The sequence below is a fragment of the Triturus cristatus genome, chromosome 6 (assembly GCF_964204655.1).
Source record: "Triturus cristatus chromosome 6, aTriCri1.1, whole genome shotgun sequence".
NCBI classification, from domain to species: domain Eukaryota; kingdom Metazoa; phylum Chordata; class Amphibia; order Caudata; family Salamandridae; genus Triturus; species Triturus cristatus.
In genome coordinates this window covers 1,654,217,666-1,654,289,754 of record NC_140589.1, presented here as the reverse complement: position 1 = coordinate 1,654,289,754, position 72,089 = coordinate 1,654,217,666, and positions in this window count along the sequence as shown.

Here is a 72,089-nt window from a genome sequence, read left to right as displayed (position 1 = left end):
ATGAGGTGCAAGGGGCTCATAAAGCTGGCCCGATGTGTGGGAGGGTGAGTGTTTGCTTACGATGTGGCTCCCGCCACAGGTCCAGAGCTTCCGGAGATGTTGACCGCAGTGTGGCGGTAGGACAAAGAGGGAGCACTCTAGGATCAACTCCTTCTTGAAGGCCCCACTACTTGCTTCAGCGCCTCTAAATGACGTCACACCTGTTGCAAGATGAGAAGCTAACGCAGGCTCCTGCCCGTAGCATGACTAACGGCGTCCCTCTGCTGTGGGCAGGGTACGCCTGCTCATGAGCTAGCCTACAGCCACGCCCTTCAGCCAAACCTCTGAAGTGAGCATTAGGGTTAATGGCTCAGAGACTGTCCTTAGCTTCTTAATGAGCGGTTTAGAGTGGTATTAAAAATATGGCTAAATTGAGGGAGTAAGGACACTAGTTTTAAGAAAAAGGCACACTTGTTTAATGAAGTAACACTTCTCGTATAATTGTCATTAACTTTGATGCATACAAATGATAAATTTGCTTCACAGAGATTATGGTTAAAATAAACAACAGGACATTATCTTCTGAAAGATACTGTTGTAAAGTAATTTCACTGATTCTGATGCAATTAAAAACTGCATTCACTCTTTAACCAGTCAATTCTATCAAAATCATAGCGCTAAGGGAAATTAAGTACTGTACAGTATAATTAATGTTTTATGATAAAGTAATATCTGCATTAATCTCCTTTCAGATATTTAAATACAATGTTATTAGCCCTTGGGACAATCCCCAGGTACTTTGTAATACCAACACATTTACATTTTAATAGATTCACAAGTAGTGTTTTCCCCAGAGGTAACTTTGTATGATTCATGAATAGTCATCCATTTTGGTGATCTCATAATGGCATTTCTAATAATTTGAAGATGCATTAGGTTTATAAATTTTCATTTTTTTTCTGGTACACGTTGTTTCACACAGAAAACTCATACATACGCCCTCATTCTGAGGGCGGCGCTGTTCAAACCGCCCAGCTGCAAATACTGTTACTGCAGCATATCATATTAATAGGTGTGCAACTTGGGCATCTTTCTGTTTAGAATCTTGGGATGAGGAATAATGAATTAGGTCCATAGGTTTTCTGGATTCCAAAGTATGCAGCTTAGAGTTTGTTCAGTTTGCCCTTAGAATTGCATCTTCTCTGACCTGGTGATAATAACATGCAGGCACACACCTACAGGTCAGCATCTACAATGCAGTACAAGCAGGAGTTTCTTGCCAAATGAAGATTTGTGCAGATTTAGAATGAGGGCAGTGCAGGCTATGCAGCCTAAGCTAGGGCTGAAGTTCTATGCCCATGAGCACACACTGACTGTGCTATAAGAAAGAAGGCCGCAGCACAGAAAGTTAACACTGAACTCGATCACAAAACACTTTTTTACTTCTGCTACTTCAGCTCTTGGATAGTAAGTAAAAGCAGATAATGCTTCAAACACCTTTTACCACCGTAAAAGTAAAAAATAGTGGTGTCCGTTAAAAAGTACTCTGCAATAGAGCTAATTTAGCACCAAGAAGGGGCTTCAGTCTTTAAATCAAATGTGATCATGTCCCAAATTATCTTCCAGTATTTAGTTACAGTTAGACATTCCTATGATATGTGACGTGTATCACTATGTCTAGCATTTCATTTCCTGTGAGAAAATGTTAGCAAATAGGCTTCAGTTAAGGCTCAAAAGTATAAACTTCTATTATTTCCACGTGTGTGTGTAGTGGAGAATGGGATATGGAGGGAGAGTTGTAGGAAATGTTTCTAGAGTCTGGCCTAGATAGTGAGGCAGTTGAAGGTATCTCCCATATTGTGTTTGTGGTAGTTCATATTCTTGCATCAGTGTGTGAAATGATTTAATGTTTTTCTGAAAGTAGATGATTTATATTTTAATCCCCTTTCCCTCCCAGGAAGACTAGTTAAGTTTATTACCCTCTGCCATATAGGTGGTTTCTGCTGTATGGATTCAGAAATTATTATCAATTTGTGTGCACTTTGTGATGCATAGTGTGTGCAATGCAATAGAGGAATGCTAACTGATGTCCTAGCCAGTACAATTCTGTGTGATGAGGAAGATGCATGCTTCCTGCTGCAGGAGCTAGGAGAAATGTCAGGGGTGTTACTCGGGTTTCCTTGTCCACAATACATATGTGTTGCTATTGTTGTGAATGGTCCTTAAAATAATTGATGGACTTGGCACCATCCCAAGGATGGTATTAAACCTAGGAGCAATATTCATTTTTACAATTTACACTCTCCCAAAGAGAGACATTTCATTTCAAACCTTTTCAAAATTCTATAGGGATGATTTCCAACAAAGGTGTAATTGTTGCCGCAGATCACATTTTCGAATCCTTTTTATGCCCTGGAATTTTCACTGTGATTTTATCTATTTGAAATGTAAGGCTCTTAACAATGTTTTTGTTGTGGTCACTTTGATTAGTGAAGCCTTGCACTGTGACTCATTTTTCTTACGTGCAGAGAATTTTGAGAATGAATTTATTAGTGACATGCACACCTGAAGGGATTCAGTCGTTCAGTAAGGGTAGCTTTCGGTTGGGCATTCACTGTATGTGGATGGGAGTTGGTATGCCTCTCTTTCCAAGATCTGCCTCTTGGCCCTAGCTTCCTGAGTCTTTCATTAGATCTTCCCTAATTTATGCCTTCCCTGCCGCCCATTGTACCTGTGCTGGTTATATCATTTGTTAATTATGTTCTAGGTACATTTTTAGTTGTGTATGTACTTGTCATATTCATCTTTCACTAGACCTCATGCGATGCTAATAAGTTTGTCTAGTCTTATGTCTATTGAGTTGTGGTGCGACATACTATTTGGGGTTATCGAGGGAGATATCACCTGCCTTGTCAAATTAGAAGGTGACAAGAAAGAATCTATCTTGGAATGAGTATCTTGTCTCGAGGTGTATAGGTATGGTCTCTTTCTTACATGTTCGCCAAACACCAGGGGTTTGTCAGACTATGATCTGCTATGAAATCCTCGAGTACACCTCTGTCTGTGTTATTTCTCTTATCCGGCCTACAAGATCTGTTTATGGGCGCAGAGTAAAATTTTAGCCCCATCCTATCAATATTTTGAATCTACCAAAGGAATGCATTATTCTATATATAATGAGCAAAAGTCCTATCGCTTACTGGGGCATAGATCAGATGATCAACTTTGTTGTGGGAAAAAAATGGTCCTTTTTTGCGTGGCCACCCTCATTTTTTTGCCGGATTTTATTTGAAGTTTTTAAGACTCTTCTGCACTCCTGGAGCCCTTACCAATATTACAGAAATTGCTTGGTAGTGCCGCTGCCTCTACTAGGGGCACCACCAGCAAGAAAATATGCATTTCAAAAAGCCCTAGGGCATTATGTGGTGCTCCTTGCCGGAGCAGTGAATAATAAATGAGCGGCTCCTGCCGCTCATTTGTTATTCATCTTTTAAACAAATTGTTAATTTAAGTGCCCCAGTGCCCACCTGGGCCACTCACACAATTTGTTTATCTTGTGTGTTACATGGGTGCAGGTGAGAACCAGCATTGTTTTGTTCATCACTATATGCCCTGGTGCCCACCTGGGTCACCCAGAACATAGTAATGCTTTGGGGACATACTGGTTCCCTAGGGCCCCTATGGCCTTTTCCACACCCTGGCGGGAGCCAGCCTCTTTATTATTGGAGGATGCCCCGGAACTGACACGGGGCACCCACAATGACTCCCACATTGGAGGCAGCAGGAGGAACCCCAAGGCCCCTGAAGCCTCTGCCAGCTACCCAACCACAGCCATACTTGGTGCTAGTGGAAGCTGGCTCCATTGCTTTTCTCCCACCCAGGCAGGAGAAGCATTTTCCACTGTTCCCGCCTGGGCGACAGTAAAGTTGAGTTCCCTGCTCTAGGAGAGTGCTGGCAGGTAATACATTTCTAGTCCCTGGCCGCACCCTCTCAGGCAGGGAAGACAGCAGTGTCCCAGGGGATAGATATCTCAAGATGCATAGATATTTATCAACCAAAATTTTACTATTTTGAAATTACCAAACTGTTAAGTGACTGAGAAGATGGGTAGGTTAGGTAAATAAGCAAAAAGATGTGGAAAAGGGATGCTGTATGTATGAAGAGGTCTCTCTCTTCAACTATTTTTATCCCCTTTAAAAATACATTAATTAGGCTTCAAATTACTAGAAACCCCACACAATTTAACCAACTGGTTTCATACTTGTATTAACATCTCAGTACTCATTTACTTCAGACTGCTCCTCTTGAAAGGTTCTAAATTCAACAGCTCCTATTCCAACAAAATCCCATTAAGAACTGCCTCACTTTTGACTTGAATGCAAAATGTTAGTACTCTAGTTGCTCATTAAAACTCTGTTGAATGCTGTCGGTTTTGGAAATACAAGTTTCATTATACATGTCCAGATGGCGTTCAGGTGTGCCACACGTGTCATAAATACTGAATGGCAGAATTATAATTGTTTGTCAGAACCCTGTGATGAAGCTTCAGTTGATCACTTGGTAGTTTACTGACAGACTGGTGCTGGTGTTGGAAGTACATGTTTCTCTCTGCATTTCAGAATGTTTTCCTGACATGGATAAGGAAGATACTGGAGAACTCTTAGAAAATGTGCCCTCATGTTAGCTTTATAGAGCTCTAGCCATACCTTATATGTCAAAATATAACCCTGTCACTTTGTTACTTTACTGCAGTCTCTTCTGTAGTGCATTCCGTTTTACAGCTTCGATTCAATCAAGATTGTGTTCAGGTGTGCCACACTGTTGCCATAAATTCTGAATGTTAGCGCTCTAGTTGTTCATTGGAAGACTGTGGTGAAGCTGCAGTAGAACTCTAAGAAATCAACTGACAGTCACCTGCTGTTGTTGGAAGTATACATTTTACTCAGAATATCAGACTGTGTTCTCACATGGCTGAGGAAGATTGTGTGAACTTATAGAAATTGTGCTCTAATTTTTGCTACTGAAGCACACTTCATAACCTGTGAGAAAATCATGAGAAAAAACAGTTATGTCTCAAACATGGTTAATCACATCCCAGGAGAGGGTCAGCATTTTTCACAGGTTAAAATAAACTGAGAACTCACCAGGATTCCTACAATGAGTAAAACCCCACCAACATTGATTTGGGCACTTCTTTGTGACTCATACGTGGTATTTCAATGAGGACCATATCACAGAGTCCACTACTGGTTGCCACATCATGTTGTCCATATGGTGCCCAGTCAATCCTTGGCCCCCCTCCCCTACATGCCCCTAGGGCAAGATTGAATAATCCCCTTTAAATTGACCAATCAGACACCAGTGGTCAATATATACCTTACTTTCTAACCCCTTAATGTCAAACCAGAGCCCCTTTTTAAATGCTAAGGGGCATATTATCAAGGACGGCTTTAAAAATTATCGCCGGTTTAGCGGCAGAAAACTGCAGCTAAAGCGGCGATAATGGGCTTGATAATATGCCCTTGAGAATCCCAATAGAAGCCCATGTTCTGGTGTGAACATGGGCTTCTATTGGAATTCTCCAGGGCATATTATCAAGCCCATTATCGCCACTTTAGCGGCAGTTTTCTGCCACTAAACCGGCGATAATTTTAACGCCGTCCTTGATAATATGCCCCTAAGTTCTCAAAAACGACTACAAGTATTTACACCAAATCACAAAAAGCTTGCATTACGAGTCAAGATCTAATTTCTTTTCCAAATTTGGTGTAATTCCATACAGTCATTTCTTCTGTAACAGTGAAATTGGAATTCTACTATGGCCCCCAAGTGGTGGTGGTAACCCATTCTCAAAAAGGAAGCAGTCCATTTAGGACTCCTTTGCAAAATGAAAAAAAAAAGTTTATTGGGGACTACTGTCAACTCTGAAACAAATAAAGAAAGAAAAGCTAACTTTGCTTTTTATACACAGCCGTTTTCCATTTTAAATAAAATTGGTTGCATTTAAAAAAGGTTTACCTTATTGAAAGGCATTCACAGACATGACAGCCTACTGATCCCTGCAGGCCTTGTGATGACCTCTAGTCGGACTAAGAAGAAATTTGTGATCTACCTCATGAATATTATTGAGATAGGTTGGATTACGGCCCCCTCATATCTGAATTTTACAGCTCGACCTATTTGTACGGTGGTCAGTTGGGAAAAGATTTTACTGGTAGCAAAAAACTGGTAGCAAATTTAGACCAGCATTTTGCAGTGAGTAAATAGTACATCTAGCCCCTGATTTCCTCCAGTTTTTATATAATGAATGGCATTTTGATCCTGTACAGGGAAATCCCTTCTTCGACATGGTGAGTTGTCTACATCTGAACAAACGTTTGACAGCTTTAATTCCCAAATGGTGCAAAATAAATCTCAAAGATTGGCACTTAAATGATTCAAAGTGGGCACTTATCTTATTCAAATTGTTGGGTGCTATGTTTCACGTTTAGATGGTCCCATTGTTGATACAGCACAATTAGTTCTGTGTGGATAAAAGTCATATTAAAGTCTTTCTCATATAACCAGCCACTGTTTCAGCTGATGCCATGCGTACAACCATGGAGAACCTGTGAACCTGACAGTGGGGTTTGATGAAGATATTTCCTTCAATTTACTGGAAGTAATCATAGCTCCTTGGGACATGCTTAATACAGTATTGCATGCTGAGGTTATTTCATTCTATATTTACTATAACAAAGTTAATATGCCTCTTCCACCCAACAGGGGAAATTATCTGTGACATGCATAGAGAAATATGCAGAGAGTATATAGTCTATATGGTTGAGATCATACATTTGATCAGATAGAGTCGGCATTGGTTTGGCGTGCAACAAATGGAGAAATCCAGGCTTCTTTCGATTGTATGTAGAAGTACATGAGAAATATGGCATCTTAAAGTATCCTCTCCATTGTATTCAGATCTGTCCATGTAGAAATCTTCAGGGTTGCAAAGTTTCACTATGTCTCGTCTCATTTACAGCATATTTTTTCGGTGGTGTATAATTGTATTATTTAAACTTTGATATGTCAACAAAAATAGAACTTGCCATGGGTTGTGCTCTTACACAAATGAGCATTTAACATTTTCGAGGCGCATGCGTTCAGTTAGACTGAGCAACTATGAACGAGAAATTCAACAGGTTGTGTTCATGGGAGTGGTGATGGGGTCTGAGGCGTTTGGGTAGGGGGTTCAGACTGTGGAATGTATGTGTAGATAAGGTTGGGCCATCGCCCTTGGGCGTCCATTTTCATATCTTCCGTCCATGGTAATCTTTTTCTGCCATTGCAGAAGCATTTGAGGCTTTCCATATTAAATATTGCATGCACATGAGAGACAAATGATATTTGGGAATTGCCAGTGTTCCCAGCGCTTCTGAGCCTGAGCTCTTATGGATCCAACTTTGTTATATAGTCCAAAAAACAAACTCCTTTCTGGATAATGCTGCTGTTAAAACTGATTCTCTTACACTGCTCTGTTGCTTTTGAAACAGCTAATCTAATAATACTGCTTGATGGCATGTGCTTACATTGAGTTCAATGCTTACTTTGAAAAACAAAATACGTGCGAGGGTTCAGTATAAACCTCAGAAGGCCACTTCAGCTTCCACCATTCAATGTTCCTGCCTCAGCTAGCAAATGACAATACTGATACTACCTGCTAACTTTCACACTCAAACAGATGTGAGAATTTGGAATACTCAAGGTCACCCACATCTGTAAGAATGGCTTTTGATAAGTATTGAACTGTTCAACTTGCTGCAAATGTTCACAGTTTAAACTATATAGACAGTGCCACCATGTGGTGGAATGTCTTAAAAATGTTTTGAGCACTGATGATGTTGCATTTCGCATAATTTATTCAGTCAGGTCTCAGTAAATGATAGTGCACAATGGGGGCATGAGTGGATAGATGGATGGGTGACAAGATAATTACACAAATGCCTGCGCACTAAGATCCTCAATGCAGGAGATTCCCTGGCCGTGCTACTCTTAGACCTTAGCGCGGCCTTTGATACGGTTAATCACCGCATCCTAGTCCAACGACTTCAGGACTTGGGTATTACTGGAGTTGCCCTTGACTGGTTACGATCCTTCCTGGAGGACAGATATTTCCAAGTTGCTGAGGGTGAGGCTATTTCTACTCCACAGCCTCTCCATTGAGGGATTCCTCAGGGGTCATCCCTGAGTCCCACTCTTTTTAATATTTACATGGCTCCTCTCGCTGACATTGTTCTCCCTGTTGGGGTGCAAATTGTCACCTATGCCGACGACACTAAATTGGTGGTCGCTTTGAACTATATTAACAAAGCATCTACCTGCCTTGGACCATGCCTCGAAGAAGTGATGAGCTGGATGAAACATTCCCATCTTAAACTAAATGGAGACAAGACGGAGCTTATGCTCCTTGGTAATCCATCTCTCTCTGAAATAGTCACCACCTGGCCTACAAGTATGGGCGCTATGCCTGCCCCTAAATCAGAAATAAAGAGCCTTGGTGTCTGGCTTGACTCCGAGCTCGGTTATAAAACTCAAGCCAGAAAGGTTGTTGCCTCTTGCTTTGGCATTCTAAGAATGCTGCTCAAAGTGCTTCCCCCAGTACCACCTCAGGTCAGAAAGCTTGTAGTCCAGGCATTTATTTTATCGCGCTTGGACTACGGAAACGCCTTGTACCTCGGTGTCCCTAGCTTGGTGTTGTCCAAACTCCAAATGGTGCAGAATTGTGCTGCAAGGATTCTCATGGGAATTCGTAGCCGCCAAACAGCAAGCCTTTAAAGGCTCTCCACTGGCTCCCAGTTTTGGAAAGAGTCCAGTTCAAAGCCCTGTGCATTACTCACAGGCTGATAGGAGGGAAAGGACCTGCGATTATTTCATCCTTGGTCCAGCCCTACTTAACTAATAGGGCCCTTCGCTCTAATGGTCTTCATCTGGCCTATGTCCCCAGAATTAAGAGGGCTAGAAGCTGCGGCCGTCTATTTTCTTACAACACCGCTAAACTGTGGATCTCACTCCCTCTGCAGCTACGAAAGGAACCCAACCATACGGCCTTCCGTAAGATGCTTAAAACTTGGCTCTTCCACAAATGACCCCGCCTCAGTCTTAAATCGGTTATACCCACAGCGCTGGGATGCCCTCTGGTAACTACGCGACCCTTGACCCTGCTTCCAGGCAGGTCGCTCCCCACGCCACACAGCTCCATCTGACTGCGCCCGTGTTCCCAGCCCTGCTGCTGCCGGGTTCGTAGCCCACCGTAGGTCCTGCTCGTTCTTTATTTTTGTACCTACACTGTGGTTGTCATTGTAATTGTGCTGTGCTTGCTGTTGACTTGTCCTTATCGTTTTTATTCCCCTGTACTTTGTTGTGCCCCCCTTTGCCTTCTGTTTCCCTTGCCGTTTTCCTCATTCCCGCTTCCCACCGCTGCGTCCCCTGCAGCCCCGCCCCCCTCGTCATCCATTCGCCTCCCGCCTCCCAGCTGCTCCTCCCTCTCACCTCCCCTTATATGTAAATGTAAATGTAAATGTAAATGTAAATGTACAGATATTTATATAGCGCAAATCACCAACCGGTCTCTAAGCGCTTGCTTAGGGAACCCGTCCTGGTATTCCCCTGTGAGATAACCCAGCAGGGCATCCACAAGGTGAAAGCCAGGCATCCCACCACGAGGGGCCATTGTGGAGATTAAGCAAGCTATTGCCCAGAGTCACAGAGTGTGAACCCATGAATCGAGTATGCACTGGAGTGAGAATTATCGAGTCCATGGACAATTTATGGACTCAAGACCCAGCCGAGCCGGGAATTGAACCCTGGTCCCAGGCTGACCTCTGCTTCCAGGTCTGTCTACTCTAACCAGTGAGCCACACTTCTATATGGCACCCGCTGCACAGCCACGCGCAGCGGGCACGCCTCGGGCACGCTGAAGGCGCTCCTAAGGCAAGCCCGTCTGAGCCTGTCCGCGCCTGGACCGCGCCCAGCACCTGAAACCCTGGCCCCCGTGAACGCCACGACGCCTGACTCCACTACGATGCCAGCACCCACCACGCACTCAATCCCGGACAAGAACACACCTGCCACCGGGCCATCGCGAAGCGCGCCCAAGGACCTTTCACCTGCCTGAACTGCAGCTTCACCAGCATCCGCCCCGCCAAACCACTGCCCAGTAAAGAACCCAACTACCTCAGATGCATCCTCCTGAACACCTGCTCCACCCGCAAACACGCCGTCGAACTCTGGGACCTACTCGAGTCAACATCCCCAGACATCGCCTTCCTGATGGAGACCTGGCTGAACCCCGCCTCAGCACCCGACATCGCCATAGCTATCCCGGATGTCTACAAGATCACCCGCAGAGAACGCACCAATGAAGTTGGAGGTGGAATTGCCATCGTCCACAAGTCATCCCTCAAGATCTCTACCAACTCTCACCCTCAACACCGCCGAACACCTGCCCTTCCAGATCCACACCGACCCCAACACCACCCTCAGAAGAACCCTTGTCTACAGACCCCCCGGACCCCGACCACAATTCAGTGACTCCATCGCCGACTTCATCAGCACACACGCCCTCGCCTCCACGGACTACATCCTCCTCAGGGACCTGAACTTCCACCTCGAGAACAACAACGACACCAACTCCACCACCCTGATCGCCAACCTCGCCAACCTCGGACTCAGACAACTCGTCACAACACCTACCCATGCCACCAGCCACACCCTCGACCCCATCTTCTCCACAAGCCCCCACGTCTCCTTCAACCACACCACCGAACTCCACTGGACCAACCATCACTGTATCCATTTCACCTTCGGGAAGCCCACCACGCACCACCGCACCCAACAGATTACTCGTCGCCGCTGGAGCAAAGTCACCGAAGACCAGCTAACCACCACCCTCGCCCAGAGACCACCCTCTGACCCCACCGACACTGACACCGCCGCCCGCAACCTCAGACAGTGGATCTACGACTGCGCCAACAGTCGCCCCACCAAAGAGACCCCCCGACAGTCACACCAGCAAGAAAGCCATCTGGTTCACCAAAGACCTCCGGGCCTCCAAACAAACATGCCGAAAACTGGAGAAGAACTGGCTCCGTGAATGAACACCGGACAGCTACGCAGCCCACAAGAACGCCACCCGCAGACATCATCACCTCATCAGATCCGCCAAAAGGACCTCATTCAAAGACCGCCAAGAAAACAACGCAAACAACAGCAAACAGCTCTTCAACATTGTGAAGGAACTCTCCAACCCCCGCTCCAACACCAACGACATCCCACCTTCGCAAGACCTGTGTGACTCGCTGTCCACCTTCTTCCACCGCAAGATCGCCGACATCCACGACAGCTTCAACGTCACGACTGCCCCGACAACCACTAAGACCTCCGCCCCGACGACCACCACTCGCACCAACCGCCTGCTGTCCTGGACCAACATCAACAATGATGACACCAGCAAGATTATGAGCACCATCCACTCCGGATCACCATCAGACCCATGCCCACACCACATCTTCAACAAAGCCAGCACAGCCATCGCACCCCATCTCCGGAAAGTTATCAACATCTCCTTCGAGACAGCAACCTTCCCAGAAAGCTGGAAGCACGCCGAAATCAACGCCTAACTCAAGAAACCCAAGACGGAGCCCAAGGACCTCAAGAACTTCCGGCCCTTCTCCCTGCTCCCGTTCCCAGCGAAGGTCATCGAGAAAACCTTCAACAAACAACTGACCCGCTATCTCGAGGAGAGCAGCATCCTGGACCCGTCCAGTCCGGGTTCCGCAGCAAAGAAAGCACCGAAACTACCCTCATCGCTGCCACTGATGACATCAGGACCCTGCTAGACAACGGAGATACAGCGGCCCTCATCCTCCTGGACCTGTCAGCCGCCTTCAACACGGTCTGCCACCGCACACTACGATCACGCCTCCACGATGCCGCGATCCAGGAGAAGGTGCTGGACTGGACCACATCCTTCCTCTCTGGCAGAACACAGAGCGTACGCCTCCCCCTCTTCCGCTCCGATGCCACTGAGATCATCTGAGGCGTACCCCAGGGCTCATCCCTCAGCCCAACGCTGTTCAACATCTACATGGCACCCCTCGCCCACATCGCATGACAGCACGACCACAACATCATCTCCTACACCGATGACACCCAGCTGATCCTCTCCCTCACCAAAGACCCCCCGCACCACCAAAACCAACCTCCACGAAGGAATGAAGGCCGTCGCCGAATGGATGAGGAACAGCCGACTGAAGCTGAACTCAGACAAGACGGAGGTCCTCTTCCTCTGATTCACCCCTTCGGCCTGGGACGACTCCTGGTGGTTGACCGCACTGGGAACAGCCCCAACACCCACCGACTACGCACGCAACCTAAGGGTCATCCTCGACTCCACCCTCTCCATGACTAAGCAGGTCAACACCGTCTCCTCCTCCAGCTTCAACACCCTCCGCATGCTCTGCAAGATCTACAAGTGGATCCCCACCGATACAAGAAGAACGGTCACCCAGGCCCTCGTCAGCAGCAGGTTGGACTATGGAAACTCACTCTACGCAGGAGCTTCTGCCAAACTTCTGAGACGGCTGCAACGCATCCAGAACGCCTCTGCACATCTGATCCTTGACATCCCCCGCCACAGCCACATCACTCCCCACCTGAGTGACCTGTACTGGCTCCCCGTCAACAAGAGGATAACCTTAAAGCTCCCCACCCACGCACACAAAGCACTCCACAACGCCGAGCCAGCGTACATCAACAAACGACTCAGCTTCTACACCCCCACCCGCCAGCTCCGCTCTGCCGGCCTCTCCCTCGCCGCAGTCCCCCGCATCCAAAGAGCGACTTCCAGCTGCAGATCTTTCTCCCATCTCGCCGCCAAGACCTGGAACATCCTCCCCACCCACCTACCGGAGACCCACGACCTACTGACCTTCAGAAGACTCCTCAAGACCTGGCTCTTCGAGCAGTAGCAGAACCCCCCACCGCCAGCGCCTTGAAACCTTCACGGGTAAGTAGTGCGCTTTACAAATGATATGATTGATTGATTGGTTACGCGCTTTATAAATATTGTTTTCAGTTCGTTTCAAGTGAAGTTCTGAATGTAAGGGAGCATATGTTGATTGAGAAGAAAGACGGATAGCCTATCATTCTGGCCATTTGATCTTTTGTGGAAACTAGAAGAACTTGTTGTCCAAATGGTATTATATTAAAATGAAATATACATGTCCTGACACTTGGAGAGAGAGACATGGTTAGGCAAAAGACATCCAATAGCAGGCGGTACACTTACCAGCTTCTACTATTGAATTACATGTGCTTTTCTAGAAAAATGATTTCATGAAATACCATTACTGAGAAACCATTTCATCCAAACAGTTTAATAGAAATTTTCGGGATGAAAGGTGTGAGAAATTGGGTTGTTGGTAGTGGTAGGTGGAATGTTCTGTTCCCTGGCGTGGCAGTGCAGGTAGGAGCGGTGGGGTGGGGTAAGGGGTGGGACAAAGGGTAGGGCGGGCCAGGGGGAAGTCAACAGACAACGGAATAGGGAAAATAAAATACAAAAATAAATAAAACCACTTACTTTGCACTCGCTGCATTGCTGAGTTCTGCTAAATCTCACTGATAGTTTCTATAACTCCACAGAGTTCCGTCCACCTATAGTTGTTGGTTGACAGCAGTATAATCCCTGGTCAAGGAACAGCCACAATCCATTGCAGGATGATCCACAAAAACTCACTAAATTAACCTGTGTTTAACTCTGGGTAGCCTGGCACAAAAAGCAGTCAGGCTTAGCTTAGAGGCAATGTGTAAAGCATTTATGCAGCACGCAAACATTAATAAAGTGAAATCACAAGAAAAGAAAAATCCCACACCAATTTAGAAAAATAGAGTACATTTTATTACATTATTTGACAACAAAGTGACAATACTCCAATAGGTAGAACCGGAGTTACACATTTTTAACGTTTTTTTGTACAAATTTACTGCTGCAGAGAAGAACATGGGGGGAACCTGCAAAGTCATTCCAACTGGCAATGCATCTTATGAGTTTTGGCTATCTGGTCATATTCAGCACCACTTCCAAGGGTTCAGAACTGGTGGGGCATTACTTGGGGAGGTCTGACTCACTCAGACTGAGTTCAGATGTGGGTCCAAGGTGAAGGGTGCCTTTTGTTTCCCTCAGGCTCAATTAGGAGGCCAGCATGGCAGAGAGGCACTAATTCAGCAAGGGCCAACTGAAGGTCAGCAGTCCATCAGAGAGCAATCCTTTCAATAGTTCCAAAAATATGGACCCGCCTTTTGTAGATCCAAAAGGGTTGCACAGCCTTATGCACTAGTGTTTGAATTTCATCCACTTAAACCACAGTAATCAAGTCTTTATTCTTATTGATCATGATTTTATTCACAGTTAATCCATCACGCCAAAGACTCGGAATTCCGCAATTATTTAATCATATGCCAATAACATGGAAAAATCATTTTGAATAACCCCGCGATAAACTAAAACTTAATGTGAATTAATCCACCCCTTTGCTCCCGCCCGTGCAACATCCAACAGACAAAAATGCGTTTATACTTGTGTCATTATTAATGTGCCCCACGCTTTTAACCCAAATTGCTCGACACCAAACAACCCCATGTTTCCACCAAACTCATATAGTGCACTCATTGCTGTATGTAAACTCACCACTACACCCCATTCTTGACACTTTTATAAACTCTTACATACCTGATGTAATCTACTTTTGCAAGCGCCTTGTTCTTCCCATGCGCGCACAACATAACTGAATAACCACCCAATGCTCACTCGCTAACTTAACTTTAAGGGGGCCTCGAACGGGTCTCTATCGGGCTCTGTTTTGTGCCCTGGCATAGGCGGTCCTTTTTTTTCCGGACTGCAGTGACAGCAGGCACATCGATGAGGCCCATTGAGACCCATTTTAATAATATTAGTTTTTAATTACTGATGGGTCTGAGCCTTGCCAGGACCCACAGAGCCCTGTGCTGTTGTTTACGAAGTTTGAATGCTGCCGCACTGCTCTTACCCTGCCTGCTGCGCCTGCGCCAGTGCTTGCATTCTGGAGTGGCTGTGCTCATGACTGCTTTGCGGCACAGATTCTCCTGCGCGTGTGCCAGACCTTTGACGTGTGCGCCAGACAGTGTTGCCGCCAGATCATGATGGCTCACGGTGCTGACCCAGTAACACACTTACCGGCCGCCATACCCCTCTATCCTAGCAGAGGACGTAAACTGAAATGTAGTCACGGTGACAGAATTTAACTTCCTTTACCCCTTCATACTCCTACAAACTCCTGGCTCCAGACTGCCTGCTACAGTTGCTCCAAGAAACTAACACGGTTTGATAAGAATCCCAAAATGTTTCCTTGCCTCAAAGACTTTTGGTGTAAAATTGTGATTACACCCAGGGGTATGGTCTGCTTGCGATTCTATATACTCAGAAACCCTCTAAGCGACTCAAAGTCCATCCTGTGTATGAAGTGCAGCTGGTTGTGACCGAAACTATTCTAACGCCCCCCGGAAATGTAATCGGTGAAATGAGCGGCGCTATCCTCTCATCATGTCTACTACTGGGCCTCTCTCTCTCGGGCTGACATTATCACATAGGCGTCTGCCCAAGCACATAGATTGTTGTGACATACCAAGGGCCTGGTTTGTGCTATAGAAAACAGCATAAATACCATGGTATTTGCAAAACATTGTTGGTGAGGCTGCTTGAACCGCGACAATCTAGAGTAAAAAAAAAAAAGACTTAAGACGGAAAGAAACGGTAGGGGTGAAAAACGAAGTAAGCGTAGACGCACGGTAAGATTTATTGGGGTGGAGAAGGAACAAGTAATGGGTGGACTTCGTGCAATTATTAAGTTAGAACCGAAGGTGGGAAACGGGGACAGAGGTCGCGGCTACATCTATAAATGCCTGGAATGCTAAAAAGACTTGCACTTCGTCACATATTGGGAGATCAACTCTTTCAGGTTTCTGATGTTTGCCTGCTAAACCGACCTTAAACAAGCCAAGGGCACCGGAAGACACCACTGCCTTTCTCCGAGGCAGAGCAGAAATGCCTCGGAGAAACGCAGCGGCATTTTCCGAATCGGGGGCGTGTTTGTCTTTTCTCTCCTCCAGCCATTGGCTGGAGGAGAGAATGAGACTTCTTACAAAAAATACGCCCCCCGATCCAAAAAGGACGGGGCCTAATCGGAATGACTGACCTCTTCTCCAATGGCTGGCCAGCCAATGGAGAACAGGGGAGAAGAGGGGCGGGTTCAAGCCCCTCTTCTCCAAGTCATTAAATCTCAGAGCTAGACTGCGCAAGCACAGCCTTCGCAGCCGAGACCTAAAAACTACTTAACCAACCCCACCTGCAAACACCGTGATTAGCATGTATTGCATCCACATGTACCCGCCCCACCAAAACTCCTTGTTTAAAACAATACCATCCATATCCTAAATCGTGTGCTTAAAAATAATTCACATCCTCATATAATCTCAAAATCAACACATGCATGAATCCCCGTAACATGGCCTCATGTCCAATAGTCACTTAATGTATATTAACTCCTTCATGTTGGTATTTCTCATAAACAGTCTTTGACGTGAAAACGAATCCTCCAATGCTCTTTACTTATTTTCTTCCATCGGGGAGCTAACCAGGGTTGGAACAGTTTAAATATACATCACTTGAATAGTCTGGAGCACACCCATATTATTTTTCCTTTGTTCTTTTCTGAATTCATCAAGTTAGGCGTGCATGCACCCTTATAATGCTCCGTTCCAGTAAGCACTTGTAATGATACTTCCAAAAATATGGACCCGCCTTTTGTAGATCCAAAAGGATTGCACAGCTTTTTGCACTAGTGTTTGAATTTCATCCACTTAAACCACAGTAATCAAGTCTTTGTTCTTATTGATCATGCTTTTATTCACAGTCTCCATCACGCCAAAGACTCGGAATTCCACAATCTTATGCATGTTACTTATTACAAAATTGCCCATCCAGGCCTATTGTAGAACAGTTAAACAGATTTCCGAGTTCTTCTATTTACGATCTTTACACCCAATGCATTTCGGTTTATTTAAAACCTTCTTCAGGGGTATCTGTAGTATGTAAAAGATATATATGTGTCTGTCAGCCACAAGATCATAATAATAACATCCAAACACTGATTTAATCATATGACAATACATGGAGAAATCATTTTAAATAACCCCGCGATAATCTAAAACATAATATTAATTAATCCAACCCTCTGCTCCTGCCCGTGTAACATCCAACAGACAAAAAAATGCGTTTATACTTGGATCATTATTAATGTGCCCCACGCTTTTAACCTAAATTGCTTGACACCAAACAACCCCATATTTCAACCAAACTCATATAGTAAGCTCATCGCTGTATGTAAACTCACCCCCACACCCCATTCTTGACACTTCTCCTATTATCCTTTATATAAACTCTCACATACCTGATGTAATCTACTTTTGCAAGTGCCTTTTTCTTCCCATGCCCACACAACATAACTGAATAACCACCCAATGCTCACTCACTAACTTAAAAACTACGTGACCAACCCCGCCTGCAAACACCGTGATTAGCACATTTTGCGTTCACATGTCGGTGGGGTGGGTACATGTGGACGTAATACGTGCTAATTCCTGACCTGGCTGCGAGCTGGCTTCAGGGACAATGTGGAGGTGATAGGTCCTTTGTGCAAGGGCAGTGAAGTTCCTATTCAGTTGCAAGTAGGGCTGTGCTCAGCTCCGCCCCTTCATCCTGACAGCAGATGGCCCGTAAAGGCACACCTAATCCATCTATTGTGTGACTGTCTTGGAGGAATTCACAATGTCCACTTGTCAGTTACACCCAGTCATTTGACCAATCAATCAATCAATCACGAAATTTGTAGAGCGCGCTACTCACCCGAGCGGGTCTCAAGGCGCTGGGGGGAGGGGGGGCACAAAAGGGCTAAGGACAAAGAGATGCCAACTTTCTAAAAGTGGTATTTTCTAAATTATAATACAAAACCTGTCTTTACCATTAAATTTGGGTTTCATTAAACTACAAAGACACCAACATGACATCGCTGACATTACAGCGTCTTAAATGCAATAAGGAATCTCCATTGTTATCCTATGGAAGGGGAAGGCCTTGCAGTAGTGAAAAACCTCCAGGACATGTAAAACTTTAAAAGTACATGTCTAACCTTTAAATTACACAGCACCATGCTATGGGCTACCTTGGGCCAACACTAGGGGTTATATACATGTAATAATAGGCTTTGCAAGTGAGTTTTAATGCCAAGTCGACATGGCAGTTTAAAACTCCATTCACACTGCAGTAGCAGACCTGGGTCATGTTTTAAGGTGCTTCTTGAGTGGGTGGCTCAATACGTGCTGCAGGCCTACTGGTAGCAATTCATTTATAGCCTTGGCATATGGTATTCTATCTACAAAGCCAATTGGGTTATAAGCCAATTTAACCATGTTGCAAGGGATTGAGCACAAGCACTTTAGCACTGGTTATGGCCCACAAAAACAGATTCAGCAAAATGAAGGAGGAGAGTCCACTCTAAGATTGACAGGTCGAACGAATAGCCTTTACCATTTCATAGAAACCAATTTACAGAATGTCTTTTATTTCAAAATTGGATTGTGCTTGCTTATGTTTTATTGTGTAAATGAAATGCTTGCAGGCCTTACTTTCAGAAACATTTCTGTTGAAGGAATTTATTTGAGTCCGTTACCTCTCCTTTCACTCTTTGACTTAATTTTTGCCTTTGACCATATACTGCACTCTGCTGCCTTTTGAGTAGGCTCACGCTGTTGAAATACCACCTACACGTACATGCATACATATATGTCCCTCATGGTTCATGCCTCCTCCCCCAGTGTATTGACTAAGTCTGTTACCTTCTGCTACATGACCGCCTTATCAGTTCCACTGAAGTTGTATGGAAGTAGACCATGGAGTTCCCACTAGTGATCTGCAGCAATATTAAATACAAAGCATTTTTCCTCTTCAGTGAAATTCCTCTTAGGGGGGCAGGCTGCATTCTTGTGTCTAGAACTAGTGTGTGATGTCCTGGTACTGAAGCAGTCGAAAGCGAAGATGGCAGATCATAAGGTATGGACTGTATTTATGATTGCCAAATATGTGTGATTTGGTTCAAGTGTATACTAGTTCTCTATTCTTTTCAATTTAAAGATCTCCACCCATGATCATAGCAGGAATCCAAGTAAGGAGTTACAAGTAGCAAGTCTATGTTCAAAAATCTAGTTGTAGGAGACTCCACTCCTTCAATTGAGAGGATGGAAACTTGGATGTCTAATTTTAGACAGGGATTGACAATTTGCAATTTGAGAACTCCATCCAGGCGGAGAGCTCGCATACGGCCTGATTTAGAGTTTGGCAGACAAGTTACGCCATCACGAACATGACAGATATCCCTCCCACCACATTACAAGTGCTATAGGACATAATGGACTTGTAATAAGGTGGACAAGATTTTTGTCATGTTTGAGAGGGAGTTACCCAGTCCGCCAAACTCTAAATCAGGCCCAAGTTTTCGTGAGTAGGGCTAATAGTCTTTTGTGTGACTAATTTAGATGAAAGAAATATATGGCTTGATGAACAGAAAAACACATCAGATTTTTGCCCTTCTTTTTCTGCCTGAGTGCAGATATCCTAGGATGACTGCTTGTTCTATATAAATATCTCATCATCATCACCATTTATATATTTTAAACATCCATAAAAGAGTGCATTTTGTAGAAGGGGAGCATGCTTTCTCTTAATCCCTTCACTTTCTCTCCCTCTCTACCAGTTCCACTTGTTTCCATCCTATATTCCTCTGTCCTTTTGGCTTTCTCTGTCTTATTTTTTTTACTGTTTTATCACATAATATCTTTCCTTCTCTTTTTCCTTTTCTTACTCCCACCGTTTTAATTTCTTCCTTCTCTTTCGCCTTCTCTCTATCTCTTTTTATCCCTTTCTACCACTTACTCTTGGTTTCTTTCTCATTATTATCCTCACATTATTCTTCCCTAATCTCTCTCTCTTTTCTCTTCCATCCTTTATTTCCCGGATTTGTTTCTCTTACCCTCTCACACTTTTCTCTCTCTTTCTGTATCACTGCATGCGCACTGCTTTTCCTGTATCCGCTTTTTTCTTTCATTTTTAATTACTTCTTCACTGAACAATGAATGTTTAATCTAAAATGAGGTTATTATTCTGCATTCAACAGTAACAAGGAAATGGCTTATGGTACACTCATATGCATTCAAGATGCAGATTACAGCCTTGTATTAATGTCATTGTACATGTTTTTCTTAAATAAATCCAATGGGCTGAATACAAATCCATGCAATAAACTATTTTTGGGAAACTACTGAAGAAGTTGAACTGTGCTTCTGTACATTATTATAATTGTATGTGGAGAACCGCTGCTTTTGGTTGCTTCACTAATTATACATTCATGGAGTTGCTGAATTGCGGCTGTTCTGGCAATTTCTAACCATTTATTTATTCAGTGTTTTCTATAGCGCGAACATGACCTTTTGGGTTTCAGAGCGCTTCACAATTACATGGCATCTATAGTTGCGAAAAACAGGTTATGGAGGCATCATATCACAAATAAAACTAAATAAATTGATAGCATGAAATGAAACAATTTCATCCAAATATACCACGTGCACCAATTGATTATAAGAAGGTAAACAATAAGTTCACTCACAATAATTAGTAAGGTCTGCCGCTATACACATTAGTGTCATATGGGGGCATAAGCATCTGTCTAATCACTTAGTAAATAACTCCCTGATAAGTTGCGGTCTGTTATGAAAATCTTGGGATCACTCTGGAAAGAGGGGATTCCATACCCAGAAGGTCTAGGCGACACATTAGCTAACTGATAACAACGTATTTGATTTGCAGTTGATTTTGGAAGGAGTTTGCTCATTAGAGCAAGATCTTTGCTTCCCTCTAGAAGACTGGCATGGCCGGGATTCTTCTGGTGTTTGGAGGAATCGAGTTCCAGATTCTAGGGTTAGCTCCGGAGAATGCTCTGCTGTACATTTTCTTCTTCTGAAAGATAGGAGGTTTCAGCACCAGGTATCTGGTGCTCAGAGAAGAACTGCCTCCTCCATATATCTCAATTTTCTTAGATAGGTACATCAGTGTTTTGTAGTGGAGCACATTGTGTGCAATACATGCCAGGTTATGTTGTATGATGATTTCATATGGCAGCCAGTTTAGAGCCTTCAGAGATGTGGAGAGATGTGGTAATATTTTGTAGAACCTGTTATGAGTCTCACATTCGCATTGAGACAAGCTTTTAGTGGAGCTATGGACATCATGGGTAGTACAGTCATATTTAATCCTCGAGATGACTGAGGATTGGACTGCCAATTTAAGGTCTGAGGTTGCGATGAATGGTTCTAATTTTCTAAGGTAGCTCAGGTGAAAGCGGGCACTCTTTTCCATAGGTTTGATGTGGGATTGCATGTTTAGATTCTTATCAAGCTTAATTCCTAGCGATTTGGTTGAGTCAACTAAGACAGTAGTGCAATTTAAAGCAGTGATCAGTTTGGTCCATTCCTTAACATCAGAGGAGCTTTTGGGGAGGAGGATATTAATAGGAATTAAGTTTTGTGCATGTTTTGTTTAAGATCATTGCGAGTTAACCATTGTAAGCCCACCTTTATAGCATCATTCAGTCTCCTGATCTCCTGCAGTGAAGAAATCTTAATATAGATATGGGTGTAATACATATGAAAGGTGATGTTAGCTTAGCCTGGGAGGTGATTTCCACACTGTTCCCAGAGTTTGTGGAGTTTTTCACAGTCCACGCTCCACGGAGCTCCATGGAGCAGAGTTTTTTCTGTGCATGCCAAAGGTAAGTTGGCATGCGCGAGCAAGGGAAATCCAACACTAGCCCACTTCCCTATGAGATTTCTCAGCGCTGGCCGTTGCGGATGGTCGCTACTGCTCACATTGAGAAACCTTCCATTTGCGTTGAGGAAGCTACTGCTCCAGATTAGTAATCGTCTAGTAGATTAGATTTCGCAATGTGCCGGCTCATTTGCTGTTGCACATATTTTTCTAGCAATTTGGCTAACTGGAGAATATTGGTCACTGGATGAAAAAAATTTGGGTCGGAAGGGTTCTCTGGCGGTTTTTTAATGAACAAGAGGACTTGTCCTGTTTTTAGGCAGCCTGGCAAGGAACCTGGAGACAGAGAAGCATTGTTTATCATTATCCGAATGGGGACTATCGTTAAGCAGTTTGAGCGCGGATGATGATTATTTTTCCCAGAGTTTTATATAGCGCAAACTCAACCTGAAGGTATTAGAGTGCTTTACATGAGCACCAGTTGCCTAACAGATGGACACGTAATTTTTTTTTTTTTAAGGCACGGGGAGATAAAGTGATTTGCCGAGAATCACAGATGGTGTGTGTCATTGCCAAGACTCGAACCCGGGTCCCCAGATTTTAAGTTGACCGCCCTAGCGGTTAAGCCACATTCTCTCCCCAATAGTAGTGGTTATTCTGTTTTAACATCAGAAGAGTTTTGGCAATAACATTATGGATATATATTTTGAAGGCTGACAACTGTGCTTTATTTGTTCTGCTTTTGTCTGTGAGGTGTGTGTTAATTAATAATTTTTGGGATGGCAATGTGCTAGAGAGGTAATCCGCGGCTATCGCGAGCTCACTTTCCAAAGAGCTGACTTTGGTTGAAAAGAAAGCTGAGAATTCCTCATAGCTAAGTTTGGATTTTATTGAACTCTTGCAAGGATTTGCCCAGTTTATTAGATTGTTGTGTTAACATTTCGAAGAGTTTACAAGGTCTGCTTTTAGTATTATCCAGTTCAGTTCTGAAGAGTGCTTTTTTGGATCTGTGAATACTTGTGGTGCATGTGTTTCCAGTCTTTCTCAGTAGTTTTAGCTGGGGAGAGGAAGGGTGCTGTCTCAACTACCTTTTGCCAGTCTCAGATTACGCCTTTTTTCATTAAGCAACCCATTTAACCAAGGTTTTTTTTATCATTATCTGGTATTCTTTTAAGTTTTAAAGGAGTGACTGTATTGATTATATTCATCATCGTTGAATTATAGGGTTCCGTAAGTTTGCCAGTGTTTAGCAGGTTAGTTTCTTCTCACAATGTGCTACTAGTTGCTCAATATTTAAATCTCTAATGTCTCATGCCCACTGTTTAAGTTTGACGGATTGCGTAGTATTTTTCTTTTTTATGTCAGATATTTGGCTCTGGAAATGATCCTGTCTAATGTAGAGTCTTTTGAGTGAGTTGGCAGTGTGCAGGCATGTGTAAGATTTAGGTCTGCATGAAATCTTTAAGGACGATGACCTGTTTATCATTAAGATTGTTACAATGAAAATTAAAATTACCTAGGAATATATCATTGGAGTGAGGGGAAGAATTTGATGTAATGATCTACATTATCTGGTCTATAAAAGGGGCATTGATACTTGGGGTGATGGTATAATGCATGTTGTTTATAATGTGGATTATCTACAGTTCTTATAGAAAGTTTGAGCTATTCACAGGAGTCAAGAGGGTCAGTGTGTAATTAGGTAACTGAGGGCTCAGAGCGATGTATGCTAGCGATATCTTCCCTGTTTTGTTTAGATGATCTAGCCTCACAATGTTATTGTTGGGAGGAACCAATAGATTTATGCAGGGGAAATATGATTCGGTGAGCTGCGATTCAGTTAGAATAGTCATGTCAGCTTCATGACTAATGATGGGGGCAGCGATGTCTGAGGCATGTTTCACTGCTGATCGCTGGGCTATTATCCCTTCTACTATGCAAAGCTCTCCATTGTTCCTTGGGTATGGTTGGTGCTCTAGAAGTATCTTGAATAAAATAAAATGACATTGTATAAAAACATTTTTTTTTAAATTGTTCAAAGGAAGGACTTAGTCTTAAATTATCAAGAAGATGTGTAAAACAAAATTAAGCCAAGATCATTCTTATTCGTATAGGTTTGATATATTTATGGCATTGTCTTTCAACATTAATAAAGGTTCCAGGACATCACTGCATGCGATCTCTAGTTTATTAACTACCTTAGTTTTGACATTTCTGTTAAGGACAAAGTGTAGCATCTTTGATTATATTGCTGATCACTTAAAAACGAAGCAACTGGAAAATCCATTAGGTGTGGCCTAACTGTGGGAAGCATGGAAAGAGTATGTTTTGCATGCATTAATACAGGAATGCAAGAGTTACTGGCTTTGACAAGAAGGAAATATAAGCAGGATTATAGTGCTGGTATTGTTCAAAATAGGGTAGAATGGCCACTAGAGACCCAGCGATAAAATAAAAATGCCTAGACCACAGACACAAAAGAGGTTTTGTTTCTTATTTCCAGTATTTCTTCTGATCATCCAACGTTACTATTTTGAGTACCAGCACTTGCCTTGGTATCTCGACTGTAATGAATCAATTAAGTAAATGGGCCAGTTCTTTTGATTAATGGTAGTACTTCTATTTTTTGCTCATGGTCCCAACTCTGGTATCTTTCTGAGCCTAAAATAACAGCCCTGGAAACCATGTTAGCTAGTGCCATGGAAAAAAAAGAAGGAACACACATTGTAAGAAATAGTTGAGAGCGGTGGACGCACCACTCAAATGAAAAACACAATCCTTGATAGGGTTAACCACAAAAGTCACTATATAAACCTATGCTTAACCCTCGGCAGCTCGGCACAAAAGCAGTCAAGCTTAACTTAGAGGCAATGCATAAAATATTTATGCAGCATTCAAACTGTAATAAAGTGAAAAACACCCAAAAAACTCAAACCAATTTAGGAGAGTTAAGAATATTTTAATCTCTAAAATGACCAGTAAGACAAAATGATAGGGACATTTGCAGAATGTGAAGAAGGGGCCCCCAGGTATCCCATATCTTACAGATATTCATTGCCCTTAGGGCAGAAGGGACCACCAGAAGGATATGGGTCTCCTGAAGGATTGAGGCCCCCGCAGTGTGGGGGCTTGTGTTACACTCCTGACAATGAAACTAAAGCAACCAAGGGAAAGTCACAAGTTCAGGCCGACTGTAATGGAGCACAGGTCAGATACAAGGGGCAGGTTCATCTCACTGAAGAGTTACTTTATCAAGTCAACGCAAAGAGCATGGTTCACATTGGCGAGAGCCATGATGAGGAAGTTGGTGCAAGGAGCAGGTCGGGTGTCTCGGATTGTCACTGTGCTGCTTATCACTGAAGAATCGCTTTGATGCTTGACATGGCTTGTTGCTGTCACAGCAAAGAGTTGGTCTTACTGAAGCTCTGTGTTGGTGGCTGTTGGAGAGCCCCATGCTCTTCAACATCTACTTGGCCCCCCTCGCCGCCATCGTCAGACAGCACGGACTCATCATAGTATCCTACGCTGATGACACCCAGCTCATCCTCTCCCTCACCTAAGATCCAATCACCACCAGACTCAACTTCCAGGAAGGAATGAAGGACGTCTCATCCTGGATGAGCAGAAACTGCCTGAAGCTTAACTCGGAGAAGACAGAAGTCCTTGTCCTCGGACCCTCCCCCTCTGCATGGGACAACACCTGGTGGCCTACGGGGCCTCTGCAGTCCTCCCACACCTACGAATCATGCCCGAAACCTCAGCATCATACTCGACTACTCCCTCTCCATGTCACAACAGGTCAACACCATCGCCTCCAGCTGTTTCAACACCCTCCGAATCTTCCGGAGATCTTCAAGTGGATCCCCCCCCCGAATCAAGGAAGGCCATCACCCACGCACTCATAACCAGCAGACTGGACTAGGAAATGCCCTCTACACCGGGATCAACAAGTCTCTGCTCCGCAAGCTCCAGACCATACAGAACAACGCAGCCCGACTCGTCCTTGGCATTCCTCGACACAATCGCACCACCCAACACCTACGGAACCTCCACTGGCTTCCTGTTGAGAAGAGAGTCACTTTCAAGATACTCACCCACGCCTATAAAGGCCTCCACAACACCGGACCCCAATAGCTCAACGAGGAATCCCCTTCCACGTCTCCATGAGAAACCTCCGATCTGCCGACCTCGCCCTCGCCGAAACCCCACGCATCTGCAGAGCCAGTACAGGTGGAAGAACCTTCTCCTACATCGCAGCCAAGACCTGGAACGAGCTCCCACTCAACATCAGATTCACCACCCCCCGAACATCTTCAGGAAAATGCTCAAGACCTGGATTTTCGACTGATAAGGAGCAGCTCACATCCCCCCTCAGCACCTTCAGATCTTCACGGGTGAGTAGCGCACTTACAATTCCCCCGATTGATTGATTGAAAAAGTCATTTCTCTGTGTGAAGAGGTCAATTTGCGGTCGTGAGGAGCCCAAACTTCAGTTTCTTCACCCTTTCTTTGGGATGCCAGGCAATGGTTCATGAATTAGCACCTTTTGGGGATCATAAATCACTCCAGCAGAGGACGGCAGCAGGGCTCAGGCAGGTCCAGACAGGTCCAGTTGGTGCTGGTTAGCTGGGCAGTTGCAAGGAGGCCTCAGGAAGCTTGGTGTGTCTATGTAACTCAAACAGGAGGACAACCATCTGACTCTTGGAGTCACTTCTGGATTGCCTGTGTTTAAGGCAAGCAGATGCAATTTTCTCTCTTCAGACAGTTGAATAGTCCTTCACCAGAATCTTCCACAGATCTAGGATTTATCTGAGGGGATGCTCTGAAGGTGCCACTTTTATGACTGGTGTCAGCCTTTCCATGGAGAATTCCCTGGCCTACCCCCAAAACTGGTTCTGGTCAGTTCTTCTGCTTCTCCTAGGTTTAAGACCCAGCTGTCTATGGTGACAAAGACAAGAACAGGCCTGGTGTCAGGTTCCTTTGTGTGTGCTACAGGCAGGGTCCTTTGAAAAGTAATCAGGGCAGGGCACAACTCTTCCCAAGCCATCCTGTCAGAAAATCCATCTCCCTTGATACCTTTGCCTCTTTTTTCTCTTTGCCTGGAAGCATTACACAAAGCACCAGAGGATAGCAATTCACAGTTCTGTGAACCTGGACCAGGCAGAAAGGCACATTTGGTTAAAGAGGAAAAGTGGCAACTTTGCAAATGTGCCATTTTCAGAATAGTAACTTAAAATACGGCTTTACCACTAAAGAGGATTTTAAATTATAATACACATGAGTGTAAACAGCATTTCTCTGACTGGTCCCAAACTGAAGCTCTCACTTACTAGGGGCCTGACTTAGAAGTCGGCAGAGGGGAACACTCTATCTCAAACGTGACAGATACAGATACCATCATATTCTATTCTAAGGAGATCGTAATACGACGGACCTTAAATCCGTCATGTTTGTGACAGAGTATTCCCTCTGCCGACGTCTATATCAGACCCAAAGTGTGATAAGGTAACTCAGAGTTAGTCTATGGAAGAGATAACCTTACAACAGTAAAAACTACATCAGAAGTTTTTTTCTATCAGGAAATACAAAAAGTAAGCACATGTACTACTTTTTAAATACCATGTACCCTGCCAAATGAGCGATTAGGGTTAACCTTAGGGGTGATTTGCATGGCTTGAAACAGAAGATTTAGGTCTGGCAAAAGGTTCATTTTGCCAGGTTGAAATAGAAGTTGAAAGCTGCATTACAGGCTGCAGTGGCAGGCCTGAGACATGTTTGAAAAGACTACTTTAGTGAGTTGCATGTGGCTCACTAGCAGCATTTCGGTTACGGGCCCCTATTATATGTAGTACTAAGTAGTAGGGATTTACAAGTAAATTAAATGTACCAATCAGGTATAGGCCAGTTTTGCAATACTTAGAGGAGAGAGCACAAGCACTTTACCACTGGTTAGCAGGGCAAAAGTGCACCTAAAAGCCAAAGACAACAGATAAAGCAAAGGAAGGCAAAAATATGAGGTGACCCTGCAGAAAGGGCCAGGTCCAACACACATATACAGGAGATATCAAGGGCAGTGGAAAAATAGAGAACAGCCAGCATACCAAAGCAGGCTCTAGAATCACATATGCTGGGCGATCTATTCTGGGTGATCTCCCTGAATCATATACGCCTGAAGATCTATTTTAGGGTGAAGCCATCCTAATGGCTAAACACAGCAACAAATTATACAACAATTTGTTATTCCAACAGTTGTTGTGATTTTCTGCATCTAGTACTTCTTTTATGACAATGGGCTTTGTATTTCTTTGGATGCTAGTCTGCGTTTTATGTTCATGGCTGTAGATCATGTGACCTCCTTTAATCGTTGTAATCATAGAATTACAACACAAAGTCACACACGCTGCTAATTTCAGTGCATATTTTGGTGCGCCCATCACAAGGGCTAAACACAAAAAATGTTTAGGTGTCCACCTTAAGCATCGCAATTGGAGTGAAGGGAAGCTTAACACTACCTTATAAACTCGAATTGGAAATAAGGCGTTCCTCTTAAGTGCTGCTGTTGGAGGGAAGACACGTTTAAAAATTGATTTTAAAAACCTGCACTCTCACAAAATGCCAGGAAGAGGGCCTTTTGGGGGTAAGGTTGTCTCAATGGGTAAAGAAAAACCTGCTAGGTGGCTATATTAAAGGCAAGGGTGCACTTGAGTTCAGACAAACGTATTTAAAAATGGCTGCAATAATTAAAACATGATTGCTGTTTATATACAAGGTATATATCACATATAGAATTGTTTCCATGCTGGATGAGTGTACTATTTAGATGTAAAATAGGCCTGCATGCAATGCAGTGCAAGCATTCCATAGAAGGAGGAATGATACGCCAATCAGCTATTACCATGAGGTGAGGAAGCGGTACTACTGTCAATGGGACCATACGCCAGTTGCATGTTTATTTTAATAATAAACAACAAAATATCTGGCAGTCTGTATAAAGAACCCAGAGAAGAGTATTGTGAAAAACGGCTGCAGGAAACCAAAAAGTGTTTTTTTGTACTGTGGCATAATTTGTATCACATTTGTGCAACACACACATTGCCGATGAAATACGAGGTAAGTCTCCTTAAAATAATCCTGTCCCACAAAGCTCACTCTTTACAAAGCTCATGGATATAATACTGTAGTAGGTCATGGATGACGCAATCTCATACACCAAATGAGGGACTAAGGAACGGAAAGGGTTAAAGGGATTCTTATCAGTTCCACATTTCATGACATGACATTATAACCATAAGGTTGATCCTGGATCTGAGTCACCTGGACTTACAAGGTCAATCTGCCTTTACTCGATTTGTTTGAACTGGCCTATGGGTCCCTAGTGGGACTAACTGTTCCTTCCCCACTGGTCCACTTGCGGGTTACGCTCAGAAGTGGGAGTAGATGACACTTGGCTCTGAGATATCTCATTAGTGTGAATGGGCGTGGACTCTCCCAGGGTAGCGTCGTCACGCCCCGGTGCTTTGACTCTCGACGTTGGCCCTGGGCACTCTTTTAAACCATGAGATGTTTCTGGTTACTACTTCTCCGTTCCGCTCTGCAGTCACAGCTGTCCCTCGGATGGCCCTCACAGTCCACAGGCCCGTTTTGTACGGAGTACGGAATTTTCTTCCGCTCCTGCGATTTCTTATCAAGACTCCACACCCTGGAACCAGTGTTCGAGTTTGTGCTCTCCTCCGGTGGCTCGCTTCTTCATTATTCGCTACTCTTCTGGCTTGGGTGCTTGCAGGGTCATATGGTTCGGGCTTCCAGTTATCAGCTAGAGGGAAGTTGTCTCGTCGAGGCCCTGCCAGCATGAGGGACCACGGAGATCTCTGGGTTGTGCAGTGAGGTGTGCTGCGGTATTCTTGTAAGAATTTCTGCAACTCAATTTCTGGTTCAGTTTGCTCAGCAACCGCTATTCGTAAAATCTTATTCACTGTCCGCATAAAACGTTCTACTTCACCATTGGCTTGCGGCCATTGTGGTGTGATTTGGTGATTTTTTATCCCTAACCGGATGAGGAAGTCTTTGAATTCGTTACCTTGAAATGGGGGACCATTGTCTGTCTTGATCACCTGTGGTAGACCAAATAGTGTGAATATTTTTGTCAGCACTGGCTCTAGGTGGTTGAACGATGTGGACGGTAAGACTTCAACACTGGGATATTTGGTGTAGCTGTCGACTAAAACTGCTGTGACCCTGCCATCTGGGAAGCTCCCAAAATCAAGGCTCACCCATGACCAGGGTGATGGAGCAGGGTCCTCGGTTTTTACAGGAACTGGTACTTCTGCGTTTCCAGTGAGCTGACAGTCTCGGCAGTTCCTTACGACGTTGTCTACAGCTTCCTCTAGTCCAGGAAAGCACAGTTTCTCTCTCATTCGGGATTTCATCCTTCCTGTGCCTTGGTGGCCTTCATGCGCTAACGCAGTTGCGCGTTCTTGGAGGCTCTGGGGAATAACGATATGTGACCCTCTAAGCAGTATGCCACACTCAGCAATGCTGAATTCATCTCGGATTCTCCATATCTTCCCTAGTCGGGACCTGTCGACAATGTTCCATCCTTAGATATTTTGCAGAAAGCCTTCCCAAGATCCATTCCGTATTGCTTCTGTTACCCTTTTGATTACCATGTCTGTGTCCATGTGATTCTTGATCTCGTCAATTGAGAGCGCTTGTGGGTACGACCACTAGGAGATCATGTTGACGAATTCTTCTGTCTTCAGCTCTTGGTCAGAGCTTGCTTCCGCAGGCTGTGCCGGGTGACGTGACAGGAAGTCGGCTGGGTTCTTGGCACCTGGTCGGTACACTAGTTCAAGTTGATAGTGCTGAAGTTGTATCGCCCACCGCTCGATCCTGGGTGGGGGATGAGGTGCAGTCCCTTTGAAGAGCGGGAGTAATGGTTGATTGTCTGTTACTACTCTGAATGGGTGACCGCTGACGTATAAGTGAAAGTGATTGCAGGCCCATTTAATAGCTAGTGCTTCTCGTTCACTCTGAGAGTAGCGAGTTTCGGTCCCAAGTCAGTGCTTTGCTAGCAAAGGCCAACGGAACCAAGGTACCCGGTTCAGTTTCCTGCGTTAGTAAAGCTCCTAAACCCACTGGACTGGCATCCACTAACAGTTCTGTTGGCCGAGCCATGTTGAAGTACGCCATAGTTGTGCTCTCCAGCATTGCCGATTTTACTTTCTGGAATGCTTCCTCTTCCACCTGAGTCCAGCGCCAGGCAGACTCCTTTTTTGTCAGGTTAAACAGTGGTTCTGCAATCGTGGCAAGATTCGGGATGAATCTCCGGCAGTATGTCGCCGTGCCAAAGAATCTTCTGACTTCGGATGCCGTAGTGGGGGCTGGGACGAGTTTAATCGCCTGCGACTTCCTGGGGTCCACTTTCACTCCGTCTTGGCTGAAGACATAACCAAAAAATTTGATGGATCTTTCGAAAAATTGGCATTTGTCTTTGTGGAGAGTTACTCCATGTTCTGCCAGACGCTTTAGGGTTGCTTTGAGTCGGCGGCGGTGCTCTTCAATCATGGCTGAGTGTATTAAAATGTTGTCACTGACATTAATGACTCCCTGAAGCCCCGACAGAACTTCTTTCAATTAATTCTGGAATATTTCAGCTGCTGAAGATATCCCGAATGTTTAGCCTTTTATAGCGTCGCAGCCCTAAATGCGTTGAGAATGTGGTAATGTACCTACTTTCCTTGGCTAGTTTCAATTGGTGGTAACTGGCGTTTAGGTCTAATTTAGAAAACCACTGCGATCCATTGAGGCCAGCCAGTATGTCGTCAATGGTGGGTGTTAGGTGCCTTTCTCTCCTGATCGCTTGATTCGGCATCCTCATATCAATGCAGATCCTGATCTTTCCTGGCTGCCTGGGCTTCTCGACGATGACCATGGGGGACACCCAAGGTGTTGGGCCTGTCACTTTTTCTATTACCCCCTGCTGTTCAAGCTTCAAGAGTTCTTGTTCCACTAGTGGTCGTAAGTGAAACGGTATTCTCCGATGTCGTAGGGCAACAGGTTTCACAGCTGTGTTGATGTGTAGTCTTATGGGTGGTGTTTTCATGCTCCCTAAGCCTTCAAACAACTGCGGGAATAGCTCCAGTATGTCTTCTGTTTGAAGTGACTTTACTGCGTTGGCAAACGTGACCAATCTCAGGTCTTCGGCAGTATGACATTCCAACTAATATGTCTGCTTCCCTGTCTACTATGTGGAAAGTTGTGGTGACTTCGTGTTCTTCCGATTTGACATGCACAGACATCTTTCCTTTCAGAGGAAGCGGGGTTGGGCTTCCGTACGTGAGGATTCTGGCCTTGGACGGTGTGAGCAGTGACCTTGGACTTAGCTTTTTGTAGTGTTGACACCCCATGACATCATTTACTGATGCCCCTGTGTAAATGAGGGCTGTTACCGGTGTCCCGGCTATTTCGATGGCACATGTTGGTGTTGGCCGCCGTCTTCATTTGAGATCATTCACAAAGGAGATGAGGTGGCATTCCTCTTCGCCATCTGAGGAGGAGTCTTCTAGGTAATGCCGACGGTGCGCTTTCATCATCGGTGTCTTCGAGGTGGCAGGTTCCTCCAGTGTAAGGTGCCTCACTTGTTTGGATGGTGGTTTCCGCCCTGAAGTTCCTCTGTATCTCGTACCCACTCGACATACACTCGCAAAATGGTTGGGAATGCCACATTTTGTGCAGGTTTTCCCCTTCGCTGGGCAGCTGTCTTGGGCATGCTCCTCCTTCCCACATTATCCGCACTGCTGTTGTCGGGAGTTCCTATTGGGCCATCTTCCCCGCCCACCACGAGTCGTTGCTCGAATGGCATCCACTCGTTCTGTTTTGACAGTCACCGCTTGTTCGGTCGTGGCGTTAAGGGCGGCTTCCATGGCGGATGCCCGGACATCTGAGAGCCCATGCGATCGACCCAGGATTAGTATGTCTTCGAGAGATATGCGCGGCTGTCGAAGAATGAGGGTCCACAGAGTCTTGTTGCGGCATCCTTGGATAAATTGCGCCCGTACTTCTTTTGCTTGGTCATCTTTAGTGCATGTACTTGCCAACACGCGTAGGTGTGCATGAAACGTGTCCACAGACTCCCCCTCTCTCTGGCGAGCTTGTCGGAGTTTGAAACGTTCATAATCAGGGTTAAGCTGAGGGTCAAAATGGACATTTAAGGCTCTGACCGCTGCGTCGTAGTCCGTCTGTGGCCCTGTGTTCGGTAGATGCGCAAATAACTTGTATATTTCATCCCCTGCGAAATGTATCAACAGTGATCTCTTTACTGCTCCATCTGTTTCCCTGGTGGCTATAAAGTAATTGTCAAGCCGGCCAATCCATACTTTCCACCTGGGCAACGCTGTTGCAGTGTCAATTAACTCGCTGAACGGAGGGAGTGCGCTCACTTGTGTGTGCAGGTATTGAGGTGCAGCAGCAGGTGCAATTGGCTGTTGTGCTGGTGCTGCTGCGGCTTGGTCAACCATTGTTGGTTGTTGTTGTGCACTCTTCCTGATGTGAGTCTATCTTGATGTGGCCACTGTGTGCTTTGAGCCACTGTGTATTGTTTAATTTCCTGGCCTGGGGCTTGCACTTGCCAGTGCTTGATTATGCTTACTGCCCCCTAGTTAATTGTTTCATAGGCTGGCTCTTTCCTGGGTGTTTCTGCCCTTGTGTTAACTGTTTCTGCCCTTGTATTGGCTTGGGCTTGTTTGTTTGCCCCTTCCTTGTTTTTTTTTCCACTGTATGAAATCGCTGTGCTGTCCTTCCTGAGCACTGACGATGCGCTTGTGTTTGCAGTCAGCTGTGCTGCCTTTCCTGAGCAATGACGATGCGCTCGTGTTTGCACTTTCTCTTTTTTTTTTCCAGGCCTGGAATAGCAGGGAACTACTGCGCGTGCGCACGCTGCTCCTCCTGACGCATGCTCCACCAGGCTTGACTCCGGAGCTTCAGCGCATCGTCTCCTGGATAGGCAAGCGGGCGCAGGGGTCTCCGCTTGCGTGCACTCACCGGCGGCTTGATTGACGCAAGCAGCTTGCGGCGCCTACTTCCCTCGCATCAGGCACGATTTCTTCGGTGCTGGCAGCCACGTCACCCACGCTATACAGCGCTAGGGTTCTAACTGCTTTGGTGGACCGGCTCTCGTCGGGGTGATTCTCATCGACGTGGGAATGGCACATCCCACCCTTGTCGCCAGTGTCGTGGAGCAGGTAGGCCTCACACAGTATCGTGCTCTGCTGTCACGCATCGCAAAGAGGTAACATAAGCAGACACCAATACTCGTGCAGTGTATGACTCGCCGGAAGTCACAAGCGACCTCCGCATCTTAATTTAAGCTTTCTGGCCACGCCTGGCCAGAGAGTGATACAATGTGTGCCATGGTTTCCGGGAAGGGGGGTTCACTAAAATAAACTAGACGGTTACAGACAACAAAGATTGTGTTTAAAATTATCTAGGGTATAATCCAAAGAATAATGAGACTTTATTGTTTCACTAAAAACTTACAGTACGATACTTGTACACTGTGAGGAAATTGAGAACCTCTTTTTTTAAGGTCCAGAAGTTACGGCCTGTGCATCGCCCATGTTGGCCTTCTTCAGGACCTCAACTCCATAAGTAAGATTAAGTAGGAGATAAGCCCCTTACATCAACTTGTGGGTTACACACCATATACAATCATACATTCTTGGTTTATTCAATGGTTTATTCAATGCCTCATGGGTTGCAGAGGGGTCCGACTTTATAGTCACACATTTGTCAGCAGTCATGGTCTGCTGGGGAACCTATCATGGACAGCAGTGCTACAAAATGTTCGGTAAGCTGATACTGTCACAGTATTCCCAGGCGTAATCCCTAAAATTCCTTACAGAATTATTTTTTTACCTACGCAAACATACACGGTTAATTGCACGTGTGAAATGTGCTAAGCAAGTGCAACACTTGCTAACATATTTCTAGACGGGGACAAATATTTCTCTCCATAAAGATAGTTAAGTCACTGATTGAAGTTGTTTTGCGAGGATTGGGACTCAAGCAGTGTCTGCTGATCATCTTATAAAATGGTTGGGAGGAGTGAATAGCAATCCGAAATAGCACCAAGCAAGCAAGTGGGTACAGCAATCTTGACTTCTTCAAAGAAGTGGGTGCAGTGTATAGTAGCAGTTTTACAGAAATTTGACAGAGGGCCTAGAGGGTAGTAAGAAACATTGAAAACAATACATGGTATGTCAAGCAAGCGTAAACCTACCTGGGGTGATGGAGTTTAACCATCCCAAAATCATTGTGAGGGAATTGTTCCTAAGTGGTGCATCCATCAGCACAACTTACATGCAAAAGCTAAAAAGCCGTGGGTGATAGAAGCAGTACAGAAAAAGCAACTGTACATGGCTTATCATTGTTACTAGCATCTTTCTTCCCTTATACAATGCACTTTCTTTCATTTATGCATCCAGCCTTTTGAATGCATATATTATTAATGAGAATCAGCTTGAAAGGGATGGTGTTGCATCCATGAACCTATGGCTTTACATCAGGAGCAAATGAATTGTTTACACCTACCTTTTGATTTCATATTGCACAGTGTGTGATAGTACAGCTATACGTGGTTTAAACATGATGTGCTACTATACATTGTTAAAATCCTTAAGCAGTGCTATTTCTTTCATTGATTAATTATTTTTATTTAAAATGCTCAATTGACATTCATTTTTTAAAAGCAAAAGGCGTCAGTCAATCACTTTAATGAGACTCAAGTACTTTCAATGTTGCTCATGCTCTGCAGACCGTAAAGGCCAATTTGCAACTTAGAAGCTACACCTAAGAAGCCACAGAAGCAAGTTGCAGAAACTCCATCTTTCAAATAAACTGTTTGCCTTAATTAAACTGAAGAGTTTTCCTTTTATATCATGGATAAGATAGTGTCCATGTTCTGTGAACAATCCAAACTGAACTTGAAATGTATTTCCGAGTAGAAGCTGTCATGATTAACTGAGTGAACAGAGGTTGAGGAGCCACAAATTGTGAACACCTGTTAGACCTTTCAGCCTTAGGTTGGTCTTCCTTGAGGTATTCAAGATATTACGATATGATTAGCGCAGTATATCTAATGATAGTTTGACTAGTTATGGTGTATTAAACGGTTCGAAATCCCCGATTATGTTTAGTACGACAAAAAGGGCAGAGAAACCGAACCGCCTCCATCTTGGATTGCGGCTCTCTCTCTCACTTGGGAGTCACGTGGTCTTTTCCGCACACCCTCTGCTTTCCCCTTTCCTTGCATTTAATTAGGAGACAGGCTGAGTTGCTGAGAAGCAAGGTCACATCTGCTAAAAGGGAGTATCAGGCAAATTCCTCTAGACCTGGGACGTGAAGGGAGTCACCCTTTCGACCTTCTCTGTAAAGATAGTAACCCTTTGTATGTGTAGCCGAAACTAGAAATAGGCATGAGCTCATTAGGGGCGCCAGGACTAACTGGTACTTTTCCACATATAAGGTTTTGTATGCTGTACTGATAATGTATAAAAGTGTGTTACTGTCAAGGAGCCAGCAGTCTTCCTCGGCGCACCTGATGGGTGAGGATCGACGAGGCTCCTCTATATAGAGTTCTGTGGTGGCTAATAAACGTTTGAACCTTCCACGTTGCCAACTGCTCCTTCTTGCATAATATTGCGGGCCAATGGTAAGTGTGGCCCTTGGAATAATTATTTTGGACACAACAGTTGGCGACCACGAAGGGACCCCGTGAAAGGGTCTCCCCCCCCCGTATTCGGGTGGTGGGGTTGGGGGCGTCCTGACCGGTTGGCGGGAGAGGAGCGTGAGGATTTCTCCCACCCTGCACAACTTTTCGGTAGTCCCCTGCTGCTAGTTACCCTTCACCGGGGTCCTACGGGCTTAACCCAGAAACTGGATTGATTTGGTCGGGAGGAGTTGGCAGCGGAGAACGAACATTCGTATCTGGGTGCACCCGGTGAGTATTGATTTGATTTGACGCACGCGTTGTAAACGGTGCATTATTGGTTAAGGCACGCGTTGAAGACGGTGTGCTATTTGATTGATTTGAGAGCATTCGTTGAGAACGATGCATTTTTGATTTTGAACACGGATTGCATTTGTTTGAAGCTCGCGCTGGACAGCGGTGCATTGATTTGAAGGCACGCACCGGAGGGTGGTGTCTTGCTTGATCAGGTTAGCATTACCGTGGTTTGACTCGAAGTACGTACAGATTGTATTTGATTTGAGTAAAAACGGCGCGCCGAAGGATTATAAAACCGATTGTGCGTGGAAGGACCCGCGACCTAGACTGGGTAGCCACAGGGCATACTCCTGACGGGGCAAGTCCTCGTTGGGGGCTGGTCTTAGTGGTGAGCCAGGAGGGTGGCCGGAATCCCGCGTGCAGTTTGGTGTTTGGACTGTGAACCAGAGTCGACGGGCTTGGTTCTCTGATACCGATTGTATGTTGTGTATGATTCGTGTTGATTGTTGTTTGTGTATACATGCCTGAAAAGTAACAAAAAATGTCTTGTTTTAGTAAATTGAATTGTTTTGGTTGCTGCTGTCGAACAAGTGACTCCAGACTAGCTGAGAGCCAACCTGCCCCGCCGGAGGGCAGTCCTAGCCATTTTATGTATGTCAAACATGGGATCTCTCCGTTGTTGTTTTGCACTCTCTGGCATAAGTATACCAAGGGTAATGAGGAGTTACGCTGGCCCAAAACGGGTTCATTTGATGAGAAGAAAATTGCGTTCCTACAGGAACAGCTGTTTTCTAGGCGAAGTAGGCAGGCCATGTTTGACGCTCTAATTGCATGGCAGAAGGAGGCCAAACAACGGCGAATGAGGGAAGAGAAAGTAGCCAGAGCCAAGGCAGGACAGAATGTTACTCAGAAAGCTATGGCCTATGACCGAGACAGAGTAGAAAAGGGATTGGATTGCATGAATCGCGAATTTCGATTAAAGGTTGATAAGAGCTATGTGACCCGCCCGAATGCAGAAGATGAAATAGAGGATTTATTGGACACTAGGCCACCACCCCCTTATGTACCGCAGAGGATATATCCGGAGGTATCAGGGGCCTCGGCCCCGGCTCCAAATATGTCCCTGGGGGCCTCGGCTTCGGCTCCCCCGGCCACTACTACCCCTCCCTCCCTGCCGAACCTCTCCCGGTTACCGACATCTGTGTCTGAAGTTATGGCCATGCTGCCTAATTTATTGACGGCAGCTGCAGCCGGGACCCCTCAGCTGTCGCCGGGGTCAATGCCTTCCCCTTCTGTTCTGCCCTCCTCCTCCGCCAGTACCACGCCAGTAACAGCTGTGACTACTCCGATACGTCCGGCCAGTCTAACCGAGGGTAGGAAGTTGTTCACTCGTTCGGCCTTGGGAACGGAAGAAAGGGAAACTATTGCTACACAAGCATCCCAGTGGATGCGACATCCCATTTATACGCTTGCCGATATTTGGAGTACTATGAGAGACTATGAACCGGTGATGCAACAGCATGCTCTGGAGCATATGGCCAACCGTCTTATTTCTGTGTGGGAACAGGTACACCAGGAAGGGAAGGCTCCGGCTATATTATATGATATTCTTGATCAGGTCCATAAATCTCAGTTGACACCGGAGGAGGTGTATGGGAAGGTGCAGACTTTGGTCTCTTATAGAACTCGTTTGCAGTCTGCCACTCCCGCCGGATTCTCCCAGTTCCCTATGCGAGAAGTGCACCCCATCTTCCATCCAGAAGTTGCCGCAGTAGTGGATGCCCACGGTGTCGTTACCCGTCCGGGGATAGACGCCCGGTTCCAGGAACAATGGGTCTATACCCCCTGGAAGCGGAGTGAGGTACTATCCCTAAAAAGCCAGTTGCCGGATCCTAGAAAGAACCCCACCGCATATTACAAGGAACTGACCGAGGCCGCCTCGTCAGCAGTAATGACGTTGGCAGATATTGAATTATTCTTTGCCTTATTAGTACCGGTGGACATTTGGCGCCAGGTACATGACCAGGACCATGTTACGGAATTTGGTGGGACATGGGATCAACTGAGAACCTGGGATAGAGATCGTAAACCAGGGAACAAGCCCCGACCTGAGATACTGATTTTGCCTGAGAGAATAATAACTTATATGCATTCGTTGATCCCACCCAGGAAAGTAGATTGGGACAAGCTGACGGCCTGTAAGCAAAAGAAGGACGAGAGTGTCTCTGATTTTTTCACAAGGTTTGAGGGAGTGTTCATTGACTTCAGCGGACAGGACTTGGCAACGGAGGGGGGTGTACGTTTATTTGTTAATAGATTTGTAACCAATTTGCTACCTGAGGTATCGGCCCGGTTACAGGCAGCTGGGAGTACCTGGACGACCACCACGCCCTCCACGATACTAAGCATGGCTCAGTATTATGAGCATCGGGAGAATGAGAGCAAGGATAAGACAGAAAGAAAATCGAAAGAGTTGAAAACACGAGTGTTACTGCAGCAAGTGGAGAGGGGTAGAGGAAGAGGACGAGGGTTGCAGAATTTCGCTCCAAGAGGGGCGGGACAAACGCACACAGCAGGGCGAACAGATCTAGGCATAAATCAATGTGCTTTTTGTAAAGAGGAGGGGCATTGGAGAGCACAGTGTCCGTTGCTGTATGAACAGAATACTGCTTCAAGGGGTCGTGGACGGGGAAGGATGAGTGGGCATCGAGGTGGATACACGAGACAAGAACAGGCAGCCCGAGGTGAGAACAGTCAGAATTATTTCGACCAAAGCCAGGGTAAACAGTACTACAATGACGGACGTGTAACGGACGAAGACACCGGGTATACTCAAGCATAGGACAGCCAAGGGCAGAGTAAGGGGCATGTGTCAATCCCGATAGATCAAGCTGGACCTTATGTCCATGCACGATTGTTGGATGCATCAGGTAAGTTTTTGGTTGACACAGGGGCTATGAACAGTTCTGTTTCACGTGCCCTGGTCCCGGGGGCCGCTCTGTCTGGCCAGACTAATGTGTCCGTGGGGTTCTCTGGAACTCCGGTGTTGAGCCCCATTTCTAAACCACTTTCCCTTACTCTGGGACCGGTTACGATAGAATCGCCTTTCCTCCTCACCACCCAGTGTGGGGAAAATCTCCTGGGTATGGATATATTAAAGAGATTGCATGCCCGCATCTATTGCTCCCCCAATGGAGTTTACCTGACCATTCGGAATACCTCTATCCCCTCCATTCAATGTTTTTCAAAAACGGACTCACTACCTCCTGAGCTTGCACAACTCCCGAGGGATCTTTGGGCCCTGGGGGACACTGACGTAGGATTCCTACAAATTCCCCCGGTGTCCATCACCCTGAAACAGAATGCCAAATTGCCGAGGATCCCACAGTACAAAATAGCCCCCGCAGGAGAACGCGCTTTACTGGCCATTATTTCTGATTTGATTAGAACCGGGGTGGTGGCGGAAACGATTTCCAATATCTGCAACAGTCCCATTCTTCCGATTCTTAAACGAGCCCCCGTACCCCAGTCCCCTGATTATGCTGATACCTACCGATTTGTGATTGATTTGCGAGAGATTAACAAGATTGTGGTACCCCAATATCCGGTGGTACCAGACATTAATTCCATTTTGACCATGATTCCTCCCACTGCAACATTTTTCTCGGTGATTGATTTGAAAAATGCCTTCTTTAGTATCCCCATACATCCGGATAGCAGACATTTGTTCGGTTTCTCATTGGGGGGCCGCAGCTTTAGATTCTGTCGCGCCCCCCAGGGATATACCGAAAGCCCTAGTATCTACAGCCAAGCCCTAAAAAGAGTATTGGATTCTTTACAATTGCTGCCAGGTAATGTTCTATTGCAGTATGTTGACGACCTTCTTGTGGCCTCTGATACAGAACATGGTTGCCGCGATGCCACGGTTACTTTGCTACGGCATTTGGCCACTCATGGTAACAAGGTGTCGCTCTCTAAATTTCAATATTGTCGACCGGAGGTGACCTATCTCGGTCATCTCCTGTCGAAGGAGGGAAGACGGTTGACTTCTGAGCGCATCGCAACTATAACTAACATGCCTGTTCCTCGCACGCAACGTGATGTCCGCGCTTTGCTTGGTATAACCTCCTACTGTCGCCAATGGATTGCTAACTATTCTCTCTTGACTAAGCCTTTCCTGTATCTAACTACGAAGGATGTGCATGAGCCTTTACCTTGGACCGATGAATGCCAGACTGCCTTTTCCGCTCTGAAAACTGCTCTTTGCTCTGCTCCTGTGCTTGGCACCCCTGACTACCAGAAACCTTTTGTGCTCTACGTGCATGAGGTGGACGGTTGTTCTCTTTCAGTGTTGACACAAGACTTTGGTGGTAAGCAAAGGCCTTGTGCATATTTCTCGGCGGTTTTGGACAATGTCGCCAGAGCACTTCCCAGTTGTCTGAGGGCTGCAGCGGCAGTGGCCGTAGCGATCAGACAATCGGAAGGGCTAGTCCTGAATACGGATCTGACAGTGATGGTGCCTCATGCTGTGGACGTATTATTAAACAGGACACAGACGCAGCACTTAACTAGTGCGCGTCTTACAGGGTACGAATTGACCCTGTTTGCACCTCATATAACGATCAAACGATGTGTCAACTTGAACCCTGCCATGTTGTTGCCCCTCCCTTCGGGAGATGGTGGACAAGACATACATGATTGTATCTTTCGAACTGAAGAAGAACCCAAGGGCCGGATAGATCTAACTGACACCCCACTATCTGATGCCCAAGGAGAATTGTATGTTGATGGGTCTTGTTTTAGATTACCGGATGGTACGACAGCTGCAGCTTATGCGATCACTACCCTGCAAACGGTAGTCGAGGCAGCAAAGATACCATACCGGTCGGCCCAGGCGGCCGAATTGGTTGCATTATTTAGGGCCTGCGAGTTGGGGAAAGGTTTGAGGCTAAATGTCTACACCGATAGCCAGTATGCGTTCGGTGTAGCACATAGCTTCGGGAGGTTATGGGCGGAAAGAGGATTCTTGACATCTCATGGCGAAAAGATAAAGAATGGACCATTAGTTGACCGATTACTGGCTGCATTAACATTGCCTAAAACCCTGGCCATAGTCAAATGCAGTGCACACAAGGTTATAGTTGATGATGTAGGGAGGGGAAATTTCTTTGCGGATAGAATCGCCAAAGAACAGCCCAGTCTGACACCACTTCCATGTTTGTAGTGACAAGAATGATAGAAGCAGGGGTTTTTAACAACACCATAGACAGTGTGAAAGAGCTACAAAAGGAGGTGACCCCGGAAGAACTGACATACTGGCAAGAACAGGTGGGGAGGCTTGATGAGAATGGATGTTGGACTGACTTGTCAGAGAGGTGTAGATGGTTACTGCCAAACGCATTTGTAAATGCAGTAGTAACTATGGCGCACGGACCTTCACATGTAGGGGTTCAGGGCATCTGTGCCACACTGGATCCTGTCTGGTATAATGTTAATATCCATAAAATAGCTAGGAACTTGGTTCGGCATTGCATGATTTGTCTCCAGCCTAATCCTGGGGTTAGCATTCCCGTCTTGGCGGGTAATTTTGCGCCGCCCACCCTGCCTTTTGAAGTACTTCAAATGGATTACATACAGCTAGAGCGAGTTAACAATCTGAAATACGTGCTGGTGGTGATTTGTACTTTTAGTAAATGGGTGGAGGCGTATCCCACAAAGGAAAATACTGCCCTGGCAACCGCGAAAGCTCTGGTAAAAGAGTTTTTCCCTCGATATGGGTTGCCACGGGTGATTTGGAGTGACAACGGGACACATTTTAATGCTGACTTAGTTAAGTATGTATGCAAGGGTCTGTCCATTCAGCAGAAGTTTCACGCAGCCCGACATCCTCAGTCAGCGGGTCTGGTTGAGAAATATAATGGGATTCTGAAATTGAAACTGGCTAAACTTCAGGACACGACAGGATTAAAATGGCCTGATCTCCTGCCCCTGGCCCTGTTGTCCGTAAGAACTACTCCCCATTCCCGGAGCGGTATCTCCCCTTATGAAGTAATTTTTGGCAGACCTGCCAACGTGTGGGGAGTACCCCGGCCCAAATCCTTCAGGGACATCGACCATCATATGTTGACTGATTATTTGTATGCTTTGACTAAAGATCTCCATTCCATTCATCAACAGATATCTGCCGTACTGCAGCCCCTGCCGGAGGGACATGGACACAGCGTGGAACCTGGACAGTGGGTCTTGGTTCGAAACTACCAACGAAAATCGAGTTTGGACCCGCGCTGGTCCCGACCGTACCAGGTGCTCCTGGCGACGCGAACGGCGGTGAAAGTCGAGGGGAAGCAGCGCTGGATCCATATCTCCCATCTTAAGCGAGTTCCTCTCCCATTGCCAAGGGAGCAGCTTGACCAGGAGGAAGGCCTGCCAACTCAGGGCGAACCCAGCACTAGAGAACGACTTTCCCTGGACACCCGCAGAGAGGTTGACGGGCGAGGGGTGAGTGCTGTGAGCCTGAAAGACCCTTTTTGCGGCCACCCAATTGCTCAAAGCGAGGCATCTGGTCGGGAGCCCAGCTCCTCGTCTGACCCCACTGTGCCCGTTTTGTTCGTGAATCCTGAAACCCCTGGTCGGGATCGATATCACCTGCGGCCCCGGAAATAGGGAATCCCAGGTCTAGCCTTGGCGAGTGAAGTTGGAGGCCTCGGCAAAAGACCTGGGGATTGGTAGAACACTGGACTGAACTCGTTGAGAGCATGGAACTTTCAGTAAAGCTCTGTTCAGAACGAAGATAGAGACATTGATCGGTTGGTGGGAGCCCTGGTGGAGTTTCTTTTCAACAAGGGTTGCGTCAAGTGCGACCCCAACGCGAGAAGTTTTTATCTTTTCCCTTTTGGTTACTCTGAACAATAGGAGTCTGCCTGTGAGGCTCTATACGGACACAGGAAAGAAGCACCCTCCGGCAGGTCGGACTGCTTGTAGCCCTTTTTCCCGAGATTATATTGGACTTTTAGTGAGAAAATGTACCCTTTTGCTCGTTTTGTCCCTGAAGAAGGGCGCCCCATAGTACCCCGTACCATTCCCCCGCATTTGCCAATGTTCTCCTCATGGAGCTTGCGTGTTAAAATTGTTTTCATTTCTATATTGATTGTATCATTTGTACTATGCTTAGGTTTGTTTATATATCTAGAGTTTCGCCATCCTGTGCACACCTTGATAGTGTCTACCCCTGCTCCTAAGGAACATCATTTCCAGACATTTGCCCCCCATAAGGAGAGACACCGACAGACATATGTACATAATGCCTTCATTGAGATGCTACACCAGACTCATAGTTCCACAAATGTTACTGATTGTTGGGTCTGTGGTCTTCTCCCGTCAGTGATGCATAAGCAAGATTTGTTCATATCAATGCCCTTGTCTTATCTAGGTAGTTGCGAAGCCTGGTTCAAAATGTTATCCATGCTATATGAACACTACACTATAGATGAACGTCGATTCTCAGAAAAGGATTATGCCTTGATTTTAGCCTATATAGAGACACACCAAGGTTTTACTCCTAATGCTGAGGGGACGGATGGTACCCTTGACCCTACCGCCTGTATGAACGTATACACTGATCATGAGAATGATACCTGGTTGAGGGATGAAGTGTTGGATTTCATGACTTTTAACTTTACTGAGTATTTCAAGTATTTCCAGGAACGAAATGTCTCAGATGAGAAGATCATTCCGGTCCCGGTATTGAATACGTCCTCCTCCTTCTGCGTGCAGGGTACTGGACATTTATCCGTAGGATATAGTAGATGTAATTACACTTATAAACTACAGACTTTCAGTAGTCCCCCAACACTCACCCCTCCCAATGTTTATTTCGTGTGCGGTGAAAATGCATACACTTGGCTACCCAGAGGATGGGCAGGTCGATGTTACTTATCTTTTCTTTACCCACCGGTCTACATAGCTCCTTCTGATTATCATAAGTCTCATTCCTTAAATCGGCGGAGCCTAAAGGCCGAAGCCGCCAGTAATGATGCCACTGACCAGACTGATACTCCAGCCCAACACTTCGTTGACATCATAAAAGGGGCGTTGCCCATATGGGGACCCATCCTCAATAGTAAAGAAGTTAGGAGGCTATCTAGAGTGGTAGAAGGGGTGGTTAATACTACTGCAGGAATATTAACTAATATCACTGTGGAGCTCCAAGCGACCCGGCTTGTGACCCTCCAAAATCGTCTTGTTTTAGATGTTATCCTAGCTGATCGCAGAGGAGCGTGTAGAGTCATCGGCAGCTCCTGTTGTGTATATATACCTGACTCCGCCCCTTCTGTCCATTTAGCCATTCAGAAACTGCATCGGCTAGCTTCAGAAATTCACACAGAGACTGGTACTTGGTCTTTGTCCGGGTGGTTTTGGGATTTGGTGACCACCTGGGGATGGAAGTTATTTATGATTCTTTTAGGAATAGTGGGGTTCATTTTCACCTGCTGTCTACAGTGCGGGCCTGCTTGCTGTGCATACTGTGCCGCTCAAGTTCGCCGATCCATCCCTAGGCCCGAGCCCGTCCAAACCAGAATAGATACTCAGCGGGCTCAGAAGGAGACGCATGACTTAATGCAGATCGATGAGGGTATTTTCGAAGACTGACCCCGTTATTAGCTATGCTGCGCTAAAAGGGGCGTTCTGAGGTATTCAAGATATTACGATATGATTAGCGCAGTATATCTAATGATAGTTTGACTAGTTATGGTGTATTAAACGGTTCGAAATCCCCGATTATGTTTAGTACGACAAAAAGGGCCGAGAAACCGAACCGCCTTCATCTTGGATTGCGGCTCTCTCTCTCACTTGGGAGTCACGTGGTCTTTTCCGCACACCCTCTGCTTTCCCCTTTCCTTGCATTTAATTAGGAGACAGGCTGAGTTGCTGGGAAGCAAGGTCACATCTGCTAAAAGGGAGTATCAGGCAAATTCCACTAGACCTGGGACGTGAAGGGAGTCACCCTTTCGACCTTATCTGTAAAGATAGTAACCCTTTGTATGTGTAGCCGAAACTAGAAATAGGCATGAGCTCATTAGGGGCGCCAGGACTAACTGGTACTTTTCCACATATAAGGTTTTGTATGCTGTACTGATAATGTATAAAAGTGTGTTACTGTCAAGGAGCCAGCAGTCTTCCTCGGCGCACCTGATGGGTGAGGATCGACGAGGCTCCTCTATATAGAGTTCTGTGGTGGCTAATAAACGTTTGAACCTTCCACGTTGCCAACTGCTCCTTCTTGCATAATATTGCGGGCCAATGGTAAGTGTGGCCCTTGGAATAATTATTTTGGACACAACATCCTCAAACCTTTTGCCGGCTTGTCTCCACTTTCTGCTGTATTCTTTTTGTTGGACTTACGACTCAGAGCACTTTTCCACTGCCGATTAGCGCTAAAGTATTTGTGATCTCTCCTTAAAACATGGTGTGAGAGGCTGTCTCAGTATATGATGTATATTTATGTAAGTGGACACCCTGCACTGATCCAGATAACCCTTATGGCGATTTTAACGGTCTTTGTCAACCTTAGAAAGCTCTCTAAGTGGTAGCTGTGCAAAGTAGCCTTCAAGCTTAGTCCAGAAGGATTTTAAAGCAGCTAGCTTTACCAGAACACAATCTTATAGGTATAGATTAAGTGAAAAAGAAACACACAGTGTATTTACAAAAATATGTATTTATTATAACACACTCACTAACTCATACAGATATCTCCTAGCCAGAGATATACACAACGCACACAATACTAAGTAATAAAAACAAGTAAGTCATACAGAATACACAGTGGTCTCCAGGGGAGACCAAACCATGTACTAAAATAGTGGCATGCAAACCACGACTCTAGTCAAGACAATAGTCAGAGGACATAGAAGTGCTGGGTAACCAAGAAACCACTCAAGGTGAATATCTAGGAGCCCCATGGAGGTTAGGGCAGTGTGGGAACACAACTGTGTTTCCCGTACAAATCAATGTGTAAGTCGTGGTTACAATTTTAAAGAAGCAGGACCCTTCCCAGTGGACCCTGAAGAAACCCCATGAAAAACAGAAGGTTGGAGAGCCACCCCATCTGTGGCTATCTTAGGAACCAGGATACCTGCCCCAGGGGAGCCGGGTGCACAGGTGTGAAGTGGCGTCGGAAACAGCAGTCGAACCCAATGGAGAACTTCAGGAAGATGTCGCTGCTGGAGAAGATAAAAGTGTCCGGTGGAACCCATAGGTGGATTCAAGTCGAGAAGCACCTGAAAGCAGAGGGGACAGAGTCTATGCCTCTTGGAAGTGACCAGGAGGCACAGAAGACGAATGCCCACCAATGTCGGGTGTTGTAAAAGAGTTGACAATGCCCTTTGAACTGCAGCTCTGAGGACCAGGCGATGCTGTGGAAGACCAGGAGCCATTCACAAGCTGTCCCACATCAGATGTTGAGAGTTGAGGGGTCAGTGTCTCGCGGGGGCACCAACAAGCCTTGGCAACTACAAACAACATGGAAGTAGAAGAAGGTGCAAAGTCAGGACCAGCAAGTTCCAGGAGTCACCTCTCAAGCAGGGAAGTCAGGACAGGCCCTGCGCAATCAGGGGAGCCCAAAATAATTCAAAGGTGACTCTTGACAGGACCCACAGGCTAGAGACACTGAAGCTGCATGAGGACCTGGAGCAGCTACCAAAGAAGCAGGCCCATAGTGCAAGCAGTGTGGTGTGATAAAAAATTCTGATCACTGGAGATGCCGGAGATTGGTTCTACTTGGAGCCCAAAGATCTTGGTGGAAGGAAGCCAACAAGTCTTTGCAACAGCAAGTCAATGGAGTGCATAGAGGTTCGGATCCTGCAGCTCCGGCGAGGGATACTGGCCTAAAACTTGGTGAGAGGGCAGAGCAGGCCTCAAGCTGTGTAACGAACCATCACCTGTGTTGCTGAGCTGCTCAGAGCCTGGGATCAGCAGACTAGTCAGCTTAGTTGCGGTGCATGCAGATGCAGGGAAGTGACTCCTTCACTTTAAGGTGTCTTGGATATACACAGGCCCTGGATGGGTTCCTGTATGGAGCAAAGGCAGGACGTTACAGCAGACAAGCAGGGTGAAGAGATCAGGAGCAGCAGGAGACTTCCTGGTTGCAGCCTTGATGCCCAGAGGGAAGTTCAGAGTGCCTAGATGATCGAAGTTGAAGTGGTGTCTGTATTGTATTGTGTCCCATGATAAATCTAGGGATCCACCCGCAAGTAAGCCTTTAAGTACCCTGAGAAAATGGTTGGGACGATCCAGGGGTCCCTCCCTAAGGAGGGGCTGGACAAGGGGAGGATACTGCCATGTCCTTTGTCCAGTTTCATGCCAGAGCGGAAGGCAATGGCTCTGTGAACTGGTTTTAGCTGGACTATGCATGAAGGGCACCAAAGTAGCCTGTCTGCAGACTATGTGGCGCTGGCAAGCTCCCCCACCCTGCCCCAAAACACTAAACCCTGTCTGGGAGGTGGTCACACCTCTCTGTGACAGGAGGCCTTATGTTATGCCGTCCCCTGCTTGAGCTTGGCTCAGTAGCAGTAGGGCAGAATTGTGTCTTTGGTCGGCAGAAGCCATGTTGTGCTGTCCGTGTGTAGAAGACTGGTACCGGGAGCCCTGAGGGCCTAACGGAAGGCCTTTACAATGCTTGGGATCATACCTCCCACACCGTTCATGGTTTGGGGGGTATGATTCCAACATTTTTGATACCAACCACGACAGAGTTTGTTACAGCCAGTTTCGAGATGGTCATCGCGTAATGACGCAGTGCCCCTCTATATGTGATATGGCCGTCTCATTTACAACCTGGGAGAATGGACAACAAAGGCTGTAGGGGTGTCCTGCTCATGCAGGGGCACCCTCACACTTGGAACAAAGCACCCTGCCTTCAGGATTGAAGAGGCCTGCTGTAGGGGATAATTTATAGGTTTTCAAAATGCAGTGACCTTAGATACGGGAAAACCTATATCTTTTGTAAGTGGTGCTAGCGCTAGCTTACACAGGCTGCAATGGCAGGCCTGTAGAGATAGTTTGAATGGTCTCTCATAGGTGGCATAATACATGCTGCAGCCTACGGGGGACCTCAGGGGTACCTATGCCCTGGGTACCTTAGTACCATATACTAGAGACTGATAAGGGTACTCTAGTCTCCAATCTGGGCTGTACCTAAGTACTTACCATTATAATTTAGGGGAGAAAACAGAGAGACTGGGGTCCTGATTAGCATCCCAGTCTGACTAGTCATAAACAGCAATATATCAAGCAAAAAGGGGGGGAAGCAGATCCTACTTTCCTAAATGTTGTAACAATGGCTTATACCCCATTGGCCTATTTAATTAACTTTTAAGTCCATAGTAAAGTGCACTACATGTGCACAGGGCCTGTAAATTAAATGCTATTCATGGGCCTGCAGCACAGATTGTTCCTTCCAAACAAATAGCCATTTCATTGTTCCTTAGGCCCGCCATTGCAGAGCCTGTGTGTGCAGTTTACACTGTCATATCAACTTGGCATTTGAAACACCTTGCCAAGCCTTAAAAGTCCCTTTTACTACATATGAGTCACCTCTAAGGTAGGCCTTTAGTAGCACTTAGGACAGGGTTGGACATTTGGGAACTTGGTATTACAAATTTAAGCTGTAATTTCTGATTGGGAAGGAGTAACTCTGTCATGTTTAATATCATTGGAATGGTAAAGATAAATCCTCTTTGCTTGCAAAGTTGGATTTAACATTACTATTTTAGAATTGTCACTTTTTAAAAGATGGCTTTTATCTGCTCTGACAAGTCTGTGAGCCTGCAGCCTGTCTCCAATACATGTCTGGGTAGGTGACAGCAGTACTGTGGCCATTCCAGCTAGACAGCCACACACAAAGGACGGTTAGGTATGACTGAGTGGCCATCTGCATCCTGACGGGTCATTCTGGGCAGGATGGGAAGGAGGAGCTGACACACTTGAATTGGCAGTGTCTTGTCTCTAAACAAGGGATTGCTGTTAGACCTTGCATCCTTGGCATGGTTTCCCCTGACTTTTTGCCCCTACCTCCTGTATTTTTGACACTGTGCTGGATTTCGTTTTTGCTGGTTTAGATGCTTTGGGCACTTTGCCACTGCTGATCAGTGCCAAAGTGCAAGTGTTCCCTGGTTAAATTGTAATTGTGATTGGTTATCCATGATTGGCATATTTATTTTACCAGCAGGTCCCTAGTAAAGTGCACCGAGTGTGCCAGGGCTGGTGATTCAAATGCTACTAGTGGGCCTGCTGCACTGGTTGTGACACCCACAGGAGTAGCCCTAAGATGTTGTCTCAGGCCTGCCACTGCAGTGCTTGTGCGCAGTTTGGTAACTGCCATGTCGACCTGGCCAGTGCACACACTTGCCAGACCTGACCCTTCGCTTTTTCTTACACATAGGACACCCCTATGGTAGGCCCAAGGTACCCCCCTGGGCAGGGTGCAGTGTATGTGAAAGGTAGGACATGTACGTAGTGTGGGTAACATGTCCTGATAGTGAAATACTGCCAATTTCGTTTTTCACTATTGAAAGGCTGTCTTGCCCATAGGACAGAATAGGGAATGTTGTGTAACATGTTTACCTGCATATCTTCCCATAGGAGCAAGACAGAAATTTGGACTCTGGTATCCCTGAACTCAGAATTTAATAACACATCTTTTAGGATGGCTGGTTTTTAAATTCAGTGTTTGAAAATAGCACTAGAAAGTGGCTATTTTCTTGTTTAACCTTTCTGTGTGCCTCTGCCTGTTTGTGGATTGACTGTCTGGTTTGAGAGTGACAGGTGCTGGGGTGGCTCCAGAATTCTGGGTGAGTCAGCACTAGGCTGAATAGACCTCTCTGCATTTGGAGTGGTAGGAGGAGTAGCACCTGGGACTGAATAGGGCTGTGACTGCCTTCCACAATGCTGGCTCCACCCCCTGCGGTGTGTCTGATGGCCCTGGCCCACACTCAAAAAGGAAGAAGATGTGCACTGGCATAGTGTCCCCAGAACTGGTTTGAACTGGGTCCAGTACCCCGTACACATGGAGAATTAAGACTGTTGGGGTATAAATACTGGAGCTGAAACCCCTGAAAGTTAGACTACTGTGATCAAGCGGAATCCCTGCCAAAGAAGATCAGCTGAAGAGACTGAGGAGAAGTACTGCTGTTGCTGTGTGTCTGGGGTTGGCCTGCAGTTTGCTGTTTCTACTAAGGAGAGATCTAAAGGACTTTGCTGTCTGCTGTGTCCCCTGCTTGAAGAAGGACTTTGCTGTGTGCTGTGTCCATATGAAGAAAAGTCTCCAAGGGCCTGAGAAGAGCTGGCCTCCTGTTTCTGAAGTCCCAGGCACCAAATGACTTCAATCCCAACTTCCTGAACTTCCTTGCTGGGAGTTCCAGTCTGCCAGGAGGGCCTGTAACTGTGTGTGAGACCTTTTTGCTGTTGGGACCTGGAAGCGTGACGCAACGAGGGAGAAGCGTGATGCTGTCCCAGCAGCCGCTGTCACATCATCGAGGAAGCATGTCGCCTCTGCCGCTGTTCGCCATTGCATCACTGGAGAAGCATGACGCCGCACAGAGGGTGCCGTCGCATCACCGGAAAAGTGTGTCGCAAGGCTGTCACATCGCTGAGGAAGCGCGACGCCGCTGATCGGTGCCGCAACACCGTAGAAGCACGTCGCCGTCACCGAGGGTGTCGTCGCATCACCGGAGAAGCGTATCACAGGGTCTGTTGCGGCTCAGAAAATCACCGAGTTCGCTGCACGGCCATCGAGCGTGCACACATCACCTCCACGTTGTCACATTGCAACAAAGACACAATTTTGTTGCATCACACCGGATCGTCGCAACGCACCAAGGTGCTATTTTGTCGCATCGGAACCGGAGCGCAGGAAGAACCGACGCATCGCCTTCTCTGTGCCCCTTTTGGTTGTTTTGCGTGACACATCCGAGGTACTTTGAGACTGTGTCGCATTTGATCATCTACTAGTTTATTTTTGCAACAATCTTTTTTAAAGACATTCTACTAAGTTTTTGTATGTTGGATTTTTGTCGTTTTGGTCTCGTTTAGTTTAGATCAAGATATTTTATTTTTCTAAACTGGTGTGGTGTCCATTTGTGGTGTTTTCACTGTGTGACTGTGAGTGTTGGTATAAACACTTTACACATTGCCTTTGGGTTAAGCCTGTCTGCTCGTGCCAAGCTACCAAGGGGGTGAGCAGGGGTTATCTAAAGTGTGTAGTATCCCCCTTACCCTGACTAGATGCAAGGGTCCCTATTTGGTCAAAGGTACCTACCTCTGCCAACTAGAGACCCCCAGATCTAACAGTTGCATACCTCTCTGTAGTGAGTCTGGAGCCAGTGCTGGGAAGGGAGATACTCTGAGCACTTCAAAACTCCTTTTTAACGTCACCTCCACTTCAAAGGCACAACTGGGTATAAGTACTGGGTCTGTGATCCCACCAAATCAGACACTTTTGGAACAGTAAAGCAACTCTGCCAGGAAGAAGGACTGCTTAGCTGCTAAAATCACTGCTACTCTCTGCCCCTGCTGAGGAAGGAAGAACTGGACTCTTGCTTGAACCCAAAGTGATCTCCAAAGGCATACTGGCTTGCCTCCTGCTTTGAGACTTTGGCATATAAATCTCTTATCCCCTTCTCCTGTGCCTGGTCCATCAGAAATGGATCCAGGTACTTGCTCCAGGGGAGTTGAAGCATCCTCTGCTTCATGAGGCGGAATTTACCCATCGGCGCTGTTGTTGGAATAAAAGCAGTGACAAGGCGCACCACCTCCGGAAACGATGCATCAGAACAGCTGCATCGCCCCCACTGCAGTGAAAGAAGATTGGCGCATCCCCTCAACTGTGAAGAGAAAACCAGCGCATCGGCTTCAGAACCAATGCATCTCAGCTTTGGCACATTGCCATCGTTGGCGGAGAAAATCGATGTGTCACCTTGACTGCGGTATTGAGATTGACGCATCCCTTGGCTGCACCCTGCATCTCACTGTTTCAGGCTGGATCAAGGTACTTTGTTCAGAAGGCCTTGCATGGCTCCTGTATCCAGCCTACATTCCATTGCAGTAGCATTAACTCTTGACCTTGACCCAGTCCAGTGCAACCATAAAACACTGATACAGGCTTATTGATACTAAGCACTATTGACACTTTTATTCTTTAAAAATTCATATCTCAACTTCTACTTATTAGATTCTTGTCATTCTGGTCTTGATTTATATATAAAATCCCAATCTCTTTTTCAAACTGGTGTGGCATCTCTTTGTGGTGCTTTCACTGTATTACTTTTTAAAGTGTTGCACAAATATTTTATACATTGATTCTTAAGTTAAGCCTGCCTGCTCTGTGCCACGCTACCAAAGAGTCAGAACATGGTAATTTATGGTGTGTATCTGACTTACTGTGACTAGGATTGTGGTTTCTGCTAGGACAGGTTGCATACATCTGGCAGCCAGAAACACAGTTTCTAACAATACTAAAAACATTTTTTTTTAAAGGAAAGTATGAATTTAAAGTTCATGTTTAAGCTTCCACAAGTTAAGTAAAAGGACTACTGCCTCCTGCTTCCTCTGCCTCCATCCCACCCACCAAGGGTGATTTAAAAAGCTCCACCACGCATTTCCCACCTACTTCAAGCAGAATTAGAACCAGTATTGCCAGGCCTACAAACTATTCCCCATTCTGAGGGAAATAACTTGTAATCCTTTTTAACTCACAGGGAGATACCTGATGAAATTGTTAATACTGTCTCCACTATCCACCCGTAGAGTTAATAGCGAACTCGTAATAAGGGCCTATATATATTAACTAAGTGCCACAAAATCATGTCAATTGGATAACTGTATTGAAAGCTACAGGGAGGTGTGGCTGCAAAGCTGTACCTAATGGCTTTCTGACTGAAGAGCCCCTGTACTGTGGTGACGACTGAAAATAAATTCTGGTCAGCCTTGCCCTCCTGTAGGAGCAGTACAGTTTATTTCACGGGCCAGGGTCTCAGAGTAGCACCCTGTGTAACAGTTACTGTGCCTTTTTATGATTTTGTTTTGATGAGACTCCTCTCCAGAGGAGCATCAAGTCATGGCAACCATTTACTATCATAAAGGCCACGCATCCCATGTTTTATTAAACGGGTGGTGAGGAATGCCCTAACGCACCAAAATATTGTCAAGTTTCCCTTTACCACTGTTTTTGGTAAGTAAATGAGCGTTTTACGAATTTCTAAGGGCTTCCATGGGCTCATCTCATCTGTGAGGAATTTCAATTGATTAATTCATGTGTGACTATCTCATTCTTTATTACTGAATTTATTCTGGCAACTGTTAACATTTTTCCAAGAGGTGATTGTAGGTAAAAAAAAACATCTGCAATATTTATTTGCTCTATTTAGGGGAGACACGGAATTTTAAGCTCACATCTTAAATACCCCCTGACTCTCAATACAAATAGATTATTTAAGCCTGACTCCCTATGCCTTCTGCTTATCCTAAGCTATTTCCATCCACAACACCATCTACTTCCATACCTGCTACCAAAAAATTAAAACAAGACCCACTATCCCGTAGTGCATCTACTTCCTCTACTACTACAGAGATCTTATTCGATTAAATTTGAGCCATCCATCCTCACATTGAGGAAACAAACAACTGCTTGCAATTATTAAATGACACAGGGTCTTTTTGGAAAAATGGTCTCAGAAGCAAACAGCGAATATGTGATATTTAGGATCCAACTGTTATATTGATTTCAAGTAGACAGTAACATCTCTTAAAAAACTGACAGAATATTTAGAGAACAAAAATAGGAGGAGTAATTTAGATATTTATGGTCTTCCAGAGGATATTGAATGGACCGATCCAATTTCATGCTTTGCCTCCTTTATTCCCAAGTTACTGTATTTTTTAGATTTTACACGGTTAAGTATACAACAAGCTCATAGTCGGGGAAGAGCAAAAGAATTTCTACCAACACTTGTAATCCAAGAGACAATTTTTTAGAATACAGTGAGCTTTTTAAAATCCTCAATGCAGCAAAGATCTCTCTTTGGATGTTACAATACCATCTTTTCTCTTACAGTGACTTCTAAGGATAAGAAACCACGTATGAAGACCTTGTTAAACTTAAACATTTCATTGCTGGGAATGGGGTTGAGACAATGGACTTGTTAAAACCTACCTCTTCTTGGTGCAGTGAAAAATAATGATTTTTTTTTCATGGTTTGCTGAGTGTTCATATTTGCTGTTTTATGTTACAGGTTGCAGGATTTGTCTCCCTGCTGACCTAACGTCTTGCATCACTGTCCTTTCACCTCAGCCATGTCGCCCTGGCTGTGTCATCTCTGTAATGTGCTGTTTCCATTCCTCAACCTCATATTCCTTTTTTTATATATGTATTACAGTCACCAAGTTCTTGGAATGTGCTTTCTTTCCCTCTATGGTATAACTTTTCCTTTTTTAGTCTTCGCCCCTCTTTTTATGTCTTTTCTTTTTCTCCATAATTTCTACTCTTGGTTGCATTTTATCTTCTGAAAAATCATTACACAATATTGCCATTTCTTCCTTTATGTATCAATTCAATTCAATATAAATTTATTTGGTCTGAAAATAATAGGCCATAAAAGTACTAAGAAATATTTCACATAGCTGTAATCAAACATGAAAGTTTGAAATGGTCATAAGTTAAAAAAAAAACAGTTTAAAAAAGTGCATAAAGAACTTTTACGATTTCAAGAAAGACACATCAAATAATACATCAGATATCTATGCTTTAGATGAACGAAAAGCAATACAGATCAAAGTCGGATTTCAATGCGCAATTACAGGGTTAAGGGCAGTAGCTGCGTTTGAAGGGCATGAAAGGAGAGAGAACACAAATACTCCTACTATCCCCCATTAATCAACACCACATGGCTGCTATGTTCTATGTACTAAGCCACAACTGTGCATAGAGTTCCGTCGGACAAGCCCAACATAGTGTTTCTAGCCCTGAGTTCTGCTTTCAAAAAGGCACAGACAGTAAAAACAATTTCAGATGAACACAGAGATTGTAAGTGAAGGAGGGCTGGTCTACAGCATCGAAAGCCTAATCTCCTTAAAAGGGGTCACAAAAAGTGCATTTGTGCTAACCTGTGCAAATTGCAAAAGAACATAAAGTGCAATAGTGATTGTGCAGACAAGTTTTCACAGGGGCAGCAGGAAACTATGGGGGTCATTATGATGGCGGACAGACTTCAGTCCATCTGCCATCGTGTCAGGGAGTGGGACCATCCGCCTGCAAGGTGGCGGTCCCAGAGGGGTATTATAATGCGACCAACACTGTGGTGGGCGCATCTGCTAAATTTAACATTGTGGTGGATGATGCTAGCTGCAGCACCCGCCACAATATTAAACATGCACTGTTGACATTTTCCTGCACAACGTGGCAGGCACCACGCAGTGCCTGCTGCATGGTGCAGGGAAATTGTGCCCCCCAAGTGCACAAACCAACTGCCCCTGCACAAGGGGTGCCTGCAACAGGTCCCCAAAGTACATCCCCTCCAGCGTTTCCATGGCTGGGGAACCGGCATGGAAAGGCTGGTGGGGATCCAGCATCCAAATCTGGTGGGCGGTGCCTGCTAGGCACCGCCACCATCCTGTGGATGCGGGGCAGGTCCGACAGGCATTCGTAATGATTGCCTCTGTCAGACCCATGGCGGTTGGGCTTCCGTCCACCAGCACACCACCTGCCATCACAATCTGGTGGGCAGTGAATGGTCTTACGATGGCGGTGAAACTGCCACCGGCAGCCTGCCGGTGGCAGGTTCACCGCCATCGTAATCATGCCCTATATTTACATCTAGGTCTAAAAAGTGTTTAAAAAAGAGAGACTAATAAATTGTCCCAACCCTAAAGCAGGAAAGAAGGGACTGCTCCCATCTTGACAGGTCCAGCGACAAATACAGAGGGGGATCGTCTGTGTATAGAAGACTAAAAACACTGCAACACCTAAGGTTTGGATAGCTCGAGTTTCAACCTAATGTCTGCAAGGTGGGACTTAAATAGTGTTTTCACCTCCATCTTGGCATTTTTGGGGATGCAACTCAAACGATGAGCAAGCATGATTATTCTTACAGGTGCCAAAGTATTTCTTCTCCATATGCTTTCCCTTCCATGATTTGCTGCCAGAATATTGTCCAGCCTATACCCTCACTTACACACAGTAATCCACTGATCACACAAGTTCGCTCTTCACTAGCTATAGAAATCACTGCAGTCTGCTCATCCTTGTGATTAAAGCCACCGATGGCGTGGCGTCCAATGACCAATCAGCTCTAATCGTGCGGCACGCCCTATTACAGCACCTATTGTCTGCCAACCAAGATCTGCAGGTTCTCCACAAATCCACTTGTGACCCATCATGTTACCTTCTTCTAATTGTAGGGGCTCTACATTAGAATGATGAAAACAATCAGAGAACAGCTGCCAACTCCCTTATTGAAATTAAGCTGGTACAATAGCTCATTGGTCACAGTTGAAGCCCTCATCCCTTGGCCAGCCCAACTCTCCATCCATTCTCCTATGGCTGATCACACCACCTCTGGCACCAGAGCTGACATCGCTCAATGTTTTAAAAAATATATATTTATTTGGTTTAAGAAAACATACAGTAGAATAATACAAAGCAATTAATCAAGAGATACATGAAAGGAAATGTAAGAAAAACAAAAAAGAGGCATACAGTGCATAAGCATTACAGTTTGATTATTTAACAACTATATATTAGAGGAAATGTAAGGAAATATTTTATATGGATAAGTCTTAAAATCTTGAGAGGGAAGTCAAGAAGGTTGCAGAACTTCCTAGAGATGAGGTGGGGGGCAAAAGTTGTGATTGCGGAATAATCGAGAAATTGAGTGACAGGTGTCATGAGGGCCTTTCGTTTTGAAACAATAGATAAAGGGTGCAGTATCCAAGTGGTGGTTGTGACAAACTGCATACCACCACGCTTTAAAAGACAATTGAGTGAAATCATTCCAGTTCTGGTTTAATTGTTGAAAAGCAAGTGCTAATAACAAATCTAGTATCTGCGTGTTAAAAGGAGCATTAATCCAAGCCTCAGATACGCTATCCAAAAATCCATTGGAAATAGAGGAAGAGACATTACTCTGGAAAATAAAATTAATTTGACATCAAACTTGTAACCAAAATGTTGAGACTAGGTGACAAGTGAAAAGTAAGTGTTTCAAATCAGCATATGGTGCAGAACAAGTCCAACAGGTGTCTGGAATATCTTGATTAATCCCATGAAGGGTGTCTGGTATCATAAAATGTCTGTTGTAAACAAAAAAAAAGTGTTTGTGTAGCGATGGCTGCATTAGAGGACTTTCTATTTTTTGTCAAGATTCGTTTTCAAATGGGTATAGGTAAAGTTATGGAAATATCTTCCTCCCTTGTAAGTTCGGTCTTCGACTTAGATCTCAAAGTGGGAGCTTCAAGTAACTGGGAATAAATAAGTGAAGCCTTAGGTCATGTAGGTAAAATAACAGCTAATTGAATGGATGATGAATTATCTGATGACCTATTGCCCCTTGTGAAAGGAGAAAGTTAACTAGGAAGGTAGACGGAAGGCTAAAGAGATCCTGAACTTAAGGAATTAATCCTGATCAAAATAATTGATGAACCCATATCAACCCTTAAGTTCTCCGGGAATGCCAATAAATAGGATGTTTCTTCACCTGAATAAATTGGGTATTCCATATAGTAGAGTTAAGAAAGGAGCATAAATCCATGGGAGAGTAAGGAATTACTTAAAATAATAATTTGCAAGTATTATTGATGATAGGATTAGCCATTTTTCAAAGTTTTCCCATGAAGGACATGAATTCTGAAAAAGAATAAGGGGATAAAAAAGCTTGTTCAAAAAATCTACCCATACTGGCGTATATATTGAGGAGGGTGCAATCCAATGAGAAGATTGTCACAAAGAGAGAGACTTATGGTATTTTGTGAAATCAGGAAAGTGTACTCCACCTTCAACTTTTGGCCTTTTTAGCTTAGCTAAAGACAATCAAGCAGAGAGTATTACATTTAGTCTCTTGTAATGCTTAAGAGGGGCAAGTAAGGGAATATTAGAAAGAGTAAAAAGAATAATAGGAACCAGCATCATCTTAATGGTGTCGAGACGGCCCCACCAAGACAAGTAAAGAGGATGCCATTTACTAGTTAGAGAAGAGATTCTCTGAGTGCAATTGTCCATATTAATAGAGATAGAAGAAGGACGTAAGAGAAATGAAGACCGAGCTATTTAAGTTGTTTAGATTGCCACAAAAAATGGGAATAGAAAAGTCACGACTAAAAGTGAATTTATTAAGGGGTGAAATTTTGCATTTGTCGGTATTCTGCTTATAGCCCGAGACAGATAAGTAAGAAGCAATTTCTGATGCGAAAGTAGGAAGTAAAAAATGAGGTTTGGATATAAATAGTAAAATGTCATCGGCATATGCTGCCAATTTAACCTGTTGTGAGTCCAGATCCCAGATAAAACTGGCTCTAATGGTACATTAAAGAGGAAGGGGGAAATGGGCCAAACTTGACGAACCCATCTGTGTAGGTTAAAAAAAAAAGATATCAGGCCATTAGCACAAATGGCTGCCTCAGGGTAAATATAAAAGAGAGAAATGGAAGCCATACAATTTAGTCCAAAACCAAACCACATTAAAGATTAACTTATAAGAGACCAAATAACACGATATAAAACTTTTTAGGCATCCAAGGAAATGGCTGCTAAAGGATCGGGTAAGCTTGCAGATTTGGAAATAATATAGAAAACAAACGAGGATTGTCCGAAAGATATCCTTCCTTTACAAAACCCGATTGTTTCTTGCCTAAGAGATCAGGGAGAAGCCCATCTAGCCGTAAAGTTAATGCTTTAGAGAAAATTTTATAATCTAAATTAACTAAAGAGATGGGTCGGTAATTTTTACAAAAGTGTGGATCCTTATCCACTTTCGGGTGTAAACAGATGAAGGCATCAAGAAACCCTCCGGAAGAAGTAGCCTTAGTAATAAACGAATGAATTAACATACATAGTTTAGGTAGAAGCAATTTAGAAAAGTGTGTTTAAAACTCAGCTGTAAAACCATCCGTCCCTGGAGCTTTGTCTTTTTCGAGGGAAAGCAATGTGAGCTGAAGTTCTGTTTGAGTAATATCTACCTCTAGGGAAGAAAAGTCAACTTGTGAATAAGCCAGCTTTGAATTAGAGTATAGATAACTTAAAATTGCAGGATATGAGGGTACACAGTCTGGTGCTTATAGGTTTGTATACAGCTGTTGGAATTAAGGCTAGAATATCCTGGTCTCAGTGATAAAAAGAGCCACTACCATCAATAATTGGTTCAATTAATAATTTATTTTGTTTGATTTTAAGATAATTAGCTAGTAACCTTCCTGACTTATTCTGGCCTCCATAGTACTCAGCACTAGATTTGAGAAGGTAAGGAAGCACTGCTATCAGTGGGTACTTTATTAATATAAGATTGGCTTGTTTAGAGCTTGTTAAGAATGGAATGTATAGTAAGAATGCTCTAAAAGTTTAATTTAATTAAGAATTAGTTTAGATTGCAATTAATTTAGTTGCCTCTTTTTAGAAACAAAATTATTTATAAAATCCCAACCTGAGGCTTTAACTGCATCCCATACCGCATGCAAAGGAAGGTCTTCCATGTGATTAAAGAGGAAAACATATTGAGCAAAGCCAGTAAAAGAAGAGGTGAAAGAGGAATCCAATAATAGGGAATTATTAAATCTCCATCTCTTAGGGAGAGTAGATTTGAGCATGATGTCTAAATGCACAGATACAGGGGCATGATCAGAAATCAGAATGAATTCGATATCAGCTGAATGTAAGGATTGGGTTAGATGATGTGAAACAAAATATAATCAATTCAAGATTGTGTATGATGTACTGGGGAAAAAACTGTATACTCCCTTAAGGTTAGATTGCATAATTGGCAGGCATCAGTAAGGTTATGTCTCTGAGGAGCTGGTGTGAAAGCTTTTTGTGATTGTTTGGAACGTAGTGCAATGAGAAGTGTCTGTCTAAAAAGGATCAACAGGTAAGTTACAACCACCAATCAAAACTAGAATTATCATCAGGATACTGCAAAAGCTTCTGAGAAATTAAAGACCAAAATTGACAATCAGGTGCATTAGGGCCTTTCCTGAGAAATCAGCTGAACTTGTGACACAATATTACAACTGGTTTTCCCCCAAAGCAGCCAAAAGAAAACTTCACCCACCCATGCCCGCCTCAATTTCATACATTCTATATCCAAGAGATGAGATTCCTGCAAAAAACTATATGTGCGCTAAGTTTTGACAAATGGGTGAGAACACACTATCTTTTAATTGGAGAATTCAGACCCCTGACATTCCAAGAAAGCATTGTCAACACCATTTCAGACAAACAGATTGAAGAAAACAATCAGCCCATATTAATAGAGAATGCAACAAAGCCACAATATTGTACAGGAAATAAGACAGAGTAAAAAGTTTAAAATAAGAGAGAAAAGTAAAAAACAGAAAGGAGGAAAAATAAAAGAAGAATAAGTATAAGAAGCCTGTAGCTAGAAAACAAATACATACAAAATTAATATAGCATTGGTAGGGCAAACAGACATGCAGAAAGAATGACACACTTAACAAAAACCAGATGAAGGTGGGGGGGCACACGAAGAAGACATGGTTCGGGAGGGGTCAGCACAACAAGTAATGAGTAACAAAGACAACCATAACAGAGACACAGCATCTGTAGGATAAAAGAGAACAACATAAAATGTTACATCTAAAAAAATACCTGAATTGTTATACTAGAACAATAAAACACATCAACAAGACTAGCATGATATAATCTTAAAAATGACAGAAGTAGTAAGTAAACTCAGCAACAACAAACAGTCACTTTGTAGAGGTTGAGGCAACAATATCCATGACATCTGCTCTGCAAGACATAAGAAAATCCCTCAAATGAGAAGCATCTTCATATGTTGTTGTTTTGTTAATGTGAGTGACTTTGAAAAAGCAGGTATGAAAAAGACATAATTTGGCTTCTATTAAGCGAAGGGCAGGTCTCACACTCAGAAAGTCTCTTCTCCTGTCTGCTGTAACCTTGGCATAGTTTTGAGAAAAATATAATGCATTGCCTGACCAGGAGATTCTTTTAAGGCGACGTGCAGCAGAAATAACTTGCATTAAATCTGTATATCCTAAGAAGTAAAGAATGACGCCTCTAGGTCTTTTAGGAGATGAAGCAGTCAAAGGAGAGTGACCCAATGTGTGAGCTCTCTGGATGTTAAGTTGTGGACTTTTTGGTAACTGCAAACTCTGAGGTAAAAAAAAGATTTGAAAAAAGAGATATAGTCCACCCCTTCTGTGCCTTCAGGGAAACCATAAATTTGCAGGTTATTCCTCCAATTACGATTTTCAAGGTCTTCGACTTGTCTCTGAAGAGAAGAAACCTGTAGCTGTAAGGAGTTCACTTTAAGAGATGTGTCTTTAAGAGGCAAACGTTCCTCCATGAGTGACCATCTATCACTGAGAGACTGCAATTTAAAATTAGTGTCCTCCATAAAAGGGCATAGAGCTCTGATTTCTTCCAATAAATGATCAAGAGAAGCTCCAGTTGCAGATTTTGTAGGCGAGGGTGGGTCTTTTTTAAGCCTCCTAACTTGTGTCTTACTGACCCGGCTTTGAGATGACATTGCAGGTGAGATATAAGAAGAGGCCAAATTTGGCCCTGAATTTGAGGCAAGATTTTCCATTGTGGCCGAACAAACGCCTTCACGATTACTTACTGGAGACTGAAATGTAGAATGAGAGCTTTTGACCAACCCATGTACTAGAGTCACACAAAATGAGCATAGTAGCACAGCCAGTGTAATGAAATTATTACCCCACCACATATACTCCTAAAACTGATGCAACAGCTAGAAATTCCAGAGCAAACATGACAGTAAAAAGGAGACACAGGGCATAAAATTAAATTCTTCACAAAATCACAACAGAAATGCTGCTAGAAGCCTTTTCAATGGTGGTGCAGTGCTTCAGTAGTGTCAACAACTGAAGAGAGTCTTTTAAAAATCCTTAGAAAGTCTGTAAAATGAAGAAACACATCTTAGATGGGAAATGCCTTTAAATGTAGAGACAACTCACGTGTAGAAAATGTCCTTAAGGATATGGACTGCCTTTAAAGGAGGAGCCTGTCAGCCATTTCCCAGGAGGAGTAAACTAACTCCCCTAACATCTAAGTTGGCAGTTGGCTCTGACGGGAAGAAGTAGCTTGCTGTTATATTGATTTATGGGCCCCCTGCACCTTAACAAATGACAGCCACATAGCAAAAGGCACAGCAGAGGGGTTGCAGCCGCACCCCTGACATCCGCGCAGCCCTTCGGAACTTCACTCAGACGCCACCATCTCCAATGTGCAGTAAGCCACGCCCCCTCAATGCACAATATTTATAAATATACTGCAATGCATGCTTTTTGTTTAAGCTTACTGTGTTTCTGTAAGCCAACCTTTCACTGCTTTCACCCTCATCATTCATCACCATTTATTGTATACACAACCGTGCTATTGTATACATGACCTTGAGTACCAGCTTATAACTATCTCTGATTCACTTTAGCTCAAAATGCTTGCAAGCTAAACAAAACACAAATGAGACGCAGGGTCCATCAATAGAGTGCACAGTTAATTTACAGACGTGGCATTATATGCTATAAAAAGAACTCGTATTCAATGTTTGAGGCTTGGGATACAATCTTGTTCTGTGAGTCAATTATTCCAGATGAACATTTATGAAAATGACTAAGGGTCTTCTGCATGTCATCATAGCAGATCAATAAACATTGTCACCGTGAAATGCTATTACTAAAACATAATTTCCCATGAACAAAAGTGTGCTAACGATTGGCAAATAATGTTAAATTCTCTGTGCATAGTTAGAGGAATTTAAATACTGATTCACACATCATATGAAGTAATAATAGCAGTTTCTGAATCAGCAATGAAAGATGTGCAAATATTCAAACTATATTTATGTTTTGAAAATAGATTACATCAGATTTGCAATTGGTGAAAAAAAATGCATAGGCAAAAAGTGAAATGTACGACTAGTCCAAATATGGTGCAGAGTTTATGTGAACTAAGCACAATTTGTCATATTGTGGCTTTGCAGTGAGCCCAAGTCAAGAGGCATATATCGACAAAACACAGAGGCTCTTTCATGCTTGAACCCAGGAGTCTGAACAAGGCAAGTATAGACTTTTGCTGGAGTCATACAAATTAAAGAATACATCTGAATCCCCAAAAATTCAAGCAAAGCTGACTTTAGGGTCTGCAGTCTGCATTGTTTCACTGAACTAACATTGTACTTTGAGGTAATTGATGTGAGAAAACCCAAATGCTTACATTCAAGTGCATACTGAGAAGCAGAAGTATACCTTATTGATCAAACTATAATTACACATCATAGCCTTCCTCGCAAAACAAAAAGGCCTATACGAAGTGTCTTGTGGAGCTCTAGATTTGGATTTTAAGGTCGGTGTTAAAAAGAAATAATTTAATTTATTGGGGGAACTCTAAACCCAGAGGAGAATCCACCAACTAAAAGACCATAATATACCTATGATCAGTGACTTCTAAGTCAAGTGTCTATAGATTAGAAACAGTGACTGTCCCAATGCAGCAGATTTCTCCAGAGTGTGCCACAGAGAATGGAGATGGTTTAAACCAGAGCATGAGAACCATCAATACGGAATTACACATTAACCAACACCCTGTAATAGGCAGTAGAAGCACTTGTCAAGAACCAGCGCATCTACTAATTTGTTGCTTTGAATGCGGGGGTATCTGAAAGCAAGAGCAAAATAGGTACTCATGTATTCCAAGCAAGGGTCATGAAATGTAACCCTTTGCATGGCAGTTGTTGGAACTTGACACCTGTCCACCTTCGCCTGAATATATTTGAACTTGAAGCACCTTTCATGTATAGTGCCCACACCTCTGAACAAGATATCAAGCTACTATGGATGGCAGAGTTTAGGTGCATGCTTTCACTTACACAGTCAAACCCAATGTAAAGTTATGATGGTGCCTCACTGACAAACACTATTGAGAACATGCTCTTTGATACAGCAACTGACTGGCTAACCACACATGACATAGCATCATTACACACAAATATCCCTAAGGAGAAAAACATCTTACTAATAGAAAATCTATTAGATACATGCACATGACCAATACAAGTGCCCACCAGCTTCATCATATCTTTGCTAAGGATTGCACTACAACATAACTATTGTATGTCTAATAGAGAATTTGACCAGCAATGTTCTGGAACTTCGATGGTAGCAGTTTTTGCTCCCAATCTGGCCAACATCTACATGGACCATATAGAACAAACATATGCACTCTCACAACGAAATAGATATTGTTTTAATATTACATGCTGGAAATGCTACATTGATGACATTTTCCTGATCTGGTCTGGTTCAGAAACTGATTTCCATAACTTCATAATATATTTCAATGGAATCCAAAAACATCTTACTTTCACTTCTACCATACACAAAACAGAAATAGCTTTTCTAGATCTAACCATAAAACATGACGAGGGCGTACTATACACTGGTCGTCACAGAAAGCCCACAGAAAGAAACATTCTATTAGCCTACAATAGTAATCACCGCTGAACCTTGAGAGATGGCTTGCCCTTTGGCCAAATCGTACATTTCTGTATGAATTGTTCACATAAAGAAAACTGTATGAAAGAAGCTGAAATTCTAAAGGACAAATTGATTACCAGAGGATACACCAGAGGAATAGTAAGGAACTATCTGAAGTGGGCATGGTTCTGCCCCAGGGAGTAATTGCTTGTCACTAAAAACAAAACTCCACTTGATTTGTGTAACCTTGTTTGCACCCACACCGATCAGATCCGCAAGTTGATTAAAAAAAATTGGCATTGATTGAGAGCATTGAACCTGCTATAGAAGCTCCCATGTTTGCATAAAAATGTGGTAAAAATATCAAAGATCATCTAGTACACTCCTCGACACAACAAGGCATTGGTCATAAACCCGGAACTCTAACTATGACTTGGGGTCTCCCACATGTAAAAGGTCACTTTCACTGTAACAACTGCATTGCCTGTAGCTTTTCTTATGATACAATAATGTTTGAGCATAATAACATTAAGCATGAACTGAATTTCTTTTCAAATTGCAATTCAGGAAATGTGGTATATTGTATTTGGATGTTTGCCCAATACACTAACGTATATGGGACAAATATCACAATTAAACAAGACACACATTTGTCAACACCGAAGCAGGATAAGGTGCATGGTTTTGAACGCCCCATTGGTTGCTCACTACAAAGAAAGAAACACACAGCAGAAGATCTAACATGGCAGGTTATTGAAATGGCCACCATCCCAGGAAGAGGAGGTGACATGCTGCAGATTTTACAAAGGATGCAGTGCAAATGGATAGAACGGGTTAATTCAATCACCCATGCTCTCAACACTTCAGAGGAATGGTGTAGTTTTGTTGCCACACTAATGAACTAAGTGTGTAAACTATTAATATTTCTGAGTAGTAATGACTTCAAGCTGTGACTTTCAGTTTTCAATGAAAGTGAGAAAGATCTATTTTTGTGTACTGGCTCTGTAACCACTATCTGTTTTTCATGCAATTGTCATTTGCACATAATTTCTCATTTTGTCCTCTTGAAAAAAGAATGACAACTTTCCATAGACGATGTTAATAATGACAATAGATACTCTTTAACACTCCTAGTGTGTTTTTTTTGTTTTTAAATAAAACCATTACTTTGGACTGTTTTGACTAGTCCTTTCAGTTCTTCACCGGATCCCAGTTCAATAAAGAATCCACTTTAAGGCTCTCTGTATTTCAAACTGAGCCATCCATGGAAAAGGACTCCTGGTGGTGCCTAAGATCAGAAGAACGAGGAGCGGAGGTCACTCCTTTGTGTTTCTTACTACCAAACTCTGGAACACTCTCCCTGCCTACCTCAGAAGCCAGATGTAAGAAGTATGCTCAGAAAATTGCTAAAAACTCACCTTTTCAAAAGTGGTATTGAGGTATCTGACTTATATTCTTGTGGGGTTGTTTGCAAACTAGCGCTGGGAGGCCCTGTCAGTAGCCATGCACTTTCTAAAAACAACTGAACTGAATTAAATTGAAAGAAAGCCCTTGCCCTAAACATAATATACAACATAACAACCATATGTTGCATAGAGAAAATAAATTAATATTTCAAGGATCCATCTCATCGCCCAGCTGGAAGAAAAACATAAACCAAATCAGAGCCGCTGTTGCATATCAAACCAAAGTCTAGCTTACAGAAAGACATCAGTGCAAGAGGGAATCAAGTACAACATTCACAGGAACAATAGAAAGATGAAACAGGAAGGTTACATCAGACTCTCCATCCAAGAGATTCATATCTTACCCCACAAAGTGACCAATGTTTTGTCTACCACCAACAAAGAGCCCATTCTGATGAAAAATCCAGCAGGTACTGGATGACCCGACTGTGCCTGATTGAAGGCTTGGGATTCCCAAGATGACATATCGCTTATAATTAATCATATGTTGGTGCCTGGGATAATGCACGATCACATACATTGCCGCTTCCAATCAGCTTCCTGCAAGCAGTGGTAAACACTGAATGCTGGTGAACGATTTCATATCATCAGCAGTATCATCAGCCAAGAGAAACAATAAGACAAACTAACCAAAAAGAGCTTAGCTAAACAGTGGCATTCCCACCAAGTGAGAACCCGGCCAGATCTTTATAGTAGCTGACAAGACCAGCACAGGGCTCCGATACAAATAACAATAAAAGAGTTGCCATGTGTGGTCTGGGTAAGGTTCCCATACAGACCTACTAGGCAGTCACCTAGGAGGCCAAGCAAAGTAGGGCACCAAGTTTGAGGTAAAATACCACATTTTCTCTTGCCAAGAACCAGCAAGCAGAATTTGAAGAAGAGCATGTAGTTTTGGTGACCCCCGCGCCACCATACTTCTTGGAAAGGACGTAAAAGGAGCTGAATTTTTAGAAGGGGTTTGGGTGTAATGCAGCCAAGCACCAGAAGAATCTGACCCTTTCCAGATCAGCTCTCATGTGAAAGAAATAAGAAAGAGGAGTCAGGTATTGCGACAGGAAGGGTGTACGACAGTGCCGGAAGCGTTTCTCTGTTTTCTTCAATAACAAACAAATTCTTCCTGGAAACTACCAATAGGTTGTAACTAGCTCTTGTTTGAATACCTTGTAACAAAGATAACATCTGATTTGTGAAAAGTGACTGAGCTTAAAATTGTCAATACTTTACAAACTGTGAGCCTAATTGGGCCTTGCAAAGAATACGTATTGCATCATTTCATGTCCCACATATTGTACTCTCATTTTAACTTTGTTTACAGCAAATGCATTTGTTTAGACTCTTCCATCTCGACATGTGTAGGGAGTGCCTGAAGTCAGTATGGAGTACACCAAACCCACTGGAATACTGCAGAGCCCCTGGAATGTTTACAGTATACACACTTTTGCAGCAATTAAAGAAGATTTGAGTTCCAGGAGATTTGGTAAGGGTTGTATTTCAGCCTCGGGTTGTGTCAATGTCTGCATGTTCCAGTGTGCCTCTCTGTGTCTCCCCACTTCAGCGGGCAGGTTTGTGTTTCTATGTCCATGCCTTCGTGTCTCCATGTCCCTGTGTTCATATTCAAGCCTCTTCACCCTAGTATGTGTGTCTGTATCCCCCTCTCCCAGAAGGTATGATTGTCTTTCTTCTGTGTCTTGGTGTGTGTGTCAATGTATCCTTTTCCCAGAGGGTTTGTTTGTCTTTCTCTGTCTTGGTGTGTGTGTCAATGTATCCTTTCCCCAGGATGCACTTCATCCCAGTCTATGGGGCAGATTTATGAGCCCCTTGCGCCTCATTTACGCTGCCGTTGCGTCACTTTTGTGACGCAGCGGCGGCGCAAACCCTGCGCCATGCTGCGGGGTATTTACAACGTGACGCATCTGGCAGGTGCGTCACGTTGTAAAGCCCTGCGCCACATGTAGGCGTTCTGGAGCAGGGGGGGGGGGCGTTCCGGCACAGGAACACCTCCTAAAAGTGGTTGAGTGAAATCTACAAGATTTCACTCAGTCACTTTTAAGGCCATGCTGTGTCAAAACCCTGCGCCTGCCTGAAGCAGGCGTAAGGATGGACGCAGCATTAACAAGATAGGGCCCCCCAGAGCATTGCTGGAGCTGCGTCGCGCTTGCGACGCAACTCCAGCAATGCGCCGCCTTTCCGACAGGAGATGCGTCACACATCTGCCCATCCGAGTGCCACGGTGCGCCGCATTGTAAATGCGGCGCATTAATGGTGGCGCAACTCTTCTGCGCAACTCTTCTGGCGCATCTCTGCTGATTAGCAGAGATGCGCCAGACGTCATAAATCTGCCCCTACGTGTTTGTGTCTTCTTGTCCCCGTGCATACTCCTGTGTCACCCAGCCTCAATGCCAGTCTGCAGCTGCCCCACTGTCCATGCTTCTGTCTCTGTCCATGTTTTCGCGGGTCCAGTGCATGTCTCCATGCCCCAGGATACTTTCCCTCCCAATGTCAGTCTCCCTTGTCTCATTGTGAATGTGTCCCTGCCCCAAAGTCAGTGCATGAGGTACCCCCGCAATATACATCATCTCACTTTATATTTGCAGCAACTTTATTCACTATAACACTTTGGTGCTGCACCCTACCAATCCAAAAACCAGCTGGTTTCTGGCAGCTGAAAAGAAAACCTTAATAATCCTAATAGGATTTTTCTGTAATGGGTGACTGTGAGAGGAATTATAACACAGTATATTATTCCAGTAGATAGTAAGGTTCACATATAGTGGGCGTCCCTTGCCCTGATGTTACGAAAATAAGTATATATTGTAGCATTGCAGTGCACCACGCTAGTGCTGCGATCATGAACTTGGCCACATAAATGGCACTCACGATTCGATCTCAGCCAGGGCCCGTGAATGCTTCAGGGCTGCCAGAGGGGTGCCGCTCCCTGTCGGTGCGCGAGGACATTGGTTTGATGATGAGTGAGGCGGTAATTCATAAGTAATTGAAAATGTCCGCACGCCGGCAGACTGCAGCCGGCCTGTCTCGGGGCGCGCGGCTCCGCTGGTAATTCTGGGTATCTGGAGCAATAGGGTTTGAAATTCAATTGCAGATCTTTTGAAGGAGTTAGGCTTTTGCTATAATATGAGCTGCAATCTCCCATATCCGTGTGAGTTAGAAGGCGTGGAGAGACAGGTTGAGAAAAAAGAATAAAGAGAGTTTGAGCAAAGATTTAATAAAAGCGCTGGTACTGCAAAAGTGTGTGCTCAATTGGTGTTATGTTATTGCATTTAAGAAATAGGGTCACGTTGCAGTACAATTTAATCAAATTGTTTTTGCCTTTCTCAAGGACTGCTAGCAGGTCCTTTCCTACATCACGTGGGTGTTCCACTAGTCAATGCCGCGTCAGGAGTGGCAGTGAACTTTCAACATCGAAAAGATCTGTTAAATTGCAGCGTGAAATTCCGATTCGAAAAACATCACCTAGTTTTATAAAGAAAATGACATTCTACCTCATTCTTCCCAAATCCCCAGTAGGAGAGGTGAAATAAAACAAGAACATGACCATGTTAGAATCGATCTGTCAAGCTAAAGTGTCTGCAATACTTTATAATTGAAGCAGAGAGAAGCAAAGTGCATGAATTTAATCTTGCAGAGCACACATCTCTCTGAACTTTTGTACTTATGAATGTTGCCAGACTGCAAGCCAGGGGACAGCTATTCCTCAATGCATCCACGGGCAGCGTGCACAGAGCTCTTCTATATCTGATCGTTTGCAGTCTTTGGGACTCCCTGGTGTCATTGAGGATGAAGAAGTTGTCCTTTTCAGTGGTCCAAATTGAACATTTGTGGCATCCCACCTCACCACGTTCCTGCTACCTCTGTGACAATAGCAGAAGTGCTGCTGAGTTGGAAACACCATCATAAATTATGATTCATAATGAGGGTGGTAAAATATCACAACATTTTGTGGCATTATAGATATTGCCTCTTTCAGAACTCAAATGTGCCGAGTGAGACAGAAAGAGTGTTAATGTTTGCTACAGCTGCTCATATGGACTTGGGGTGACATTATCAGAGCATCTTTACTGAATGCTGTTTGTTGGGGGGTCATAGTCGAAATTGTTCTGTATGGAGGCTTGTAGTCCTCTTCAATTATGCATTGGCACTGAAAGCTTGAGCACAGTGAACAGTGCACTCTATCTGCAGATCATAGTCCCAGGCAGTAATTAGTGCAGATGTTGAAGATAGAGGCACTGCATTATGGCATGACCAGATACAGTGTTCTGTACCTAGTATCCTCTTTGTTCCATAGGATCATGTTATCGTTACAGAGAATGCCATACGTTTATTTCACAGCTGTGGGGCGGACACAGGAAATGTGAAATAACAACGTCTTGCGTGCAGTACAATCTAGGCTTGGCTGCAAGTACTGCAGGCCATGCTAAGAGCAGGGCACCATACATGAATAGCATAGATGCTGGGCCTGCCCCACAGATTCTGTTGCAGCAGGGTCAATGCTGATTTGCACATGGCTGGGTCCAAACTGAGGTGGCATTGTGCGCAAAACAAAGATGGACTGGGATCTAGCCCGAGTAATTATCATTGGCTGAGATTGATTAAAAATTCCATCCATCATGTTTTTATATACCACATATTCTGTGGGTAGGGGTGTTGCACACAGTGCATGACCAAAACTCATGCCCTTTGAGCAGATCATTCGAGGTGTGTCTGAAGACCATGTTCTACTGGCACTCTATGCCAGGTTGAGGCACAAGGCCAGGCCAATTTATTGTACAATGTTGTTCTAAAACCCATGAAATTCACTGAAAAGGAGACTTAACATAGACTTGATATTGTCCTGAAATTAGTGAGTGACCGACTTTTTGTATGCAACCATTTGAAATTCCCTAAACACCCTCATACACTTTAGTTGCAGTGATGTCAAGATGAAAGGCCTCATTTAAGCTGC